We start from the raw sequence: 72,089 nt of genomic DNA on the forward strand, positions 1-72,089 counted from the left end.
AAATTGAGCGGAGATATTTCAATGGAAGAAGTCCTTTACATTGTAGCCGTTAAAATTAGTTGATAACAAAATCTGTATCTGGTTTCCGGTTGCTCTTCCCCTTCTAAGATTCTGCAAATTATGAGCAGCATCTGTCTCTTTCACCACAATCATCTTCTTATTCGCTCACGAAATTTTCAACATGATAATCGCTGTTTCAGAGTTCAATCATTCACACAAATCTCTGATTCTTCAATTCGATTTCGAAACCTACCCAAATCATCATCTAGGCAAAACCCTAGCACTTCATCCCCAGAACGCCCCGTAGAAAAACCCGGATTTAAATCCCAAATTGATTCAAATGATGACGACGAGAACTTGGATGAAGTCGCACCTTCTTCACCTTCCGGTTCGACTTCATCCAACCCATTCGCATCGTTGATTCAAAGTTTTAGGTAATATCTCTTCACATTTGTCTAACTTGCACCATCGATTTTAAATATCCGAGAATTCTAGTTGCAGTTTTAAACGAGTTGATTTGGGGAGTATGAATGTATAAAGGAGAGACACGATTGATTTTTTCTTATCGAAGTGTGTGATTTAGTTGTTTTGATTTGTTTTGGAGTTCAGAGATAAGCTTACGTTAGATGAACTCGGAATGGAGATCATGTCGATTGCATTGCCAGCTGCATTAGCTCTTGCTGCTGATCCAATTACTTCACTCGTTGATACTGCATTTGTTGGTCATTTAGGTAAAAACTAAAAACTCATTCTCATTACAATGCATCTTATTAAGTTTCTTCAATTTCCAATGTTTTCTCCAAAACAATCATACAATTCTCATAGAAGCATCTGATGCATCTACTCACTCCTTCTTTTAGGCTCTGCTGAATTGGCTGCTGTTGGTGTTTCCATATCAATATTTAACCTGGTAGCAAAATTGTTTAATATTCCCCTACTCAATATCACAACCTCATTTGTTGCTGAAGAACAAGCAGTTTTAGTCAATGGTGATGATGATGATGATGATGATTCCACTTCTGTCAGCCATGGTGGAAGTAAGAAGAAGTTTCTTCCATCTGTTTCAACTTCTTTAGCCTTAGCTGCTGCTTTTGGGATTGGGGAAACCATAGCACTTTTCTTTGGGTCTGGATCACTATTGAACACCATGGGTATACCTGTTGTACGTCTTTTACATCTATTCATACACTTATTCATCATATTGTTTAAATCTTTTCATTGTAACTGATAAAGGGTATATCTGGTAATCTTTTATTTCAGGATTCACCAATGAGAATACCAGCACAACAGTTTACTTCCATAAGGGCATTTGGAGCTCCAGCAATTGTATTAGCCTTAGCTGCTCAAGGAACTTTTCGTGGCTTTAAAGATACTAAAACTCCTCTATATGCTATTGGCAAGTATTACATCTTTCCAAAATTACATTTTCATTTACATATTAACATTCTTTAAATTATTACAGCTGCTGGAAATTTGGTAAATGCCATATTAGATCCAATTTTCATTTTCTTTTCTGGACTTGGAATTAGTGGAGCTGCATTCGCAACGGTAATTTCTGAGTATGTATCCTTTTTTTACACTTTTTTTTTTAAACTTTTATTATATAAAAATAAAATTCCCATTGTTGAATCTTGAACAGATATCTGATTGCTTTCATCCTTCTTTGGAAACTAAATCAAGAAGTACAACTTGTTACTCCAAATGTAGATGGAGATAAAGTTGCTCGATATTTAAAATCTGGTATTAAGTCAACAACAAAAAAAATAAAAACTTTTCCATTTTCCATTATTCCATTTTCCATATATATATAAAGAGCTTAATGGATTAAGTGATATGTGTTAGGGGGGCTTTTAATGTGGAGGAGTTTTGCTGTTCTTGTGACTATGACTTTATCTACATCAATAGCTGCAAGAGAAGGTTCTATTCCCATGGCTGCTTATCAGATCTGTTTAGAAGTTTGGTTGGCTCTTTCTTTGCTTACTGATGCTTTAGCACTTGCAGGACAGGTAACCTTAAAAATTAACCTAGTACAATGTTGTTGTTGTTCTGTTTTGTCCTGTAGTTGTCTGATTATGTTGTTTTGTAGGCAATTCTTGCAAGTAGTTATTCACAAAAGAACTATCATGAATCACGCAGAGTAATAGAAAGAGTTCTTAAGGTTAAGAATATATTATTATTATTCGGTTTTTTGGTTTTTAATTTAAGTTACAAAAATTATATTGCTAATAAAATAATCCAAATTTTTGTTTTTTGATTAGATTGGATTAATATCTGGAGGTAGCTTGGGTTTTTTTTTGTTCTTAGGGTTTGGACAATTGTCTTCCTTATTTACCACAGACTCACAAGTTCTAAATATTGCAAGATCTGGTACCTTGGTAAGAATTAAGAAACATTTGTTTTCATATTCAAGGACATTTTAGTAATTTTGCTTTCTTTAAAAAAAATTATAATGTAGTTTGTAGCTGCATCTCAACCGATGAATGCTATAGCATTTGTTCTTGATGGGCTATACTATGGAGTTTTGGATTTTGGATATGCTTCATATTCCATGGTGTGTTTTCTATTGTTATACAATTATTTAAAACCTCTTTTTTTTGTGTTAAAAAAAAAGGATTTTTATTTGGGTGTTTGATGTGTAATTTGAAGGTGGTGATTGGATTAGGAACTTGTTTGTTCTTTCTTCTTGTTGTTCCTCAATTTGGTCTTCATGGAGTTTGGACAGGATTGTTTTTATTTATGACATTGCGTGTAGTGGCTGGAATATTGAGGTAATAATAGTTTTGACATTTTATTAATCATTAAAAAATAAAAATATTCAATTATTTTTAGTTGATACGTGCTACTTGTTAGGTTAGGAACAAAGAAAGGACCATGGAAACTTGTTTACTCTCAAACCAATCAAGATCAAGATCATGATAACCGATGATGATGATGAGTTATGTTGCCATAAATGGTTTTTTGCAACAATCATATGATTATGAAGGAAATAATTGGGGTTTTCAGATACAAAAAAAAAGTATTTGAAGCGACCTTTCAAGAACACAAGTTGAGAACACGAAGGGGGACCTTTAAAGAACACGAAATATAAAGGATATATGCCCGATTGGATCGATAAACGAAAGTATACATCTAAAAACGATTTTTAGGTAACAATGGATAACAAGAGGGAAGAAAGTATTGTTAACTCAAAATGAAACTCCTTTTTTACATGTATATATATATATATATATATATATATATATATATATATATATATATATATATATATATATATATATATTGTAGAGTTTTCGTATGTAATAAATGTTGATTATCGTATTTGTTACATAATTTATTCCAAAAGCATCGTTATATCTAGTTTGATTATTTGCATCATATTCTCTAGATTCACTTTTTTCAATTGTGATATTTTTTCAATAACTAAATCATTGGCTCTAACACAACCAGGTGCTTAAGGTTGCATTTGTTACCTTTGTTGACCTTAGGGAAATGTAATTTTTGTCTTATTGATATCAGTTTAAATCAAATACATTTTAAACCTGATCTGTCATGTTCTGTATAACAAATATGATTCATCAAGTAACCTGTTGGTTCTAACACAAACCATGGTCCTTGACACAATGGGACTAGTCAAGTGTTCTAGAGCCATTTTAACAACTAGAAAGAGAAAGGTGTTCCTATCTTTTGCACAAAGGAGAAATTGAATGCAAATTTCTATCCCACCTTGTTGCGTCTTTTAAGGTGATAGGAATATTGTGATTTTGGTCTTAGGTTAATATCACAAAAGGATAACAAATTATCTAAAGGCAAGTTCAGATTGAAATGTTAACATCATAGATACCAGACATACTATTCAAATTGTTCAAAAAAGACACTAGAGCACTTCAAAAACCATTCATTACCACCGCCACATCACCAATCTCTTGGATGCAAGAAACAAATAATTTAACTATGGTGTTAATTATATACAAACATATGGGGTCACATAAAGATTAATAATACATCAAATAAATAATACTTATATGTGATCAATATTAGGGTAAATATCACAAAAGACACTAAGTTTACACCAAAATTCTAATTTGAATCTGTGTTTTTTTTTTGTCTCAAATTTGACATTGTGTTTTTTTTTGTCTCAAATTTGACACTGTGTTTTCCAATTTTTTACGATTCTGACCACTTGACTGGTTAACCCGGTTACCTGCTAACGTGACATGATGACGTGACAGTTTTGATGAAGTGGCATGCTAACGTGTCAAAATTGAAAATTTTTTCCACGAAAAACACTAAATTTCTACTTTTTTTCGATTTTGCCACTAAATTTAATTTTTTCTTTCAATTTTGACACTTTGTTTTTTGTTTCAAATCGAACATTATTTTTCCAATTTTGTTCAATTTTGATCATTTTCCATTTGAAACCATATAAATATATTTTTTTATTACATTTTAAACCGTATAAATACATTTTATTTCATTTAAAAACCACATTTTTATTTAAATACAAGGTAGTTTTTTTTCATAATGTATAAATATGCATTAGTTATATTATGAGAACCAAACTAACCATAAGTTTCAAATAAGATGTAAAATTTTTACCGGTTACAAGCTTGACATCTAGGTCTTGATCGACTACACGCCTCCAAACATTTAAACTGGTTTTACAGTTGCGTATTTAATATAAAATACGGTTTTATAAATAACTAATACATATTTATGCATAAAAATATGGTTTGAATGTAAAAAAAAAATGTATTTATACGAAAATATGGTTTTTAAATGAAAAAAATGTATTTATACGGTTAAAAATGTATTAAAAAAAATATTTATATGGTTTCAAATGGAAAATTGTCAACATTGAACAAAATTGGAAAAATGATGTTCGATTTGGAACAAAAAACAAAGTGTTAAAATTGAAAGAAGAAATTAAACTTAATGTCCAAATCGAAAAAAAAAAAAGTAAAAACTTAGTGTCTTTTGTGAAAAAAAAAAAAAAATTCAATTTTGACACGTCATCAGGTAATCAGATTGACCGGTCAAATGGTCAGAATTATAAAAAATTAGAAAACACAGTTGAGACAAAAAAAACACACTATCAAATTAGAATTTTTGTGTAAACTTAGTGTCTTTTGTACTATTTACCCTCAATATTATTATTAATTAATCAATATTAATAAATAAAGAAAATGTGTATTTATTATATTATCTAATCAATAATAAATAAATAAAATTATTATTGTTTATAGAAATTTAAATAATAATATTTGACTAATCAATTAATTCTAGTTATTAATTATGAGCTTGGGTTATTGACCAAGTTAAACTAGTATATAAGGAAATTCCATGAGAGTTGTTCAACGTTTTTTAACAAAGTCTATACATCAAAATCATCAAGAAATCGACTAGAATGTATTTTCTTGAAACCCCATATGATTGATTGTTGGTTAGTTTATTAGATTCAATTGGATCTATCTTTTGGGAATTCAACTTCAAAAAACTAATTATTATTTCCGTTTTGTATTTTGATTGCATGATGTATGTGGTAACGGATTTTGTTTATCAACAATGTTTTTTGAACAATTTAAGTAGTTTCTTACTCTTTTATAACTTCAACCTTTCAATTTAAGAAAGCCAAAACATGCTTAAAAAGTTGCAATTTGAAACCAAACCAACAAGAAGAAACAATTTCCTTCCAAAAATACAAAAATAACATCCGATCTCTGACTCTTTTGAGACATTGAATGGATTCAAATTCAATTCAAATCACAAAGAAAACTTGTTTAATGGTTTATAAATAAATACAATCCATAATTAACTTATACACATCATGAATCCCAAGTTTTTCTTTTTTCCCCAAAGCAACCAAATCCACAGCTTAAAATTTTACAAAACCAGCTTCTGGTTTCAACTTCACTTCCCATAACCCTAAACAAAAAAAAATAATTAAAAACATTAACAAATAAATGAAACTATGTTGATATTTCTTACATTTATCCTTAAAAAAATATTTTAAAAAGTACAATGAGAGAAACTTCAACTATAACAAAAGAAAGATTATGTAAACATCAATGATTAAAAGCAAATTTGAATCAACAAAGAATTTAGAAACAAAAAACGATAAAGCAATTTTACTACAAAGATTTCAATTTTTCCCCAATTTATGCAACAATGTTTGGTTTATGCAATCACGTTTCAACCAATTAAACAGATAAGTGATAATATTGCATCTTTTGGGCATAAATTGAAACATCTTAACCTATTTTGTATAAAAAAAAAAGTTTATTGCATCAATTGGGAAAAAAAAGTGAAATGTTATTTGCATCTAATCAGAAATAGATTCCATTTCCAAATGAATAAAGGATTTGTAATTGAAAGTTTTACCTCAACACATAATGATCTTCAAACATCATTCAAATCCTGCAACTTTATATCTCAACTTCATATTATGATTTTCCTGTAAACATTTCAACAAAAGTCATTAATAAAGCATAAAAATTGTTAATTTGAAATGCTTATAGGTTATAATAACAATTGGAGACATAAACTAACCTGTTCAAGAACCCTAGCAGACGATTGTTCGACAAGCTTAGCTAATCCATTCAACTTCTTAAGCATTGAATTATACAGCTCCTCCAATTCGGCAGTATAATTAGATGCCTGTGAACCCATTAGATTTTTCAATCTTTCGATTTTCAATCCCTGGTCACATAATTTTTCAAACTTTTCATTCTCCTTTTTACCCAAATCTTCAACCATAGACTCGCAATTTAATCCCTTCACCTCAAATGGCAGATCGGGAAATGGGGATTTGGGTGTGAAATCACTGTAATGACCCCGGAAAGCTGGACCCAAATTCACCACGTCTAGGGTTTTGGGGTCGAAGGAATCGGTTGATGATTGGAACTGGAAGGCTTTGTATTCGTGAGTGTGGATTAATTGGCCCTGGAACGGCGTCGTTAGGAGGAAGAAGATGCAAGGGGGAAAAGCATGAGATTTGGGGGAGTTTTGGACTTGGGAAGACAACTGGGTATTGGATGCAAGCGCAGAGGTGACGGAGCTTTCTCTCATGGATGGCCGGAGGTGGGTTTTACGGCGGCCAGAAAACCATCCGATGAGGCGATCATCGGAGGATGAGGAAGTGGAGAGAAGGTTGTTGAGCGTTGGTGTGTCGAGGTGGCCGGATGGGGAGTAGAATGTGGATGTAGAGGTGAAGGAGTAGAATGAGGTGACGGTGGCGATGAGAGTTGATTGATCGGAGGTGGTGGCAGTGGCGGAAGCGGAAGAATCGTCGGAGAGAGTTAAAGGGGTTATGTGAGTTACACGGCCAAAGAGTAGACCATCGACATCGCCGACGGAGGAGGAAACACGCTGGATCAAGGAAGCAAGGGTTGTGCCGGAGATTTGAATCTTCTGTACGGAGATGTCGTCCATGGCGGAAGGTTTTGACTATGTGGGTGTCTGCGAAAGGGAGGTAGACATGGAATATCAAGGTTAGTTTTTCCAAGATTGACATGTTTTACCCATAAGGTATCGAATTTATGCAAGTATAATCCTCTCGTTTTTTAAATATATACTTTCAGTCCTCATTTAATTTCTTGTTCGTAATTCATTAATATGGCTATTTATCGGTTGGTTTTATACAGAAAAAATTTATTATTTTGAGAATTTTTTTGTAAAGTCAAAAAAACTTTGAATAGACTAGTCTTATTTATTTAATTTACACCATAATTTATCATTTCTTGTTAAAATAAAAATAAAGACTTTTTCATTAATTTGACAAAATATTAAATAATTGAAACTTTTCTGTTAAATTCTTTTTTTCAAAATAATGAAACTTTTCTACATATAATCTATTTATCCAATCTAACAAGCTTGGCCATTGTAAAAAAAACAAAAACAAAAACATAAAGACCACTCTTGGCTTTTTTGTGTTAAAGACATTTGTTTAAAGTTGACTTTGTAAAAAAAATATTATTAATACAGACTATTGATCTAGTCTGATAATATTTTAACTTACTTTTTATCTGATTTAGTCATTTTGAATCTTCGGTGTGGTCAAACCAATGTGACTGTCGACCTGTAGCTATAAATGATATTTCTTATCAATATTTTGGTTTATAAAGGAATTATACACTTTATTGGTTGGATTATAAAATTCTCGAATGGAATAGAAATATTAAAGGAGATCAATTAAAACATGATTGAATAGAATGACATATTTTCAAATCATATGTTTGTTTTTGGAAATAGAACTTCCTTAATGATGGTTATGAGTCAGTTTTCACATACTGGCCCCCACTACAAACAAAAGGTTATGTATCATATCCTTGAGTCACTGCAGACGAACTTTCATGGCCATATAGGTTGAGTAGTATCAGGATTTGAACATGAATCAATATGGTTATCCATCATATCTTCTGTAACACCCTATTTTGAATCGTTTCATAATTCGGGGTCGTGACCCGAAGATCAAGTATCATAAGGCTTTGGGCTTTATGAAAGAGAGGTTTAGACCCATTCGGACGTGGGTAATGTAGATTATGTGATCCAAGAGTTCGGTTTGTGCTTTGGAGCCCAATGATATAATTGTAAAGTGATAGTTCGGGCATTTTATAAATTTTGGATTTCAATTCGGAAATTTCTAAGGGTAATGAGTGATGATAGGATTGTAGAGCTTCTCATTACATTTTCGTGGATATAAGAATCGTCGAAATCGGGCTTAGAGCGAAGAAGTTACGACCTTCAGAAGTTTGGTGGTTTTAGGGCTAAGCCTAGTACGTTGGGCGTACAGGGAGTACGTCAGGCGTATTAGGATGGTTGATAGCGGGGGGACCTTGGAGTATGTTGGGTGTACTCCAGTCAGGTGCAAACCCTAATTTAGGGTCTTGGACCTTATTTAAAGGCCTTAACTTGTGTCCAAACCCTATTATCTTCAGCCTCCATCAACCTTAACCCTAAAATTGAAATCCTAACCTTCATTTGAACATTCTTGGGGCTTTTGAGTGATTTGGAGTGTTTTTAGTATACATTGAAGAGAAATGAGCTCATTGGAGAAATGTTGGTTACCTTGGAACTTGTGGATCCAGAAATTGTGCATCTTGATCTATCTTCAGGAGGTATAAAGTCTTAACCTTGATGACTTCTCTTGTAGATCTAGTTTGGGTGGTATTGTTATGTTTTGGTTCCAAGATTGTGGTTCTTGTGAGTAGAAATTGTTCCAAAACCTTTGAGCCTTATATTTAATCCTTGTTAAGGTCATTAAGTGTAACATCCCAAATTTTCAACAAATTTAAACCTTTCAAAAGCGACCCATTTATTAATATGTTTACAAACTATTATTTCCAAAACATTATTTAAAATCAGAGTCTCCCAAGATCGAGACAGTTGTAAAACCAAGGATGTATACGGTTACGTCTTCGCCTTGCCACGGTCCACTAAAGTACCTAAAACCATAAACCAAACTGTAAGCACAAAGCTTAGTGAGTTCCCCTAAATACCAACGCACACATAAATCACATATATATCAGTAACAACATATATTGGATCCATAGCTAAAGGACTGGATTACACATGGATTCCATAGCTAAAGGACTGGATTATACATGGGTACACAATATGAATTTGACTTGCCTATCAGTCCCACAAACTCATATTTAGCTTGCCCTTGACCCCACAACATAAGTTTGGCTTACCCTCGGGCCACAACTTATGTTTGGCTTGCTCCCTAACCCAATTAGTCACCAGACTGGAATACCAATGTTCAGCCCTCAGTATGAGTATGGCATACCAACCGGTCCTCAGCTCGTATCTAGAATGCTATTGGGCCCTCAGTATGAGTCTGGAATGCCCTACCCGACCCTCAGTATGAGTCTGGAATTCCCTACCCGGCCCTCAGCTCATATTTGGAATGCTACGGAGCCCTCAATATGAGTTTGGCTTGCCCTACCCGACCCTCGGCTCATATCTGGAATGCTCTAGGGTTTGTTGGCTACAGCACGAAGCAGTAAAACCTCAACCCAACACAATATCTAAACATAAATAGATAATCATACAGAAAAATCAACATTAGTCTTATAGATCTACTAGATTAGCATAATCATGCATATCTATTCCCTACTCGGCATATCAGTGAATAACATGATATCAAACCGATGGGTCAGCCTTGGTGCCTTCGACCCGCAAGTATAGTGAGTAAAACTCACATCTCGATCTGATCAATAGTTGATGAGGTCCCGAATCTGAATCTCAGCTCTCAAACCAACACCTTTTTAAGGTTGCAAACAAGCTAGAAATCCTAGATCTACACTGCACTCCACTCCAAGGTCTTCACACCAACTTCTTATTTCTTCAAAATCACACTAAACTCTCTTAAGGCTCACAAATTGGCTTCCTTTTGCTCTACGGTTGCTTGAGGGTCAAAATCTCTGAAAGAGGCTAGATAAGAATAGGGTTTATGTCCATAAAGATGCTTAAATATGAGTCAAGACCCAACAATTAGGGTTTGCATGCCACCCTTGTACGCCCAGCGTACTAAGGCGCGTCTTAGTACGCTTAGCATACACACACATACGCATGGCATACTCATCCGACCCGATTTCCACCAAAAGCCTCTATGGGCCTATTTTCTCCACTTCTCAACTTAAGGACCAAAATGCAACAAATCTCAAAATAAGGGTCAACAATGGAAGTGCTTCAAAACCAGATGTTACAATTCTCCCCCACTTGAATAAGACTTCGTCCTCGAAGCCTGTTGCAGTAACTATCCCAGGGTAGTGTTTCCACAACTCCACATCGGGCCACTCAGATGGTCCTTCCCTTGGACCCGATCCAAACTAAAAGTCGGCTCATTCAGGTGGTTGCCTACCCATACCATCCTTGACTTGCTAACTTTCATTATTGGAGAAACCATCACCACCTTCTCACAATTCAGACATCCACTACCTTAACTGATTCTTAAGCAAGCACAACCATCTCGGAACGCAAATGATACGATATCCCTCACAATCTGAACCATACGGAACCCTTCTGACCCTAACTTACCTTGCTGAATCCACTGGGGATTCAAGACTCTTGACCATTCTCTTCTGTTTAACCCTTCATCGGAAAACAAGGCGGCTCCAAACACGAGCACCAACTGGATAACCACTGCAGAGAGGCACAAACAATGCTAACATATTCCACAACCTCCTGGATAAGATTGAATGTATAAAGAGAGATCCACAAAATTCGGGTACTCTTAAGGCTACAACACCGAATCAACTCTATCAATATGCTTCCTGAAACCAGAAACTCATAATCCACGACTGACAATTATCCATTCATTGAATCCGTCCCTTGCCTGAGAGTAAGATCACTACTAACCACATGGGAAAAGAACCTAAACACATCAATCGTGAATTTTCCACTAATCCCCAAATCCATAAGATACACCAAAAGCCTTTAATTAACCTGTGACGACTCCTTGAAACACCATTCCAACCACTGCTCTTACGAGCAAGGATGGGAATTCCAAGAACTCCGCATTTACCTCCAATCCTTAACAACTCAGGTGTACCCCCATCTGGAAAAACACCCAAGACATCAATGAAGAACTTTTGATTTGAGACTTCATACCCGGTTCCCAACCTTGATAATTAATGCTCTAAAAATAGCTTGCGAGCAAACGAGGTTATAATGCAAACATTCCGTAGAGACTTTCTGATATACGACTCATACTCACAACAACCTTAACTGTTCCCTTTATCCAAACCAGTTCATTTGTGTGCCTCCCAACTTCCATTAGTACACTAATACCCAAAGTACCATAATCAGAAGAAATCAACAATCATGGTCTCTGGGCCCACAACCTATGTTTGGAATACCTTTACAAGGTCCTCAACATAAGTCTTGTCACCGAGCCCACAGCATGAGTCTGGAACGCTCCCGCTATTACGCCGATCTTGTTGACATTACATCTTTCGCATGGAAACTCGTGACCCACACCACGGGCCTAAAGATTCTTAACCTCATTCCATCGTCTTGCAGGGACCTAAACAACGTCCCTCTCAATGCTAACCACACAACAATGCCATAACTATACCACACCATATTCCTTTCACTGAACTAGCTGCTACCAATGTAGAGCCCGACGAAATCATGGTCACACATGACCCGAGAATAGGATAAGGGTTACACCTTTGATCCAATTCAAAGGCTATCACCCCAAAAAAAACATGCTTATAATTCGAACCAAGCCCTAATGCTATCTTGTACAGCCCACACTGTGACATCCCCATTTTCATGGCCATAAAAGACCGATTTTGTTTATGCTTTATAAAAATCAGAGTACTTCTTTTCATAAAAATGTTGCGGAATTTGTTCCCAGAAAAATACGATAAATACGTTATCAAAACATTTTTGAAGAAACGTATTTTATTCATTTTAAAACGTTTGGGATGTCATTGTCAATACAGGAACATAAGCATAAACGGAACTTACATTTATTTACACTAGTGATCTACATTTCTTTAATCTCTCAGTGTAATATCACTTCATATCGACACCTGTGATATAAATAAACTGAGTGAGTCAGGTTGGGAAACCTGGTGAGTACATAGGGTTTTCAACCCACAATAATATAATTATTATGTTCAATCATCAAACAATTAACCCAATTACCCATCCCCATTATCTTCTTTATTCCTAAGTACCCTCCCTAAGGATTTATCCTAAGGGTCGTCTCCTACATCATATTTTATCTCTCATCTTCTTACATCGTATCTCCTTATATGTTTGTTCCTAAGGACTTTCCCTAAGGATCATCGCCTACATCGCCTAGACAATATTGATTCAGGGATTACTCCCTCAATACGTGCCCACCAAGGGTTAGGGTATCATCGCATGAATACGTAGTTACAATATCGCCTGAACTCGTAATTCATAGTAAGGGGGTTAGAGTATCATCGCCTGAACTCGTAATTCATCACCTACAGGTTATGAGCCTGCTGGTGTTTCCACGGGGTTGTCTATAATAGTCCGTGGTGGCCATCTATACTCTGGTAGATGACTACATCTACAAATTATCGGACAAGGTTGTAGTATCCTACATCACCGATTCATCATCACATATCTATCCTCACCTAATTATCATCACCTTCCTATCATCACCTATCTCTCATTATTTTATTTCATCACACACCAACTATTTCATCTACCAATGTTTTATCCCAACATATTAGTAGATATAAATATATAGTTTAAATCATTTAAAACATGTATAAAATCATTCATCCAACATAGACAACAAGTATTCAGATAATATGCACAGATACCACGTAATTTATGTAAAATACTTCATATCTATGTGTAAGATGAAAGGGACCATGCACTCACTTGAAAGGTGGTGAGTCGGCACTTGGACAACACTCCGTTACTCTTAAAACAATTATCCCTTGACGAAACCTAGTATCATTACCACTAGAGTTTAGTCTAACGCTTGACGAGACTAATTTAATAGTCTAGCTATTATTACTATTATATAAGCGTTAAACAATACTTATATAACCCATAATAATAGCTCAAATACTCCTTATAAGGTCCTAATAACAATACTATATTGAAACATAAGCTATACTAAAGATAGGATAGGTACAGCTCACTTACAACGAGTTTTTCTCGAAAACCGGGCTTCGCTGGAGCAACGTTCCCTAGCCGAAAGACTCTTTTCTCAGGAATCCGGGAGCCTCGGGGATTTCTTCGGGTGCTAGGGGGTTTACCTAGACTTTAGGGGGCTTAAGGGGAGCTAGAGAGAGTTTAGAGAGAGAAAGTGGAAGAGGAAAGGAGTGAGAATGAATGGAACCCGACACATCTATTTATAGTGTGAAATCCTGATGGACTCGCCGAGTAGGAGGACCTACTCGCCGAGTTAGGGCATCTGGCAGCCTTCTGGTGCTGCCACGTATCCAATTCTGGTGGTGCCACTTCACCCCTTATCGCGTATCAACCTTCAAACTTATAAAAATCATAACTCTCACATACGAGCTCCGTTTTCAATGTTCTTTTTTTCCACGCGTAGGTAAAATCAAGATCTAAAACTTTCATTTAGACTCCGTCGGCTAATTCTCGACCAATCTTAAATTTAACAGTAGGAGGCATTTAGACTGTTAAATGACCGCGAAGAATTCGTAACTCCTTCATACGGACTCCGTTTTCGTCTATCTTTTTACTGTTGAGTTCCTATTAATGACATCTTCAACTCTCATTTAGGTCGTGTAAGCCAAAAACCGCTCGAACTAAAATTCGAGTTTCGGGCCGTGCACTGCTAAGCCGAATCTTAGAAAAATCATAACTTCCTCATACGAAGTCAGATTTGGGCGTTCTTTTTTTTTTTTTTTGTATGTTCTCGGTTTAACATATACTACAACTTTCGTTTAGATTTCTAAGGCTAAAAGTGGCTCCATCGTAAATTTACTATTTACGCTTCCCGGTGTCGTGCCGATTTTGCCGTAAAACTTCGACGGGCCATAACGTCTTCGTTATAACTCGGATTTCGGCGTTCTTTATATGTACGGAAACCTTGTGACATATTCTACAACTTGGTTAAGATTATTTATTCTAAATAATCTTTTGTCGAAAAGTCGTTTTCGACCCCTATTGCCTCTAAATTGACTAGCCCGGATCTACGGGCGTTACACACACACACCCCTCTCGGCAATACACACAATCAATTACCACAATGCACATCCTTAGGGGACACATAACCTCATCCAAAAAGAGTATAATTACCAAAGTTCTATCACACGACGAGCCTCAATCATTAACAGAAGACATCCTCTTGATCGATCGAAACAAGATCTCATTCTTGATTGAGACTGAATAGATTCCGCTAATACGCAACCAACTCGAGAGGATTACTAAGGTGATCTTGAATGCTACCCAAACCCAAGCCTGCTATAAACCCAAATTCCACACCACCATTCAGGGTAAACATACCCAGAGACCAAAGGGACGTAAAACATATTAAACTTGATGATAGGTTGACACCTCCATACTAAAGGAAATCCATTGGGTTGAATGGTCAAAAGTCATTGTGCCAAAATCAGAAGGGGGTTTAGGTGTTGGTTCTCTACTCACTCAAAACACTACTTTGCTAATCAAATGGTGATAGAGGCTCATGAATGGAAAATAAAGTTTATGGAAATATGTCATTGTGAGCATTTATAACTTACACAACAAATCGACACATACATTGCGAAGAAAACATCAAATGGAGTATGGTGCAATATTTCTAAGGTAGTCAGGCCCATCAAAAAGCTTTAGATTAACTGTAGGGACATTTTTGCCCTTACCCCTGGATCGAATGTCAATATTCTATTTTTGAAAGATTCTTGGTGCAGTAATACTCCTTTCTATCTCAAATTTCCCCACTTGTACTTGCTAGAAACAGTTAAATGTTGTCTACTGGGTGATAGACTTTCTAGTAATGGGGTTTCATGGATGTGGAGATTAAACAGGCCCTAAAGAATTAAATGAGTTATTGCATCTATACAGGGATATTGGTAATTTGAAATATCGAGCAAAACTCCAAATTCAGATTAAGATTCACTCTCAATTCCAATGGTGAATATATTGTGAATATTATGAGGAAGCTATTGGAATCTAAACTGATTCCATACAAAGGGACGTCAATCTGGTGGTCAAAAGATCATCCCTTTGAAAGTGCGTAGTTTCACATGGAGGGATGTGTTCGGTAGAATTTCGATGGCAAAAACCTTGGCAATTTGGGGAATTAATACCCCCAACTCTATGTGTCCTATATGTAATAACGAGACCAAAACGGTTAACCATCTTCTCATTACATGTGAATATTCTAGATTAGTGCAACATTAAATGGTGTGATATTGAAGACAGATCGTTCTGCAATATTAGAGAATTCATAGATTTCACGGCTGCTTGGGGAAACTGCGTAGGAAGAAATCGATTTTAATCATGGTGTTTTACAGCCTTATTTGGAACGTTTGGCTATCGAGGAATGATAAGATCTTCAAACGAATTGGTATGAATCCTACAAAATTGTCGACAATATAATCTCGCTCTCATACGTATGGCGCAAGCATAAAGATGGCTCAACTTTGGAAACCGGGTTGAGTGGAATGTGCCACATTTCACTCATCTTTTATCTTAATTTTTGTTTTCTTCATGTATTTGGTTTTTTTCTCCATATTTTTCTCCTTTGCTGTACTTTGGTCTTATTGTGGCTTCTTGCTGTGAGAGTGTCCCTCTCTTTTTCAATGATATTTGTTGATTCTAAAAATATATTATCAATTAAAAAGTATTTTTGAGTGTTTATTAATAAACATATTAATTTATTAATTTACAAGCGTACATAACAAATTGAAATTTAAGTTGAGTATTATTGTCATATACAAAATACTTCTATTTTTCGCAGTTATGTATACCTCAAATATGAAACTGTATGAGAAATGCATAAAATTTAAAGCCATCATGTTTGTGACAATTACAGCATTACGCATAAAATTAGGAATAATGCGAGTAAACAGTATCTAATAGTATAACTAATTTTTAATTACAATTTGCTATGCATATATTCAAAAGTCATAAAAACCAAGTACGTCTCATGTTATGAATTTTTTGACACGTGAATAAAAAGTGCTAATCATTTAGATATTGTTCATAACAAATTGAAAATTAAAGTTAGTATTTAACATAAATTCATGATTATATAAGGTAGTTTATATACAAATCGGTTTCGGCGGATTACCCAACGGATAACAGTTCCGAAAAATGATAACCGAAACAAGAACTGCTTAGGTGGTTCCAAAATGTTAGAAACCGGAATTGGTGGTTTGGAGACGGTTTTGGTTTTAAAAGCAGATATCCTGATATGATGCTTACCCTAATAACCGGTTGGATTGTTTAAGATGTCTCCTTATTGATTTTGTTTGTAACATGTTGTTTGTTGTATGTATAAATGAGACATGTGGTCCATCACCTGTAAATATAATTGTTGGAATTGTAATGGTAATGTGTTCATGATATAATTTGATTAGTGAGGTACACAATCATGCTGACGGGTGGAAGTTTAAGGGACGGGTTATTCGTTTATGGAAGATATATGTTTATTTGAAGTTGTCTGAATTGAACAACATTGATATGGTTATAATGGATGAGAATGTATCAATTCGTCATAGCTAAGTTTTCTCGCTTTTGTTTGTATTAGTATAGGTTTTTGTAATTTGTTTGTTTGTATGATAATTTTAGGAAAAACATATACTTAAAAAAAGTACAATTATGAAGTTTGATGGATTGTTGAAGGAGGGTAATGTGTATGCTCTTTTTTTGAAATTTTGATGACAGCTTCACCCCTTTGAAAATGGCAAGCCACATATGAAGGCTATGGCAGTTGGCTTTCCGCATGCTTTGACTTTGTTTGGTTTTACAAAGTTGGAAGTCATCATTTCTGACGATGTTAGGAGGAGTGTGCAATTGTTAAGTTGTTATTGCTACCAAGGACACACTTCCTTTTATCGTTTTGTTGTACAGTATATCCTAAGATTTCTGATATAAGTTGTGTATCATTTTATAGATGTGATTGGTGATGTGACATGGTATACCGCTTTGATGCTAACTGAGAAGGATGGTCGGCCTCTTTGAATTGCACGATATGGGGTAAGACACAATTAGTTAAACTATTCCATGTACTTTGGTTGGGATAAATCATAAGACACATACTCATATTTGATGGTTGTTTGTTATCTAGTCTTAGATTAGTAACTTTATTGTTAGTGAATATGAATATTCGGCTTGGTAAAGTTCATCAATGTCAAGGTAAGTCATATATATGTAAGATTCAATAGTTTGATTGAAATAATTAAGCTTGAACTTCGAACATTGCTTCTTAGGAAGAGAGTGATTATCAACTCAATGGCCGGAGAGATAGTGAACTTCAAAAAACGGTATAAACATGTTAAAATATATGAAAATTTATACATTATAGGAGGCTACTTCATTATTTTTCGCAATGGCTTGGGAAAAGGTAATATATATATATATATATATATATATATATATATATATATATATATATATATATATATATTTGTTTGTTCTTAGGAAACAAAGTTATTGGGAAGGAGCAACATTGTAACTATGTTGCATGTGGAAAAATGTCATCCTAGCGTAGAATATGATGTCATGGATAGTTTAGCATTAAGTAAAACAAGTATTAAGAGTGTCTAAAGTGCAACATGTATGAGTTTAGTTATGAATACATGTTACCTTCTCTTCTAATCACTTTTTGTTTATGTTCTTTTGTTTAAACCTTTATGGCAATTCAAGTTTAATCCAAGAATACAATTGTGTTTTAAGAGAATTCGATATGTGTGATTAGGAGTACTAATGAGCTAACTTCAATCCAACACAAAGGAGTTATCAACATGGGATGAGGAAGTGGCGTATGAAAGAAGGAAGCAAGTTTAAATGTTTAATGGATGATATAGTTTTACAAACTCAATGAACCTTGTGTATAAAATATAAACTAATTCAAATATTTTTAAAAATTTTATTTTGCTATCGGATAAACTAACAAATATCTAATTTATTTTTCTGTTTTTTAAGCTTTCATTACATAGAAAATCAAAATCTGTGGAAATATACAATGAAACATAACATGAAATATTTTATTACTAATGGGATAAAAGTTAAAAAGAATTAAACTCATGAAAATAATTATTTTTTGGAATTTTTTCACCACAAAAATGAGCATCTATTTCTCTCCTCACACGTTGGTAACAAACGTACAACATATAAAGCACTAAGTACAACTTATAATAAACGTCCCCAACTGTCATAATCAAATAACCAAATTCCAATCTCATTTTCTTCCGATTTTGCAACCAACTCTAACTGACCATTTTATCAAACGCCATAATGGCCGCCGTCCCTCCACCGCCGGCGATCCTCCCCGTCTCAAACCAAAAAACAGCTCCCGCCGCCGAAGAATCCCAGCCTCCCGTCGCCACCCCTGCTGTTCGAGCACTCATCAATCACATCACCGCAACCGTTCGCTCTGGTCTCTCCGATCGCCGTCCATGGCCCGAACTCGTCGACCGATCTGCCTTCTCCAAACCTGAATCCATTACCGATGCTACAACAAGGATCCGAAAGAACTACGCGTATTTTCGCATCAATTACTTCACCGTTGTCGCCGCCGTAATCGGCGTCTCTCTCCTTACAAACCCTTTCTCTCTTATTACTCTCCTTGGGCTCCTGGCCGCCTGGATCTTCCTCTACCTCTTCCGCCCGACCGAACCGCCGTTGGTGGTGCTCGGACGTACGTTTTCGGAGCGTGAAACCCTAGGCCTGTTGATCGTTTTGAGCATCATTTTGGTGTTTTTAACGAGCGTTGGATCTATTCTCATATCGGCTGTGCTTGTCGGATCTGGAATCGTATGTGCTCATGGTGCATTCAGGGTTCCGGAGGATCTGTTTCTCGACGAACAAGAGCCTGGTGGTCCTACCGGATTTTTATCGATACTCGGCGGCGCGGCTTCAAATGCTGCTGCCTCCGCCGCTCCGATCATCAATCCAGTTCGTGCTTGATTTCGGATGTAGAAAATCTAATAAAAGGTATGAAAATTATACTATCGTTTTGTTTCTGAATTCTTTTGAATATATGTGAGAATCCATATTATTTTTAAGGATTTTTGTCCATATTTTTTATGAGGATTATTGAAGCTTGATTGTTGCTTCATTAGATAAAACTGATATTCTTGTAATCTTTGATTCATGATAGATTCAAATACAATGTAAACCTTCATATTTCTTCTATTAACGTTAAATGCCAACATTTTTCAGAAACCAAATTTATTTATTTATTATACAATTACTTGTATTAGAAGATTAATTAGCGAGGTTTAATTGTTAGCTGCAATATTTTCCTCTTGAATATTTTCAATTATGGAGGTTTTATCATCAACAACATTTTTCAAAATTTGTGAATTTATAAGCTCAAGGCAAAAAAAATTCCAATCATACGTATATTTTTATTTATGTATTTTGATTTGTTAGGTACTAGTATAAATTTTAACAGTTAACAGAAAAAACAAAATAAAATATCTAAAATCATAAACATTAAAAATTAGGAAGTTATTTGTACACAATATTTTTTCTCTGTATATTATACAACTATATAAAACATAAAATGTTGTATTGTACAATTATGTAAATCCGCATCAAATTGATCAAACAATTTTAGAGAATTTTAACAAGAATTATATTTGCCTTGGTATCGTCAAAATAATATTTATTATAAATTTAAAATAATATTTATTTCTAAATTACTCAAGTAGAACAAAAATACAACTAAAATAGTCAAATGTTTTGAAAAAGACTTGAGATATCTAAACAAAACAAATATTTGTTTCTGTTTAATGAAATTAACACTTTTGAGGTTAAATGTACCTTTTTAGGGGTATTCGTGTATAAAGATTATTCGTATGTTATGTGCCTATTTAGAGTATCAGGTATGGGGCTGTTATTGTCCGTTATTGTCGACGTGGATATCACATAATGTCGTGGTAACGGCTGGAACACCGTCACAGCCTCGCATAATGGGATGAGGCGTTATTGTCGCAACGGGTTGAAACGTGAGCATTTTCCATTTGATCGGTCAATTGATTGTTGACAAACGGTTTAATTAAAAAAAATTACTTAATAAATTTACCTATAAATACATATTTTACAAAGCATTTTACCTACACGATTCTTTTCTCTCTCTCAATATTTACAAAAATCAATTCCATTTTCAACCAAATTATGGAGCAAAACACAAACACCCATCCACTAAACACAAACCCATAAACAAACACAATTGCTTCGGTCGGATTCGTGCAATATGAAAACTACATCAACCTATTCAACTCTCAAACCTCACCCTATATACCATTTCAATGAAGCTTTTTAATCCCACCACACCCCAGTGAAATTTCCTACATCACCATACATTCAACAAAACCTTGTTGGCCATAACCCAAATCTACAACAAACATTTACAATATTTTTTCTTCCATGCCACAAACAACCACCAACCACCACCCACGCAGCCATTGGAAGATAGCGTTCCAGGAACGCAACCGGGAGGTATTAGGAGAGGGAAAGGGAAATGCAAAGGGAAAGAGAAAGTGGTTGCAGAAAGCGAAGAACCTCCATTATGGTGGACACTGTATGAGGAGTACGTTTTGGCAGCCACGTGGTGTGGGACGTCAAAAAATGAGCGCCAAAGAAATGATATAAAGAAAGTTGCTTTTTAGGAAGTCGTGCAAGCAAGATTTCACACTCTTATGAAGAAAATTTTATATTGCAATATCGATATGCTTAGTAGGAAGTGGACTCCAATGAATCATAGGTGCACCAAACTCAATGAGATCTACAACAAACTTGTTTCGGATAAGCAAAGTGGTGCCAACGATTTTGATTTGTTCACAGCCACAAAAGAACAATACGCGTCGAAATGGGTCATGTTTTTTAGTATGAAAAAGCATGGGAGATGTTGTGATCCGATCTAAAATGGCTTAAAACTCCAACATCGACGAAGTTACAATCGAAGACGTCATGAAATTCGAGTTCGTTCGACGTTTCCGATGCACTGACTAACATCGACCTCAATGCTGACACTGATGGATCCCAGACAACATCGAAGAGATCTCCCTGCTACGAAGACCGGTGGGACGCGACAAAGCGAAGCGCTCAAGGACATGCGAATGAAGTTGGAAAAAGGGCACAAGAATTGACGGAATTGAATTTAATAGCAAAAGAACGAGTTGAAGTGCAACGCGAGCACTTGGATTTATTTCGTAGGCAAGCACGGGAAGAGAGGGACCATTGTGAGCAAGCACAAATGAGGAACCAATTGGCAATTCTTTGCTCTAGTGAAGAAGGTTCGTCACCCCAAGATTTTGAAGTGCTTCCAGCGATAAAGGAAAATATTGGGAAGACTTATTTGAGACTATCATATTTTTTGTCGCCCCAAGAATTAGGACTACCATATTTTTTGTTGTAATATTTTTTTATTTTTTAAATGTTATCTTTAATTTAAAAAAATAGGTTTTATTTAAATAACATGTTTTATTAAATCGAAAAAATAACAATAAATCGAAAAAAATTAATGACATGAAAATTAATGAGTATTATAACATGTTGATCATTTCCTTAACTGATGTTATAACACCAATGGTGAGGTGGCACCAAAATGTAGTTATTACATGTCTTAACATGTTGCCCATACCTAGTAGTCTGAGGGATAAACATTTGGATTCGATCAGTCAGATTGGAATTAGAAGAGTTCCAAAGTCGGACCAGTTTAAGAGGATTATGGGAACCACGGACCGTACCTATTGAGACATACTAGTTTAGTTACTTATTTAACGGTTCTTGGATCTGTCAGACCGGTACAACATTCGATACGTATGTTACAAATCGGTGAAAAAGTGGCAAAATTTTGTTTTTTATGCTAAACTTAATTTTTTTGGGAAAGAAAAGTATTACAAGGCTTAAAACAAATACGTAAGGTTTTGATGTAGCATAAACAATGAATTAGGAATTTAGGATTAATTATAATGTAGAAAAGAAGAAAACATAGAAGCCGAAAAACTTGTAGCTTTGATATCCCGAATGAATGTAACTCAATGAAATATGAAACCAAAATTGATGAAATTATAACCTAAATTGAAATGCAAACTACAAATACATGACTGAAAAGATCTGATATCAATACGACTTCAAACGAATGCGTTATGCAATTTTTAATAGTTTCATAGATTACACATACAAACTAAAAAAGTTGAATAACTTTTAGCTTTGATATACAGATTGCGGGGACTATAATTCATCGAATATGAAAACAAAATTGATGAAATTATAACCTAAATTGAAGTATAAACTCTAAACTATATACTAAAAAGATTAAATGTCAATGTCAATATGATTTCAAAAAACGAATTATGCAAATTTTAAAATCATTACAAAATACACATAAAAGCTAAAAGCAATAAATGGCAAGAACCATACCAAAATCGGGAACCGATATATCGAACCGGTAAAGCATTGGTATTAGTTGAGTGTAATTTCATGTACAGAGAACAAAGAACCATCCCGATAGTATAAAACCGGTCCAAGTACGGGTCATGGTCCGGATGCTCACCCTTATGTCATTTGATGCTACTTTCATGTTTATTTTGTGTACTATTAGGGTGGACGGAGTTAGCTTCGGGCTCCTGATTTTTGGATGGAGGTACCGTCAGTACCGCCAGCCAGCCAGAGGAACACCTCCACCTTGTGATTGGTACCACATTTAGGCACTTTGATAGGATGAGGAACCCGATTTCATCTCTCTCTCTCTCTCTCTCTCTCTCTCTCTCTCTCTCTCTCCAATGACCTAAAGACTTGTACCAATGTTGTTTTGTATATTTTTGATTTAGTGGATTGAATGGGTTGGGAAAAATATTGTTTCCATGCGTTGTAAGTTATGAAAGATGGAAGAGTAATAGAAAAAAAAAAGTCAATGTGGAAGTAATGTGCGTGTAGGTTGAATGGATTCTACTTCTACCACCCTTACATCCCACCTTGTATAAGCTTCGTTGTTGGTTAATTAGAAATTATCTTCTTTATGTTGATAATTTATTTAAGGCACTTTCTAAGTTAAAATTTCCAAATTGGATCAAAACTTGTAGATTGGACCAAAGCATTGGGACAAATATGTAGGCTACAAGGAGCTAGCTAACAAGAGTAATAAAAAAGCCAAATTAAATTATTGTGATTATAGAGATTTTTTTATTAATACTCCAAAATAACATCGAATTTCAACATGAGAAGGCAATTTGGCATCTGAAAATTCAGTCACAAGTCACATATAAACTTCCTAATAAGCTTAGAAGGTAGACCCATTCCATCCAAAGAAAGAACCCTGCAAAATAGTAAAAAAAAAATAATAAAAAATAATTGTATTAGTTTAGCAATCTACATTTATTTATTTGTTTATATGTTATCTTACTTTCATTTGTTCCTATTACAAATTACAATATTTATATTGAAAGCAAATAAATGAAAAATGTTATAATAAACAAAAAAAAATGTAAGTACGTTATTATTTCTTGCATTTAGGCTTTAGCTCTTGTTTTCTGCTATTTTCTAAAATATATTTTCCAGAAACATTGGGTGTATAAAATATAAATAATAATAAAATTGTAAATGATTTTATTGTATTGATTCTAAAAATAGTGAAGGGTGATTTACATGATCTAGAACTGGTGTAAAGCATGCAAACACTGTGCATTTTCTTGACTTTGATGACCCTAAATACACACACCAAAATTTAAATAAGAATACAAAATGACACACATTTTGAAAAGGACTAAATGCAAGTAAAAGCAATGTATTTTCATATACTTGTGTATTATATTATTATTATTTTTATTATTTTTATTATAATATCCTATAACATGTAAAACAGTTAACATTTAAATTACTAAACTTGTCTAAAAATCTTAACTACACTTTGAAAATATTTCTATTAAGTTCAAAAGGAAAATATAACTTTTTGACTATTTGACCGATTTGGACTGAATTTGACCGATTTTCACAATGACACTGATATAATTGGTAGAATTTTCAAAGGATAATGGTGTGATAGAATAGAAAAACGAAAGCAAATGAATGAAGGTACATTGGTATTTTTTGCATTTAGCCCTTTTGAGAATAGTGAGAAGATGAGAATAAATATCTTGCCTTTGAATCGTAGAATTTGAGGAAGAATCTTGACTTGGGAATAGACAATTTTGACTCGAGAATTTCTGCAACTGCAGCACTCAGCTTTTTGTTAACATCAGCATTAAGTCCTCCAATTGACACCAATTCACCATAGGCTGCTGGTTGCTCATTGCCTCCAAAAGCTATGGGTATAGAACCCTTCAACACAATCATCACATACTGTGGAATACAACATCAAATTGTCATACAGTTTTCTTCAAATTAAAGAATAGATGCATAAGTATTATCGATAAGAAGTTTCTGTTTGAGAAAAAGTCTTTCGAACACCATCAAAATTAACGAATCACAGACTATATAGTTCAATTTACTCAAGCGAGTCGCCATAAATCTCCAATTTATGTTCTTTGACTAATCAATTTACTCAATTGCGTAAAGATAAGTTTTATAGCGATATGTCTCCGATCGAGAATACTGAAGTTTTACTCAAACCGACTTTGGAATTTGAATCTGCAAAACACATGCTCTGGTAAACCCTAGAATTCGAATTTTACAGCGAATGGAGTTTAGAGTGAATTTACAGTAAATTAAGTTGAGGATGAATCTAACATGAAGATGCTATATGACTTTAATAGAAATTTAGCACACGGATATAGAGAGAAAGAGAGAATTATACAGCTTCTGGTTTTCCGATGAGCTTGGCGACGGCGGAGGTTGCTTCGGAGAGGATGGAGGACGTGTCAATGGCGTCCAAGTTGACGTTGGTTGACAGATTTAGGCACGGCATCTTCTTCTTCTACACGCACACTCTTTGTCTTGACTCTCTTCACACCTTCAAAAATCAAAACCCTTGAAACACGCACTAACGAGAACTAGAAGCTTCGCCTGTAGTTTGTCTTTTTAAGCTTCAACAATCTCCAATTGGTATTTCCAACCCAAATGCAACATTTTGGCCTAAAAAAAATGGAGAATAGCAATCTTTTTAAAAACGTATTTTTTAGTTTATCTGTCTTTATAGTTTTTAGTTCAACCAGTTTCATCAATTTCAGTGAAAAAATTAAAATGATCTGGAAGTCAAAAAACTATGTGTTTTTTTTATATGTTTGAAAAGCTTTACATGTGTTTTTTCCTATTAAAACAAGCATGCGTTTTTCAGAGTTATGAAGTTTTTGTCACTGGATGTCCAATATACAAAAATATATCTGATGATTTGAGAAAATACATCTTCGACCAACTTTAACGAAAAGTCTGGAACGACCTAGAAGTAAAAAAAAAACGGCGTATCTTATATGTTTAGAAAGCTCAGGATATGTAGAAAGCTCAGGAGCATGTACTTGTGTTTTACGGTTTGAAAATGTCATTTACCCATTTTAGCAGGTATTCCTACCTAGTCACCTACTAAGTAAGCAGGTTAGTGAATACATATAACCCCGCGAGTTAGCGCAGACTCACTAATAAGTCAACTCGATGACACACTTGCAGGAATAGGGTCAACCATCCAAATCTCTTTCACCCTTTCTTCTTAACCTATATATACACACTTTTTGTTTTGATGACCTTTTTTCTTCTTTGTGCGAATATGCACATGGATTGTTTGAATCATGGCTTCATCCATGTTGAGAAAATTCATAGGTACAAAGACCGTCAAGTGCAACACATGATAAGGGTTTCAATGTTGCTCACACGGTGGAGGTGGAGGAGCTCTGGTCAATGTGCGCTTCTACCAGATCAACTATTCCTTCTACGATAATTTAATGGAAATGGGTTCAATGAGCCCATTGGCGCTCGGTTCAACTCTACTTATGTCCCTTCCAACATCTATGATGTGATAGAACGAGGTGAATCATGTGACACCATCGGCGTTGCAACTTTCGGGGAGTAGGTTGAAGACGGCTCCAGTTATGGGTTTGATTCGTCGGCGGTAGTTGCTCAGGCAGTCATTGACACCGGTCAATCCCCCAACAAACCTCCACCGGTCAATCCGATCTTGAACCTTCTGAAATCTCTATAACTTCTCCATGATTTCTCTTTTCGATTCCAAAATCTGACATCACATTCGTTTGGATTTGAGGTGTTGAATGGTGTTTGATAGTCGAGAAACACTATTGATTTGAAGTGTTTTAGGTTGAATTTCTTGATAGCCATCAAAACTTCCCTATCAGAACAGTTTACTAACCTCGTATCATCGCAAGCACCATAGCTCAAGCTCAGATTCATATCATCGCAAGCACCAACGAAAAAAGCGAACCCCAACAGGGCATTTCCTATTCTTCTTATAGCCGATACCCCTTGACTTGGCCTGAAATTTATGAACCTCCACTGAAAACCGCCACACTTCCGTTACCGCTATTGGGTCCGGTTCTTTCCAGGGGCCAGTAACTTCGACGATTAACCCAGTCGCAGTCACCACAGTCGCAAATTGGGTGGAATGAGATAGTGAAATCTAGAGCGCGAGATGTCGAGAAGGGAACGAGAGTACCAATTTGATCCAAGGGTAGGATGGCCCAAATGAAAAGCTAGGGTAAACATTATCACACCCACGTGGAAATAACCTGGACTTCTTTAATCTAGATGGCAATGACATGGGATTGGCAAAGTGCAAGGAGGATTAACTATAAACCAAACCCTTTGAGTGTTAGTCTGAAACACCGTAAAATTTAAAACAATTTTCCACATTTGAAAAACACATTTTTAACAAAACCATTCATTCATAAATATCATAACATCATGTTTTTGTTTCACAAAATGTCTCCCAAGATCAAAATACATCTAATCCCATGTGTGTGTGTACGAATCAAGCCGGCGCCTTCCCGCGTTTATCACTGGTACCTGAAACACATAACACTGAACACTGTAAGCATAAGCTTAGTGAGTTCCCCAAAAATACCACACTAACACATAATAGCCACTCGAGGCTGTAACTCTGTTGACCCTCTGGTCAATGTGTCTCAGTGGGGCCCTCCAGCCCCAACTCTCTGTGGGCCCTCTGGCCCTAACTTTAGGGACCCGAAAGTCCCAACGCTGTAACTCTAAATCATGCATATCACATATCACCATAAATCACAACACATAAATAACATGCAATCACACTGGCATATAGCTCTATAGTACTCTGTCACATAACTCTATTACCACACTAGGTAAAGTATAGTGAGAAGACTCACCTCGGGTATCTCGGTAAATCTCTGACTCGGTAAACGCTGGCCTAGCCTCCGCCTAATCATATGAAATAAACACTCTATTTAATATAACTCTCAAAGGCTAGACTATGCTCTCTTATGACACTCTCAGAAGGGTAAAAGACCATTTTACCCCTCTCATAACTCAAAGGCCCCACAATAGACCATACCCTAAAAGTCAACCAAAAGTCAACTCTCCGGGTTACGCTGCATGTACCAGATGTGTACGCTGAGCGTACCCGGCTGCACCTCAGAATCGGGGAGCGCCACCCAGTACGCGGCGCATACTAGGGATTATGCCCGGCGTACTCCCCTGCTTCAGCCCTTTAGCTCTTGAGGTCTTAAACAGTTAAGACCTACGTCCATATTTTAGATCTGACCCCTTCTAAGCCCCTTAATCCATAAAGTTGATGACTTTAAGCCTTTGCATGGTTGAACAAGTCACCAACTCTCACAATGATCTAACCTTCAACTCTAGAAGGCTAACTACACATGCATGACTTCAAACTAACATCCAAGATGGAAACTTTATGGCTCTAAATCACCAATAACACTGAAAGGGGACAGATCTCGGACCATGGAGTACTTTACACTCATAAAGTCTCCACCTCTGGGGGTTTTTAGCCCTAAAAAGGGCACATACAACAACAACCAAAATAAGAGGAAAGTTTTAAACTTTATACCTCCAAGTGTAGCCCTTTTCTCTGTAGATCTCAGATCCAAAATGGCACCTCAAGCTTTAGCTTCCAAGAACTCCCTTCCTTCTTCTTCACCAAGTCACTAAAGCACCAAGAAGCTCAAATCAACACTCTCATACACTAAGGACGATGGGGCTCTCTTTTAGGGTTTCACTCACTGATATGGAGGCCAAGGAATGAGCCATAACACCCTTTAAATAGTGCACAAGGCGGATTAGGGCTTTTGCACCTGGGTCGGGTACGCCCGGCATAACTCTAGGTACGCCCAGCGTACCTTGGCGACTCCGCGTCCAAATTAAGCGCATGAGTACGCGCAGCGTACCCCTATGGTACGCCCAGCGTACTCACTTGCTTCAATCCCACCACTCAAGGACTAAACATGTCCAATCAATAAATAACAAGGACGAAAGAAATATACCTGAATCTCGGGGTGTTACAATTCTCCCCCACTAGAACCAGACTTGGCCCCCGAAGTCTCATTCCTCGAACAACTCTGGATGCTGCCCTCGCATCTCCGACTCTGACTCCCAAGTCATCTCGGACCCCTTCCGATGTTGCCACTGAACCAAAACCAAAGGTACTTCCTTGTTCATCAAAACCTTGATTTTCCGATCCCTAATTGCCACCGGTCTCTCAGCATAATTCAGGCTCGCATCCACCTGAATATCCTCCAATGGTACCATTGTCGACTCATCGGCTATACACTTCCGCAACTGCGACACGTGGAAAGTGTCGTGGATCTGACCTAACTCTGCAGGTAGCTCCAACCGGTAGGCTACCCTGCCTAGCCTTGCAATCACCCGAAAAGGACCGATATAACGGGGCCCCAACTTGCCCCTCTTCCTGAATCGGATCACTCCTTTCCAAGGAGAGGCCTTCAGGAGTACAAAGTCGCCGACCTGGAACTCGAGCTCGGACCGACGCTTGTCCGCATAACTCTTCTGACGACTCTGAGCAGTCAATAACCTCTGCCTGACCTGCTGTATCTGCTCATTCGTCTGCAGCACAATCTCTGTACTACCCATAACACGCTGCCGGACCTCTCCCCAGCAAATGGGGGTCCGACACCTCCTCCCATACAACATCTCAAAGGGTGGCATACCAATGATCGAATGATGGATGTTGTTGTAAGAAAACTCTGCCAAGGGCAAATACGTGTCCCAACTCCCCCTAAAATCCAACACACATGCCCGGAGCATATCCTCGAGCGTCTGAATCGTCCGCTCACTCTGTCTGTCAGTCTGGGGGTGATATGCGGTACTAAAATGCAGCCTAGTACCCAACTCCTCGTGAAATTTCTTCCAGAATCTGGAAGTGAAACGCACATCTCGGTCTGAGACAATCGAGATCGGCACTCCATGCCGCGATACCACTTCTCCCACGCATATCTCTGCCAACTTCTCTGCGGAAGAGCTCTCACTGATAGCAAGGAAGTGGGCGCTCTTTGTCAACCTGTCCACAATCACCCAAATTGCATCGACTCCCCTAGCAGTCCTTGGCAATTTGGTGATAAAATCCATGGTAATATGTTCCCACTTCCATTCGGGAACCTCTAAAGGCTGCAACTTACCATGCGGTCTCTGGTGCTCGGCCTTAACCCTACGACAGGTTAAACACCTCTCAACAAACCACGCATCATCCCTCTTCATACAGGGCCACCAATACTCCTTCTTCAGGTCTAAATACATCTTAGTGGCCCCAGGATGGATTGAGAACTTCGAACGGTGAGCCTCTTCCATCAAAATGGTACGCGCTCCTCCCACAAACGGTACCCAGATATGCCCCTGAAATGTCATAAGCCCCCGGCTATCGGTAACGAACTCTGATACCAACCTAACAACTCGCTCTCTCTTCTGCCTCTCAGGCTGCACAGCCTCAGCCTGTGCCCCACGAATGGTGTCCAACACCGGAGCTATCACGGTCAATCTCAAACATACATCTCGCAATAGGGTGCTCTCCGCCTTGCGGCTCAGTGCATCGACTACAACATTAGCCTTGCCCGGGTGGTACAGGATCTCATAATCATAATCCTTGACCACGTCCAGCCACCTCCTCTATCGCATCTTTAGGTTAGGCTGATCCATCAAATACTTCAGGCTCTTATGGTCCGTGTATATCGTACATCGAACCCCATACAGATAGTGACGCCAAATCTTGAGGGCGAACACCACTGCCCCCAACTCTATATCGTGGGTGGGATACCTCGACTCATGAGGCTTCAGCTGCCTCGATGCGTATGCTATCACATGCCCTCTCTGCATCAGCACCGCTCCCAACCCCAAGATCGACGCATCACAATACACCACAAAGTCCTCCATTCCCTCAGGGAGGGATAACACTGGGGCTTCACATAGTCTCTGGCGAAGCGTCTCAAAGGATGTCTCCTGCTTTGGGCCCCATGAAAAAGCGACACCCTTCCGGGTTAACCTGGTGTCACACCCCCAAACCAAGGATGGCGGAAACGTCCGGGGGTGGAGGACTTCATGTAGAGTATCACAACAACGAGTATAATAGTGCTCAAAGTAAATACAACCATCATAAATATAATTGAAAAAGTTACACCAAAGTATATGTTTACATGATTCAAATCAATTACATTATGATACAAAATGAACTGTTCGACGATTTATCGTCCCATCCTCAAAACGTGGTTGATTTCCTGTTTCACTGAATTCCTGAGAATACAAGTAGTTTTGAAAAGTGTCAACACAAAGGTTGGTGAGTTCATAAGCTTTTGACAGTAAGAGTTTGAAAATCGATATTTGTAAAGAGATGTATGATACCAAAAAAAATCCAATATTTTCCTTACAAAAGTTATGTAGTCCTAAATACCAGGACCGAAAATGAACAACTATTTGTCATACTTAAAGATATAAAAGTGATTTTAAATCGGCATAAAACCCTTTCTGATGTGAGAAAAATCCCGTAATGAATGATGTGTAGTCTTAAATACCAAGACCGAAAGTATACAATAAAGTATGTAATTGTTGATGTAAAAAGTGATTTTAAATCGACATAAAACCCTTTTTGATATGAAGGCGTATAAGTATTTTTCTATACTTAAAGTAATTTCAGTGAGCTAAATAGACATAACTCGCTAATTTAAAGTTAGAACCCGTAAATCTTATGATTGTTAATACCACATGTGAGCTATCATAACCATACTTGACATAGACGGCCTCGTAATACGACGTTCTTCAGGCATCGCTGTTAAATGACACTTGTCACCACAGACCTGCCGGTCTAGCTGTTGCAAGCAGCTCTGGTGTGGGTTTGTCAAACCCAATATAGATCTATACACAACTATCACGTTCTCCCTACAAGAGACTCTGGTTACAATTTACAGGACTTTTTGACTTTGTTACTTTGGAAGTAACCCGAAGGGAATGACTCACAAATTTATTCATTAACAGATTTACGTGAACTAAACTGAAAACCTTTGGTAAATAAGTTTGAGAAGTAAATGATATATAAACTATACCTATTATAGTTTATCCAAAACGTTTGTAATGTATAAGAATTCTTTTATGAAAATGCCTTAATGCTATGAATCCATAAACTATGCTCATTATAGCTTAATATACGTGTTCTAAATGAATGAATAAAATTATCATGAATGACTATGTTTCAGTTTATGATGATAAACTAACAAGGAAAACACATTCAATATTTAGAACTTATCGTTATACACTTTGCTCAACATAATACAAAGTGTTATGAAAGTTATAAGCTGTTAACTAATTTTCAACCTTTCTACATTGTTTTTGAAAAGTCATAGAAAAATCATACGAAGTTGAAAACTAAATCCGTAAATTCAGAGAGTTCCCAAAATGTGTCTAGTTTACTCATAATTTTTATCATGATTTTTAATGATCCCTAACTTGGGTGAAAAGGTCCATAATCACAGACTGGTCCGGATTGGTGTTTGAAATGATAGGCAGTTTTGTAAAATTCACCATAAATTGTAGAAAAATCGTATGGAGATGTGCAAGTAGTCATTTTAAAGCTAAGAACTTGAACTACTTACACCTAAAACAGTTTTGAAAACAAAAATGTTTAAGTCGTCCAAAACAATCCGTGAATGGAGTTGAACGTTTCTGATGAAGGCTGTTAGAAAAGTTTAGTTATGTTCTTGGTGTTTTAACTTGTATTCCCCCCCTAAAAACTTGAGAAAACATGAAAATGTAGGGGTATGAACTCACCTTGAGTGATTTCAGTAGGTAAGTGTTCAACCCAAGAACACTTGAAGAATCACTTGAAGATTCGAAGATCTAACAAGAATGTGATGATGTTTGTGTAAGCAATCTATGATTTTGAGTAGGAGGATGTGTAATAATCATAAGAAAGATGATGATACTTACTAATTGTAGGAGAAAAGTCTTGGAGTATGCCTTGAAATTATCGAATTAGAGAGAAAAAGATGAGAGAGTTTGGAGTGTGGTTCTTGGTAAAAAAAAATGAGAGAATGATTAAAGTGTGAGGAGAGAGGATATATGTTCCAGCCCTAAGAACGTGGGAATAGTTGAAAATAATGAGAAAGGACCTATGAAGTGACTAGGGATGGGCTGGTGATGAATAGTGACATGGAGTGGGTATGGGAGTGGTTGCTTGTGTCATAGAAATAAGTAAAGTCAACACTCTACCTTTGTACTTCACCCACTCTCTTTTGGATAAGGTTTTATCCTTAAAAACGTGATTAATTAATATTTTAGGGGCCTTATATGTTAAAATAAAGTTTTGGGTGAAAATCCCGTGTTAAAACAATTAAAAACGGGCCTAAAACGCGAATTTAGTCGAAAACCGGGAGAAAAAGCATTCCCAGCGAGACCTCTCGGTCCTAGGCCGAGGTTCGGTCAGGCTGGTGCCGAGCCGGAAGCGAATGCGAGCCAGAAGAAGAAGGCGAAGGCGAGGCTTAGTCCGAGGGCTCGGTCCGAAGGTCAGAAGCGAGGGTTCGACAGGCCATCAGAAGAGAAGGTTCGGTAGCCATTAGAAGAGAAGAGGTCAATCCGAAAGGTGCCGAACGTTCGGGTTCGGTTGAGGCATGCGAGGTTCGGGCCCGAGAGGACCTTTCGGGTTCGGTTCAGCAGCCTTCGGCTCAGAGGGGTTTCGGTTCCTAAGAGGGGTTTCGGCTCCTTAAGTCCGTTTTTCGCGTAGACTTCCGTTTTTGGGCTGTTTTCGCCAAATTCAAGGGTCGGAATGCCCCGAGTGATTATAGAAAGTTGGGGGAGATTTCGAGAGAGATTTGAGAGAGATTCCACATACTCAGAGAGATTTGGGAGAGATTTGACATTCTTGGAGAGGTTTCTCATACAAAGAGAGATTTGGGAGAGATTTCACATACTTAGAGAGATTTGGGAGAGATTTGACATTCTTGGAGAGGTTTCTCATACAGAGAGATATTTGGGAGAGATTTGACATTCTTGGAGAGATTTCTCATACAAAGAGAGATTTGGGAGAGATTTCACATACTTAGAGAGATTTGGGAGAGATTTGACATTCTTGGAGAGGTTTCTCATACAAAGAGAGTTTGGGAGAGATTTCACATACTTAGAGAGATTTGGGAGAGATTTCTGATAAGAAGAGATGGAGTGAAAACGATTGAGAGAGGTTTCATTGGTGACCTTTTTGAGTGTCCGGCTTCGCAATGCAAGGTCCGTAAACCCCGTTAAGCCTTGTTTAAGGATCTTGCATACTCCCGATGAGTATGTAACATTGTTTTATCGGTTTGGCTCTCCACGTACCACCGTTTTAGGTTAAGGAGATCTAGATGTACGCACTTTTCGATTTATGATCTCTCATTAGAATATAGAGTTGTTTAGAAATTACATAACGTAAACTCTAGTACCTGCGGGCAAATTGAGTTGACCGGTTTGACTTGTTGACTTTAGTTGACTTTGACTTGACCGAAAATTGACGGTTGTCACACCTGGTGAGTGGCACGACAATCTTGGAGAAATCCCTGATAAATCTCCGATAATAACCTGCCAACCCTAAGAAACTCCTGATCTCGTAGGGTGACCTCGACACCTCCCATCTCATCACTGCCTCCATTTTGGCCGGGTCGACCAATATCCCTCCTGGTTAACGAGGTGCCCTAGGAACTGGACCTCTCGCAACCAGAAATCACACTTGGAGAATTTGGCGTAAAGCCTCTCCGATATCAGTACTCCGAGGATCTCCCTCAAATGCTCCTCATGCTGCTCCCTGGATCTCGAATACACCAAAATGTCGTCGATGAACACGATCACCGACCGATCCAACATTGGCCTGCACACTCGGTTCATGAGATCCATGAACACTGTCGGGGCATTGGTGAGTCCGAAAGGCATCACCACAAACTCGTAATGTCCATAACGAGTCCTGAACGCTGTCTTCTGGACGTCCTCATCTCGCACCCTCACCTGATGATACCCAAACCTCAAATCGATCTTGGAGAACCAAGATGCTCCCTGCAACTGATCGAACAAATCATCGATCCTCGGCAACGGGTAATGGTTCTTGACCGTCAGCTTGTTCAACTCCCGGTAATCAATGCACATCCGGTGTGAACCATCCTTCTTCTTGACAAAAAGGATAGGCGCTCCCCACGGCGAGCTGCTCAGCCGAATAAACCCCTTTCCCAGCAGCTCCTGAAGCTGCGAGGATAACTCTTGCTTTTCTGGAGGTGCAAGGCGATAGGGCACCTTGGCGATAGGCGCGGCCCCCAGAACCAAATCGATACTGAACTCCACTTGCCTCACGGGAGGCACACCCGGCAACTCCTCTGGAAATACATCCGGGAACTCACGCATTATCGGGACCTCCTCAACTGACCTCGGTCTCTCTGAATCAACCCGCATATCCATCACATACGCCACAAAGCCCTTACAGCCCTGCTGTAAACACTGCCTCACTCTAGCGGCCGAACAAAATGCTGACCCAGAATGTGTACCCTCGTCGTACACCGTAAGAACTCCCCCACTAGGGTCTCGTATAGTTACCAGTTGTCGCTCGCAGTCGATAACCGCTCTGAATCTGCTCAACCAGTCCATGCCCACAATGACACAGACATCCCCCATCGTAATAGAAACCAAATCAATCGGAAAATCAACACCGAAAATCTCGAATACGCACCCTCGGATCACCTCTGTGACATATATCACCCTCTCGTCAGCTATGGAAACTCTCAGAGGTCGAATCAGCGCCTCACGACTAACACTGATATGCTGACTAAAAGCCAAAGATACAAAAGACCGACTCGCACCCGAGTCAAATAACACTAAGGCAAGTACAAAATTCACAAGAAAAGTACCTACGCATAACATAATATAAGCTCAATATCTCAACATCAAAATAAATACACGAAATAATACATACCAGCCACGACATCGGGCGCTGCGCGGACCTCCCCCGCGGTCAACTGAAAGGCTCTCCCTCGTACCTTCGGTGCCTCGGCCTTCACTAGCCGACTCTCGGTAGCTCTGATGGCAGCAGGGGCAGATCCCTAAGATGCTCCCTGTGCTGATCCCCGCAACTGCGGACACTCTGCCTTCCAGTGTCCGGTCTGGTTGCAGTGAAAACATACTGCAAACCCTTTGGGGCAGTCCTTGGCCATATGCCCTTCCTTGCCACATTTGTAGCAAGACCCTGCTCTTCACACCACGTCATGGCTCTTGCCGCACTTGCCACAAGTGCGGCCCCTCTGGCTCCCTGATCTCGAATCGGCGGGCTTGGCCTGCTTGGCTACCGGCTGAGACTGCACCGGTCGCCGGTCCCTCCCCTGAGACTCAGCCTCCTCCCTAGCCTGAGTCTCCAGCTCTATCTCCCTCTTCCGGGCATTTGCCTAAAGCCCGGAAAATGTCTGGTACGTCGAGTTCACCACGAACTCATGTATATCCCTCCTCAGAATGCTCAAGTACCGACTCATACGTGCCTGCTCGGAGGACACGTGCTCTGGGCAGAACACGCCCGCTCATGAAACATCCTCGTAATCACCGTAACAGACTCAGTACCCTGCTCTGGGCAGAACACGCCACCTCCTCCTGGATGATCCTGCGGATCTCCTCATCCCTCGTATCGCTGGTCCCTGGTGTGTGGCGAGTACCAACCATGATCTCTCTCTCTCTGAAATACAACATAAGGATAATATCAGGGACTCGCTCGAGTATACTCACACTCGAATACTCCATCTTACTTGTCCCTTGGTACTCCAAAGATTCTTACTCGGACTGTGCACTGACCCGGTGTCTTCAGTAGTACGGGCCCAATACTACCGTCCACACCGCATCAACATCCACCCCGAGTCCTCCTCCCAGAGTCCCAAGTCCCAAGCACTCTACTTTATATAATCATATAATACTTGCAAGTCGATCTCTCGCAGTCTCCTTGCTGCTACCTAAACACTCTAAAATATTCATAGCAGCAAGACTCCTAGACTCAGGCATCACATATCAGGCCACTCTAGTCCTAATAAGAATACCTAGTCTACTCTAGCATGCATATCATAGCTCATCATATAACATATCACATCATAACTCATAACACTTATAATAATGGTATTTTGGGAAACCACCGTTCGGGCGCTGGCTGTTCGTACACACGACTCTGCTCTGTTTGTCTCACAAGTTCTTCTTTTGAAAACTTGTTTTATTATCAAAATATTTCTCAAATCCTCGGTTTGAGTTCAGATACGCCCGAAGGTGCACCCGAATCCCTCAAACCTAGGCTCTGATACCAACTTGAAACACCGTAAAATTTAAAACAATTTTCCACATTTGAAAAACACATTTTTAACAAAACCATTCATTCATAAATATCATAACATCATGTTTTTGTTTCACAAAATGTCTCCCAAGATCAAAATACATCTAATCCCATGTGTGTGTGTACGAATCAAGCCGGCGCCTTCCCGCGTTTATCACTGGTACCTGAAACACATAACACTGAACACTGTAAGCATAAGCTTAGTGAGTTCCCCAAAAATACCACACTAACACATAATAGCCACTCGAGGCTGTAACTCTGTTGACCCTCTGGTCAATGTGTCTCAGTGGGGCCCTCCAGCCCCAACTCTCTGTGGGCCCTCTGGCCCTAACTTTAGGGACCCGAAAGTCCCAACTCTGTAACTCTGAATCATGCATATCACATATCACCATAAATCACAACACATAAATAACATGCAATCACACTGGCATATAGCTCTATAGTACTCTGTCACATAACTCTATTACCACACTAGGTAAAGTATAGTGAGAAGACTCACCTCGGGTATCTCGGTAAATCTCTGACTCGGTAAACGCTGGCCTAGCCTCCGCCTAATCATATGAAATAAACACTCTATTTAATATAACTCTCAAAGGCTAGACTATGCTCTCTTATGACACTCTCAGAAGGGTAAAAGACCATTTTACCCCTCTCATAACTCAAAGGCCCCACAATAGACCATACCCTAAAAGTCAACCAAAAGTCAACTCTCCGGGTTACGCTGCATGTACCAGATGTGTACGCTGAGCGTACCCGGCTGCACCTCAGAATCGGGGAGCGCCACCCAGTACGCGGCGCATACTAGGGATTATGCCCGGCGTACTCCCCTGCTTCAGCCCTTTAGCTCTTGAGGTCTTAAACAGTTAAGACCTACGTCCATATTTTAGATCTGACCCCTTCTAAGCCCCTTAATCCATAAAGTTGATGACTTTAAGCCTTTGCATGGTTGAACAAGTCACCAACTCTCACAATGATCTAACCTTCAACTCTAGAAGGCTAACTACACATGCATGACTTCAAACTAACATCCAAGATGGAAACTTTATGGCTCTAAATCACCAATAACACTGAAAGGGGACAGATCTCGGACCATGGAGTACTTTACACTCATAAAGTCTCCACCTATGGGGGTTTTTAGCCCTAAAAAGGGCACATACAACAACAACCAAAATAAGAGGAAAGTTTTAAACTTTATACCTCCAAGTGTAGCCCTTTTCTCTGTAGATCTCAGATCCAAAATGGCACCTCAAGCTTTAGCTTCCAAGAACTCCCTTCCTTCTTCTTCACCAAGTCACTAAAGCACCAAGAAGCTCAAATCAACACTCTCATACACTAAGGACGATGGGGCTCTCTTTTAGGGTTTCACTCACTGATATGGAGGCCAAGGAATGAGCCATAACACCCTTTAAATAGTGCACAAGGCGGATTAGGGCTTTTGCACCTGGGCCGGGTACGCCCGACATAACTCTAGGTACGCCCAGCGTACCTTGGCGACTCCGCGTCCAAATTAAGCGCATGAGTACGCGCAGCGTACCCCTATGGTACGCCCAGCGTACTCACTTGCTTCAATCCCACCACTCAAGGACTAAACATGTCCAATCAATAAAGAACAAGGACGAAAGAAATATACATGAATCTCGGGGTGTTACATAGTTGCTACCTTAATTGTTGATTATGGTTTTATTGTGTATATATTTAGTGTGAGGGGTTTCGGTATCATCGGCTTGGGTGTATGATTGTCTTGTTTGTTGATTGAGGTGAGTCTTCTCACTATACTATGTAAGATACTAATTGTCTTTGTGAATCTTGCATTGTATGCTGGGCGGGGCCCATTTGTATGGTGGGTGGGGCTCGTTATGATGGGCGGGGCTCGATATGATAGGTGAAACCCAATGTTATGTATTGTATGTGGTATTTTGTGGAACTCACTAAACTTTGTGCTTACGGTTTTATGGTTAAAACATTTCATGTACTTTTGGTTCCAAAGGGAAGGGTTCGACGTGATCGCACGATATCCCATTGATTTTTATTTCGCACTGTTATTTGGATTTACTCTAATGTTGAGAATATTTATAATGTGGTTGTTTTTGGAATAATTGGTTGTATCTTTTGGGTGTTTGAAAAATGAAATTCTTATTAGTATTTTTGAGACGTTATAAATATAATATATTTCCACATGGTTTAGCAATTTCGAAGTAAATTTGCTTTTGTTATTACGTAAATTTGTTTTTTTTTTCTTTTGTCTGGGTCTTTTAACTGAAAAAGATGATTGTCGGAAAAAAAATATTATGGTAGTCATCTTCCATGGTGAAGGTGGTGAAGTTAAAAACGATTAAATTTTTTTGAAAGGAAATAATATAACTCAACAAAATTAATTTACTATGTTTTGGTAGTTATCTTTAAAACTATTAGGATTTGGTATATATTTTTGTAAAGTATTGTGTCTTGAAATAAAACTCCAAGAAGATTGGTGATAAAAGAAAAGTAAATTAAGTAATTTAACCATAATTTCATGTTTATTTGAAAAAATAAACCAAAAAAATTGTTTTTAGTAAAAATATTCACTTGGTCTAAAATGAACATTTGAAAAAATAAAAAATTTTTCTGACAAAAAGGTATATTTTATTCCGGATCCCAGATTGAAATTTCGGTTTTCAAAAAGAAAATAAATACTGAATTTCAAGTACAAGTCTAAAATCCGATGAATAATTCCGGAATTTCGAAAAAAAAATCATGTTTTACTTAAATCTAACAAGTGAACATAGATCCTATTCGTGTATAAAAAACAGACGTTTTCTTTAAAATATGTGATATTAAACATTTCGAAATGTAATTTTGTACTGTAGACTCCAGATTAAAATTTGGAAAAAAAAAATAAGTGATGTCATGGTGCAAGAAGACATAAAGCTAATGCCATATAGCGTGGTGCCAAAAATTGTGGTTACCCACAAGAGTAACGAGTGACAATTTTGACAATTTTCTATTGAGGAAACTTCATCAATGGTCCTGACCACGAAGAAAGAGACTGCAGAGACATAGATGATAATGATATCCTTACAGTTACATATAAGGTAGTAACCAGTGGTAGGACCGGAAAAGTTACTGTTACCAATCTTAGTGAAAGATTTGTCAAAGCAAGAGCTTGAGAAAATGGTGATTGGTGAAAATTGCTGAGAAGATGAAGCTTGAGGACCAAGAGCATACGAGGAAAGCAAAGCATGCAATGACTTGAAGAACATGCAAGTATGCAATTGTATACATCATACTCTCCTAGCTTATTTGATTAAGAGTATAGTTTTAAAAATAAAACAATAATGCTACTCCTACCCCACAATAAGGTCAACCCTCAGCCATAACTTGGACCCTTCAATCAAATTTTCTTTACTAATTAGTATGTTATTCCATTATAAGGATCATCATGTCACTTTGACAACTTTTCATCAAATAGTAATCACCAAACTTCAATTCATTATCTTTTGCCCCTTAAAACTATTGCATGTCACCTCATAATCCAACAAACAAGGAAATATAAAATATACTCTTAAAATTTCATAGAAATGAGGGAAATATAAATTGCAAAAACTTAAAACCCCATTTCCTCTACAGTTTTCATGTTTAAATCTAACATAATATGTATTAACATTCTATAAATCATGCAATATATGTTATACATAACATGTACCCATAATTGTATTCTCATTATCATTATTCAAACTCACATTGTATTTCTAAAACTTGTTAAATACATATATATATATATATATATTTTTTATAACCAATTATCAAAACGAAAAAGCTTTTTTTTTTTCTTAACATTTCCATGGTCAAATCGAACATAATTTATATTATAGTTTTATAACTTATACAATAAAAATCATAAATTACACCAAATTTGATCATTTCACATACAAATAACAACTAGAGTCTGGCATATTTAGTAGCCATTGTAGTATCAAAAACCTTCACAAATAATCTTGTTCTTGGAATTGCCAATTTTTCTAGTAAAATTGTTCCTAATTGAAATATTAATTTCTTTTTTACTTCAGAAGTAATTCCTCCCATTGCTGTTATTTCCGCAAATGCCGCTGGCTCTTTGTTCCTTTCAAAAGATATGTCCACTGACCCTTTTAATATCACCATCACAAACTACAACAAATAATTTAAAAAATAAAATCCAAATTTAATAATCCAAAATGAAGTCCACAAAATACAATATTTAAATGAGATATTAATTAATCAATTTTAAATCAAGATTATGTTACACCCACAAGTTGACCTTTTCATCTTGTTCAAATTCGTCAAAAGAATATTATCTAAGCATTTATCAATAACGTATTCCACATGTTACATGATTTTATAGGTTATGATTATATGTGCGTTATTTTACTTTATATCGGGTACTAAGAATATTATGAGATCAGTGTAACTTTATTTTAAAAGTTTAATTAAATTACAAATAATTAAATAATTTTGTTACCTAAAACGTAATTACATAATTTTTTTTTTACGTAAAATCAAGTGACAAATTAAAAAATAAAATAATGTCCACTTGATTTAACCAATAATGCCATACCAACTTAGAGGAGACATTACCTCTTTTAAAACATGCATCTCATCATTGTTGGATAATTATAGAATATTCAAATTTAATCATTTTTTTTACAACTTTAATCTTTTTAAAAATTTAATATTAACTATCTGTTTCAAATAAATTAGTATTTATTTATCATAGAAAGTAGTTTGGGATAAGTTTAGAATATTCAACTTTAATCTTTTCAAAAAGTTAATCTTAACTATCTGTTTCATATAAAGTAGTATTTTTTTTATCATAAAAAGTAGTTGTTACATATTATTTACATAGTATATTTTTTTATTTAAAGTATTTTAGATTATTAAACAAGTAGCTATAAAACAAATTTTTTGTTAGATTAGATTAAATATTTTGTTAAAAAACTTCATATTTTTACAAATTTATATAGTAGTATTTTATTATTTTATAAATGAACGGCTTTTTTTTGGGTCTATAAAGTTTAAACCCGATCCAAAGTTTCAAACATATACTAAAATTGGGGTTCATCCACTGTCCCACAAATTATAGATTAAAAAAAATCATATATAAATATAAATATTTTTTATGAAGATAATATTTTTTCGTTACGTCTCTTGTTTTTTAGTATAATTTTAATATTTTTGTGTCTTGATTGTATTAATTGATTTTGATCGTTTAATAGAACGAGATATTAATTTTAATAAAATGAATTATTAAAAAGATGACGTTAAATATTTAAAATCATAACAATATGGGATATAAATGATATTATGTTATTTTCAATTTTATCAAACAAATTGTTTCTTTGATTTAATATAATTTTTTCAATGTTATGTGATATTTATTTAATATGTTTTAATTTTTTTTTCCAAAAATATATAAATGTTTTCATTTGACATAATATATTCTGTTTGTTTTTTTACAAATGGTCCTATCATCCCGTAAGTTATGTGGGAACACAAATAAAATGTTTAATTTTGTACTATATATATATATATATATATATATATATATATATATATATATATATATATATATATATATATATATATATATATATACTTTATTTGTGTTTTATGTTTATGACACAGAAAATATCATTTATAAAAAAAAAGCATTGTTTTATTGTTTTTGGATCCTGAAATATGGTGGTTGCATAAAAGTAAATTAATTTTTTATTCATATATCTTCTACTAAAATATTAACGTGTAATTAATATTCTAGTTTTCTTTATTAATTTTTTATGATTTATGATTATGATATTAGTCACTGAAAAAACTAAATTGATTTATTAAAACTATATAACAAAAAAATATGTATTATATTTCACAAAATATAATGATCAATATATATATTAGAAATACATCAATATCAAATATTATTGATTTCTTTGGACCATTTCTCTGCATTGTTCCCAGAAGGGGAAAATATTATTGACTTTTACTTTTCATAAAAAAAAAATACACATATTTGATTGTATTTTATGATTCAATAGAAAAAAACAAGTGAATTAAATTTCAAATATAAATCAAATAGAAGATATGATAAATTCAATAGTTTCATAAACCTTAAAAATGCCTTTATGAATGATGACAATTCCTATTTTATAATAAAAACAAAATACAACAATTTTATAAAATTAAAATCAATATCAACAACAGTCATACGGAGAAAAATATGATAGTTATCTTCAAAGATTGACGCAATTGCACCCAAAAAAAAAATCAGTTTGAAGCCCTATCGATATCAACCTAAAATTCAAAACATCTCCCACAAAAATTCATTTCTCAGAAGCTTTGCATGTTTGATCATCAACCAATAGTTGAAAATAATTGATAAATAACTTCATTAATTACGTATTAATTTTCCTCATAATCATAAGTATATCTTGATTTGATACTAAAACGAAACAATGATTTTCATCGGTTTCCAGATGATATATTTACGAGATTGAACTTAAAAAAAAAAAAAAAAAAAAAACAAAATTTCAATCTCATGTTCAAATGATCAAATCAAGCAAGCTCCGATAAGAATCGCATCTCCGAGTTTCAGTAAATTGAAGAAATGAAAGTTAAATAAATCCTTATAATCGAAGTAAATCATATAAAAATTTCCCAAATATGTTGGAGAAGAACATTTCTCCCACACTGTGTCAGTAGAGAGAGAGAGAGAGAGAGAGTTACTTTCTCAGGGCGGCCGATGATTTCAGCGACGGCTTTGGTGGCTTCGGAGAAGATCGGATCGGTGTCAACGCCGTCGAGGCAAACGTTGGTGGAGATCTGGACGCAAGGCATCTTGGCAGAGTGTATGACTGTATGAGGTTCTTCTCTCTTTCTCTGGTTTGTGATATTTCTAGATTTCAGCCATGGAAGTGGGGAGGTTTGTCGTTCTATTTATAGATGGAGGGATTGAAGAAATGAAGACTGATGAGTGATGATGAAATTTGAAGTGGGGAGGGTTGGCAAGGCACCTAAGCACGACCAGCAATTTTGTTTTCCCATTCTAGATTTAAATGGACGACTTAACAAGTGGAAATTAAAATTTCATATCATTACACTATGCACTAATAATTTTAGTTTTTCAAATAAAACGTATATTTTAATTATATATTATTTAATAAACCAACTGACTATTGAATGGATATAAATATTCTTTTGATCTTTTCTAATTAAATATTATTTAATGAAATAACTAACAGGTCGTTAGGCAAAATAGCTGATAGTTGAAAGCTGATACCATGTAGTTGGTAGCTAGTAATGTTTTGTTAAATGCTATGTGAGATAACTTTTATGAAAGCTGATACCATGTAGTTGGTAGCTAGTAATGTTTTGTTAAATGCTATGTGAGATAACTTTTATATTTGAAGCGATTTGTTTAAACAAAGTTTTTTATTCAAAACGTAACATTTTGTCAAACGCTAGAAACTAAAAACTCTAAAACACTTGCGTTAAGAGGGTGATTTTTGAATACAACCATTCACATGTCATTTTTAACCGGAATCAAAAGTCTTTGAAATTGTTTCAAGCATTATTTTGTTATTATAATTAAAAAATTAGAACCTTTCTGTTTAATTTTCAACACAATTTACCAAGCAAACCTTTTAAAGGAAACTTATGTATATAATTCAAGTTTTTAATTTTATACAATTAATTTATTATAGAATTTAAATTTATTTAAAGGAAAACTCTATAAATTTTTTTTATGTTTTGGCCTTATAATAAATTTAGTATTTATATGTTTTTGACAAAATTACATAAATGGTCCTCATGGTTGGCAACAGTGGCGGAAATATAATTTGTATAAAAATTGGTGAACAAGGAGGCATAGTCAAAATTTTATATTTTTGGGCATAATATATATAAATCTTAAAGTATAAGGACTATTTCCACCAAAAAAAATCAGGGGGGGGGGGGGGGGCACAGCCCCCCTAGCCTTATATAAGATTCACCATTGGTTGACAAAATTGACCAATTAGAATCTTTATGACGAATTTTTTACACAAATAGTCTCTATGGTCTCTAAATTTTGCAGAGATTGTCCTTTGTCCTTCTATCATATGGACCATTTATTTAATTTGTTTCTGCCATAGGGACCATTTATGTAATTTTCTATATTATTTATTATTGTTTTTACTTAATTTATTTATATATTTCAGGATTTAGATATTTTTAAGGTTTTGTTTGAATATATTGTTTAAGTTTTTTCTTTTATATTTTTTCACTAATATTTTTTAACGTTTTGTTTAGATATTCTTTTTTCTTAATTTCTTTTACGTTTTTTCAAATATATTTATTGATGTTTTATGATGTTCTATTGGAATATATATGTGACAACCCAAAACTTTCCATTCTGTTCAACCATTCACTTCAATATGAATTAAAACTATTTCTGCTAAGTTTCAAACATTTTGGAATAAGTTTGAGTGGTTTAAAGTTAGTGCTTCAAGAGATATCAGGAGAGTGGATACCCTAGGGTGTACTAAGTAGAAAAACATGCCCAAAACTTCAAGAGTTTTAAGTTTACGGTCCAGAACGGTATTGGGACCGTAAACCCAAAAGGCTATATAAGTGTGACTTAGTTATTTTAATCACTTTTTCACATTTCCAAAGACTAGAGCCATTTCTCTCTCAAGTAGCATCCCGTTTTTCTTCAAGATCTTCAACTAGTAAGTGTTTCTAGCCCTATTATCATTAGATCAAGTGTTAAACATCAAGAAATCATCAAGTTTCCCCAAGAACAAGGTGTTCACGGCCCAAGATCTTCTTGGACCGTGAACACTAAAAGTAAGGCTTAAACGTGCCTTTTGTCCTTTTAGACCTTGGGAACAAGTATAGCAACAACCCCTAACATGTTTAAACCATAAAAGCCTCAAGAAAACACCCAAATATCACAAGGATGAGGTGTTTACGGTCCAAGAATCTCCTTGGACCGTAAACCCAAAAAAGAGTGCTTTAAGTGTGCCAAAGTGCCCCTAAACTCTAGCCAAACCTTAGAAGCAAACATGGAACCTTCCTTGGATGTTTTTAGCACATGAAGACCACAAAAATGTCCCATATATATGAGTTTATGGTTTAGGGATCTCCCAAAACCGTAAACCCCTCTTAGACATGTTTTGATGCCCCAAACTCATTCCTTAAGCTTTGAAACTAGCCTAGATCTTTACCTAGAAGTGTTTAGGACTTGAAAACTTCATTTGACCATAAACCATTTGAGTTTCCTACTGTAAACTCAAATTCATATGGTCCAAAACCGTAAACCCTATAAAGGGGTGATATGTTGCCCTAATCACTTCCTAAGGCTAAAACTTGAAGTTAGGATGCTTCAAAAGGACTTCTAGAACTTCAAACCACCACATGGTCAAGGTACCATGAGTTTACGACCGTAAACTCATGGGTTTACCACCGTAAACTCAAGTGGAGTTGTTTCCAAAACCGTAAACACCATTTAGTGCCACTTCACTTCCCTTTGTTGAATCACATGTGATTCCAACACCTAGCCAAGGTGTTTCCTAGTCCCGGAAGGTGTTATCTTTCATATAGTTGTGTATAAACACTATATTCATGTCAATATGTGTCCTTATATCTCATTTAGGACTTACTGTGTCTCGGGACTTCATTCGTGGAACTTCTCATCCGTACGCGCATACCCCGTTTGAATCACCCACATCAGGTGAGTTCATACCCCGTAATGAATCTTTTAACTATTTTAATTGTTTAAGTGGGGGAATACAAGTTGAACACAATGATAATTGTGTAAATGTTTGTTATAAACATCTTTCAAAATGTTACTTATGTTATTTATAAGTTGTTAAAACATTTCAAAACTCTTCTAAAGGTTATGTTACTTTATAGTTATACAAAACTCCATTTTAATGTATAAGCATAACTTTGTAGATAAATGAGTCTTTTCAGTGACAGTCCAGTTAGAGCATTAGTAAAATATTATAGGTATAGTTTAGGAGAATGCTATTCATTACTTCTAGTACAATGAAGCACACAAAGAGTCAATATTAGAACAGAACAGAACAGAACAGAACATAACTAACAAATTAATTTGCTATAGCATGACAACACGCAGACATGATCTAACTTTAATGTGAATTACACGGCTTGCATGGATTTGCTCGGGTCGCGTTTGGTTCCCTCAATCTCCATACATGAGAGCGGTTAGTAAGGGTTCCAGCATTCACATTATGAGCGTAATAAAAGCAAATATGTTTTTAGGTTGATAGTACCTCCGTATGTCCTTATAAACGACATCAGGGTACTCATTTCTCCCATTACTTTCATAAAGTGTCAGTAACACTTGAAGGTTAATCTATTCTCTATTCGAGATAGGTTATAAACTAGGGAGAACGTACTTTTCAGTTGACAAAGGAACAGTAGAGTCTTGGTAGAAGACTGCTTTCATAACAGTAGAGTCTTGGTAGAAGACTGCTAGAGTCTTGATAGAAGACTGCTTTCATAACAGTAGAGTCTTGGTAGAAGACTGCTTTCATAACAGTCGAGTCTTGGTAGAAGGCTACTTTTAAGTTAGGACCTCGATGCTAACTTTATGATTCTTTAATATATACACTATAGGATACATATATGCTAAGTAGATTCCGACAGCTAATAGGATGTGTGCTCTTCGTTGTACGTCCTGTTCCCGTTGGATGTGGGTTTACACCGAGGTCACCCAATCTATTATCTACCCGAATCTATATATATTTATGCTTAGTATACATTAAGTCATCATAAGGGTAGCAAGTATGGATCAGGTTATAAGACACAAGGTCAATGCACAGTTTTTCTAGTACAAAACCTTCGTTTCAAAGTCAGTACTTTTGGTATACAAAACTAGCGATTTCCCAGTTAAGGGCTTAATCCATTTTATTAAGCCAGTACAGTTTTAAAGACTTTAAATGAGTTAACTCTATAATACCTTAGTTTATACACCGTGTTTATATATAAAACTAGTATCCGACAGCTAGTAGGATGTGTGCTCTTCGCTGTACGTCGTGTTCCCGTTGGATGTGGGTTTACACCGAGGTCACCCAATCTACTATCTACTCGATATCAAATTATATATAGCAGTATAAACAAAGCTATTATAAAAGTAATCACCATAGTCAATATTTTACTATAAGAAATATAGGTTTTCTTAAAAGGAACTCTCTATTAGATATCAAGGAACCAGTACAAATAACTCTATGAGTTAGAAGTGATTACACCGAGGTTATATATGACAACGATCTAACAACCAATGGAATGTGTGCTATCCGCCTTACTTACTGTACCCCGTCGGGTTGTGGGCTGAGGGCAGATGCGCACAATCGATTGTTTGTTTACTCCAAGTATATATAACTTCTACCCACTTATTATGCATAGAAAGGCTTGTAGTGTCATTTTACTCAACTCCCATTTTAAGTAGGAAATATATGATTTTCTAGAGGAACAAGCAAACTTTACAAAACAACACCTTACAACTTACAACACTTTACATATACATTTTCAATCACATTTTTTACAGCTTACTTACATCACTAAAATCTTATAAACTCACCAGCTTAATTGCTGATCTACTCTTTCAAATAACTTGTATTCTCAGGTGACTATTATACAGGTGCTCGTGCTGGGACTTTAGAAGATGGAGCATTATAGCTTCAAGTCTTGTTTTGTTATTTGTTTATGACTTCTATGTTTTGTGAACACATACATTGTAAACACTTTCTTTCTAAATGAAATGGTTGTTCATTACTTGCTTACCATATACATATCTTAAGATACTTGACATGACGTCCTCCACCCCCGAACGTTTCCGCCGTTCCGGTTTTGGGGTGTGACAGATTGGTATCAGAGCATTGTTTATAGTGAACTAAGTATATCAACTGATAAAAGATATACGTCTATAAATACAATGGGGCTTAAGTGCTCTGGATAATGATATATTTTAGAGTATAACTTCAAGTTATAAAAATATACCTACTTGCTCATACATGTACATAATAGAACTAGGATCACGAGGAGAACAAAACTAAAAGTATTTAAAGGTTGGGCACTGTCGTCAACCCGAACAGTCATGTAATCATAACTAGGATCAATATAGCCTGATCAACTATATTCATTCGAGATGTGACCAACATGTGTTTGAGAATGATGTGGTGTTGCAACAAGGTAAAAACTTACCAAAACACCAGCCAAGAGAACGCTAGAACAAGTACAGTTAGAGTTAGAGTACTATGGGAGTATTCTATGATACGATAACGCGATAACAAGTTTAGAACATAATAGGTACATTAAGTTAGGATACTATAGGAGTATTTTAGTCCAGATACATTACTTATGTGATAACTTAAAAGACCCTTGCGGATAGGTCTATAATCTTACAGGGTATATTCATAAAGTTTTATATATAATCAAGATCTTATAGACATAGAATCTGTGACCGACGCTTCGCTATCCATTCCTTTTAAGGAAGTAGTGTTGAGGTGGGATCAATTGTTCGAAGGTCTATTTGATCTTCAATTATATACAATACCAACTGGTATACCTAGTACAATTATAGGAAGATTCCATAAGGATCACCCCATAAAGTTACCTTAAAGTTCATAGATTCTTTAGTCACTTTCATTCTCGCACGACAAGCCCTGGTAAACGTAACCACTCCCTCATAGTAGACAACATAAGAGTTTAGGAGGAACAAGGACAAACCAATGAGAAGGTTTCAAGGAAAGATCAGCCGAAGTAACCAAAAACATCTTACGCGTCACACTAATAAATATTAACTAGGTTAATTTAGCGAGCGAGTGGAAACACTGCTCACATTACATGTGTTAGAATTATTTTCATACATGCAGATGGTAACAGTTATTCAGGAAACAGATATTCATTCGAGGATAGTTATTTGAAATTCATAGAGTTTATTAGGTATAGACTCATTTATGAATTGTTTCTAGAACCCTGTGGAAGTCAGGACCCGATGCATCCAGAACTAGGATAACCTTGTCTTTTCAGCTTTCGGCTTGTGTCCGTTGCTATAGACTTATTCCGTCTCATCTTTGTTTTCTTATTATCAAGGATGCCTCCTCGCAGATCACCCAGACACGCTACTCCGATAACTCCCATACCTTCTCCACAAATCGATGCAGCAACTCTGAACGCTGCAGTGGCCGCGGCTATGGCAACAGCCATGGCACAATATCACCCCATCAGTACAGGTGGAGGCGAAGCGCCTACCGATTCTACTTAAGGTGAGGTCCCTGTGCGTCAAGGAGAGTTCTCTTACAAGGACTTCACCAGATGCCAACCACTTTCCTTTATAGGGACTGAAGGAGTCATTGCCCTCTTGCAATGGTTCGAGAAAACAGAGTCGATCTTCGAAATCTGTTTATGCCCCGAAGGAAGCAAAGTGAAGTTTGCTGCCTGCACCTTCGATGGCAAGGCCCTAACATGGTGGAACAGCCATGTTAAGTCGCTGACCCTACCAGTGGCAAACTCAATAGGTTGGGAAAACCTAAAAGAGTTAATGCGGGAAGAATATTGCCCTTTAGGCGAGATTCAAAAGCTAGAACAAGAACTGTGGGATCTCACTATGGTCAGCTCAGACATAGTGACCTACACGGACCGGTTCAGCGAACTAGCAGCTCTGTGCCCCGGGATGATTACCTCGGAAAAGAAGAAGATAGAGAGATACATTTGGGGTCTGACTGCTCCGACCCAAGGAAATGTATTATCTTCTAACCCAGCCACGTTCGATAGTGCTAAACGCTTGGCTCAACGACTCATCGATCATGGAGTCCGCCACAGCGTAAAAGTCCTTGTTCCCGAGTCGTCTAGAGAAGAGTACTATAATCAGGAGCCAGAGAAAAAGAGAAAGAAGAAGCGGACAACACAAGACACCCCCCAAGAGCAACAAGCGAGTACTATGTACGCCGCAACAACGCCTACTACTTCAGCATCTGCCAGTCGTTATGCTGGAAACCTTCCAAAGTGTGGAAAGTGCAACTTTCACCACACTGGAGTGTGCCGAGAGATGCAGTGTCTGAACTGCCATAGAAAAGGACACACAGTCTGTTACTGCAGGGCACTGGCTCAACCGATCTCCCAAGTCCTCGGAGCTGAAGAAAACCGAGCCTGTTATGGATGTGGTGAGAATGGACACATTAAGAGGGACCCCAATAACCAAGAACTCAGGCGCAGATGGACGTATTCTGATGATCACCGCAGGAGAATCTACCCCGGAGTCGTCGTCGAGTAGTGGTATGTTTTCAAAATAGTATTTACTTTTAAAAAGTAATTTATATTCATATAAGATTATAATTTGGGGCTGACAATTTAAAAGTAACTATAACAACTCACATGTAGAAATAGGTCGTAATATTCAAGAGAATTAAAAGATCCCTTAAAGAAGCTATTATGACTCACCATATACATCAGGGTTGTGCACAACTGAGATGTTGCAGACTTAGAGTAAGTGACTCCGCTTAGGTCCCCTTTCCTTAATTGGTTGAGGATTTGAGGCAGAGATGCTCAGTCGACTGTCTGACTCATCTTAAGTATTCATAACTTGTATATGATGGGTGATGGTAGTGGTACCAAGGGGGATCATAGTATAAAAGTATCCTTTCAGTAAGTAAAGCACTATTATTTGTATGTATGCGCACATAGCGGTACGATACATAGGAGTGTTAATTTCAAAATAGAAAACAGGAAACTCGAGATCAGTTACAAGGAGTACATTGTTGATCATACTAAGAGTACGGTACCAATCATACCAGGGATACATCGTCGTTTGTCAGATGTTTCTTTCATTCGACCAAAACTTTGTTCAGTATAGAGTCCGTTGTTTTCTTTCGTCATGAGTTGGCGTGGTCCTCACCATACTGAGTTCATATGTTCCTATCGCCTCGATCAGCAAGTTCTCGAAACTTTCTTCATTCGTATCGAAGGTCCGACCTAAACCTAATCTATATCTTTCGCATTCTAAATCCCCGAGGTACTCGTGCGAAGAGTACTATGTCATCCGAAGACTTATCGTCAGATGTCCGCAAATCGTCACGAAATACCTCTCGTCCAGCAGACCAAGTTCGAGCATAGAGGCTACGGACGAATACAACCCGCCTATTGTTTTGAATGTATACGCAATGGTGGTATATGAGAGTGATTACGCAGATCTAGTATGTGTGTTTCCGCCCTATCTCCTGTTTTCCCCGTGGGTTGTGGACCTGGGGGCAAAGTTGCACATCCGACAGTCCTACTAATCTTAATCATATATGGCTTGTATACATGAGGTAATGATAGATGGACCAAGTATGAATCCTATCAAGAACACCAGGGCAACTGGTCAGGTCTACGAGTGAGTGTTCTACAAAGCGGAAGAGCTCAACCCCGGTAGTAACGTTAAGAGAGCTAATTTCGGGACGAAATTCATTCTAACCGGGGGATGATGTGACAACCCAAAACTTTCCATTCTGTTCAACCATTCACTTCAATATGAATTAAAACTATTTCTGCTAAGTTTCAAACATTTTGGAATAAGTTTGAGTGGTTTAAAGTTAGTACTTCAAGAGATATCAGGAGAGTGGATACCCTAGGGTGTACTAAGTAGAAAAACATGCCCAAAACTTCAAGAGTTTTGAGTTTACGGTCCAGAACGGTATTGGGACCGTAAACCCAAAAGGCTATATAAGTGTGACTTAGTTATTTTAATCACCTTTTCACATTTCCAAAGACTAGAGCCATTTCTCTCTCAAGTAGCATCCCGTTTTTCTTCAAGATCTTCAACTAGTAAGTGTTTCTAGCCCTATTATCATTAGATCAAGTGTTAAACATCAAGAAATCATCAAGTTTCCCCAAGAACAAGGTGTTCACGGCCCAAGATCTTCTTGGACCGTGAACACTAAAAGTAAGGCTTAAACGTGCCTTTTGTCCTTTTAGACCTTGGGAACAAGTATAGCAACAACCCCTAACATGTTTAAACCATAAGAGCCTCAAGAAAACACCCAAATATCACAAGGATGAGGTGTTTACAGTCCAAGAATCTCCTTGGACCATAAACCCAAAAACGAGTGCTTTAAGTGTGCCAAAGTGCCCCTAAACTCTAGCCAAACCTTAAAAGCAAACATGGAACCTTCCTTGGATGTTTTTAGCACATGAAGACCACAAAAATGTCCCATATATATGAGTTTATGGTTTAGGGATCTCCCAAAACCGTAAACCCCTCTTAGACATGTTTTGATGCCCCAAACTCATTCCTTAAGCTTTGAAACTAGCCTAGATCTTTACCTAGAAGTGTTTAGGACTTGAAAACTTCATTTGACCATAAACCATTTGAGTTTCCTACTGTAAACTCAAATTCATATGGTCCAAAACCGTAAACCCTATAAAGGGGTGATATGTTGCCCTAATCACTTCCTAAGGCTAAAACTTGAAGTTAGGATGCTTCAAAAGGACTTCTAGAACTTCAAACCACCACATGGTCAAGGTACCATGAGTTTACGATCGTAAACTCATGGGTTTACCACCGTAAACTCAAGTGGAGTTGTTTCCAAAACCGTAAACACCATTTAGTGCCACTTCACTTCCCTTTGTTGAATCACATGTGATTCCAACACCTAGCCAAGGTGTTTCCTAGTCCCAGAAGGTGTTATCTTTCATATAGTTGTGTATAAACACTATATTCATGTCAATATGTGTCCTTATATCTCATTTAGGACTTACTGTGTCTCGGGACTTCATTCGTGGAACTTCTCATCCGTACGCGCATACCCCGTTTGAATCACCCACATCAGGTGAGTTCATACCCCGTAATGAATCTTTTAACTATTTTAATTGTTTAAGTGGGGGAATACAAGTTGAACACAATGATAATTGTGTAAATGTTTGTTATAAACATCTTTCAAAATGTTACTTATGTTATTTATAAGTTGTTAAAACATTTCAAAACTCTTCTAAAGGTTATGTTACTTTATAGTTATACAAAACTCCATTTTAATGTATAAGCATAACTTTGTAGATAAATGAGTCTTTTCAGTGACAGTCCAGTTAGAGCATTAGTAAAATATTATAGGTATAGTTTAGGAGAATGCTATTCATTACTTCTAGTACAATGAAGCACACAAAGAGTCAATATTAGAACAGAACAGAACAGAACAGAACATAACAGAACAGAACATAACTAACAAATTAATTTTCTATAGCATGACAACACGCAGACAGGATCTAACTTTAATGTGAATTACACGGCTTGCATGGATTTGCTCGGGTCGTGTTTGGTTCCCTCAATCTCCATACATGAGAGCGGTTAGTAAGGGTTCCAGCCTTCACATTATGACCGTAATAAAACAAATATGTTTTTAGGTTGATAGTACCTCCGTATGTCCTTATAAACGACATCAGGGTACTCATTTCTCCCATTACTTTCATAAAGTGTCGGTAACACTTGAAGGTTAATCTATTCTATATTCGAGATAGGTTATAAACTAGGGAGAACGTACTTTTCAGTTGACAAAGGAACAATAGAGTCTTGGTAGAAGACTGCTTTCATAACAGTAGAGTCTTGGTAGAAGACTGCTTTCATAACAGTAGAGTCTTGGTAGAACACTGCTTTCAAAACAGTCAAGTCTTGGTAGAAGGCTACTTTTAAGTTAGGACCATGATGCTAACTTTATGATTCTTTAATATATACACTATAGGATACATATATGTTAAGTAGATTCCGACAGCTAATAAGATGTGTGCTCTTCGCTGTACGTCCTGTTCCCGTTGGATGTGGGTTTACACCGAGATCACCCAATCTATTATCTACTCGAATCTATATATATTTATGTTTAGTATACATTAAGTCATCATAAGGGTAGCAGGTATGGATCAGGTTATAAGACACAAGGTCAATGCACAGTTTTTCTAGTACAAAACCTTCGTTTCAAAGTCAGTACTTGTGGTATACAAAACTAGCGATTTTCCAGTTAAGGGCTTAATCCATTTTATTAAGCCAGTACAGTTTTAAAGACTTTAAGTGAGTTAACTCTATAATACCTTAGTTTATACACCATGTTTATATATAAAACTAGTATCCGACAGCTAGTAGGATGTGTGCTCTTCACTGTACGTCCTGTTCCCATTGGATGTGGGTTTACACCGAGGTCACCCAATCTACTATCTACCCGATATCAAATTATATATAGTAGTATAAACAAAGCTATTATAAAAGTAATCACCATAGTCAATATTTTACTATAAGAAATATAGGTTTTCTTAAAAGGAACTCTCTATTAGATATAAAGGAACCATTACAAATAACTCCATGAGTAACAAGTGATTACACCGAGGTTATATATGACAACGATCTAACAACCAATGGAATGTGTGCTATCCACCTTACTTACTGTACCCCGTCGGGTTGTGGGCTGAGGGCAGATGCGCACAATCGATTGTTTGTTTACTCCAAGTATATATAACTTCTACCCACTTATTATGCATAGAAAGGCTTGTAGTGTCATTTTACTCAACTCCCATTTTAAGTAGGAAATATATGATTTTCTAGAGGAACAGGCAAACTTTACAAAACAACACATTACAGCTTACAACACTTTACATATACATTTTCAATCACATTTTTTACAGCTTACTCACATCACTAAAATCTTATGAACTCACTAGCTTAATTGCTGATCAACTCTTTCAAATAACTTGTATTCTCAGGAGACTATTAGACAGGTGCTCGTGCTGGGACTTAAGAAGATGGAGCATTATAGCTTCAAGTCTTGTTTTGTTATTTGTTTATGAGTTCTATGTTTTGTGAACACATATATTGTAACCACTTTCTTTCTAAATGAAATGGTTGTTCATTAGTTGCTTACCATATACATATCTCGTGGTACTTGACATGACGTCCTCCACCCCCGAACGTTTCCGCCGTTCCGGTTTTGGGGTGTGACAATATATATATTTTTTAAATTCTTTTACGTTTTGTTCTAATATATTTTTAATGTTTTTTATTAGTTTTTTTTAAATATTTTTTGAATAATTTATAGTCACCGTAATTATAATTCGTAACTTACTTCACTTACAATCATGTTTTTTTCTTTTTATTTTAATATAGATAAGGTTATATACTTATTATTTTTAATTCATATTTTTAACTAGATAAAACATATAATGTTGTGTGAGTATTATTTTTGTAAAGTTTTTTATAAACATTTTTTGTAAAAAAAAGTGTAAAAAAGTTTGTTAAACTTAAATAGGATTAATATAGATAGGCTAATTGAAATACATATGATCATCGAAATTCGAAACGAATGTCAGGTTATACATAAGCCAATCGAAATTTGTATAACTTAAAAATGCACAAAATGTCTAAAAACAAAAAAAATGTCTCGAATACTTTACATTTAAATCCAATGTGAAATGACATGGTTGTTCTCGACAAGGTTGCGAGGCGGTCTCAACTTGGACTTTGTCTATCTAATCTATATTAATCATATTCACGTTTAACAAACATTTTACATTTTTTTAATAAAAATATTTATAAAAAAGTTTACAAAAATAATAATTATACAACCTGATATAGTTAAATATTTGAATTAAAAAATAATAATTATATAACCTGATAAAAGAAAAAAAGAAAAATGAAAACATGATTGAAAGTGAATTAAGTTATGATTTATAATTTGAATAGTCATGCAATCATTTAACAAATATAAACATACAAAATGTTGAAAAATGTATTAGAACATAACGTCAATATATATATATATATATATATATATATATATATATATATATATATATATATATATATTCCAATAAAACGTCAAAATAAAAAACATTAATAAATATACTTGAAGAAAGCATCAAAAAGATTAGAAAGAAAAACGTTAAAAAATGTTAGCAAATAAATATATTGTTTACTGTTATATATATATATATATATATATATATATATATATATATATATATATATATATATATATATATATATATATATATATATAGACAAAGTTGCAAAAATGGTCCCTATGGTATACATTTTTTTAGGGTTTTAGTCCAAACGACGAGTTTTTTGGATTGGTGGTTCTTTTGAGCTAGTTTTTTTTTTTTTTTTTTTTTTTTTTTTTTTTTTTGTGTGTGTGTTTTTGGTCCCTTCGTAAACTGAAAATATTATTATGCCCTTCTCATATATTTTTAATGTCTTTTCTATTTAATTTAAATGAAAAATAAGATAATTAACTAATTTGGGGCCCACATCTCTCTCTCTCTCTCTCTCACTCTCTCTCTCCACCCCGCTTCTTCTTCCCCAACAAATAAACACACATAAAAATTAAAAACACAAAACACACTCTGGTAGCTGAAAAGTAGAATCCCCACATATATAATCGCGATTTAAAGAAGAACGAAGGACAGAGGCAGTGGATTTGAAGTGAGAGAAAAAAGATTTGGCTTCCTATCGACAAATTTATTGGTTGTGATTAGGGCTCCATTGAAGCTCTGTATTTCATCTGTTTTGGTCATCTGTTCATTCAACAGCTTCTCACCATAGGTTTCTCTTTTCTCTTTTTAATGTTTTGATGCCTTTAAGCTTTCTGTAGGTGTTAAGTTGTAAAAGTCGAATAGTGTCTTGTAATGATTCGCATTTTGTATGTATTTTACTAAGTCAATTTTAAATGCGAAGTGTAGCATGCGAAGTTTCAGTGTATTAGACTTAGTATACTTTTTGTAAGTTCCCTATAAATAGGGACTTAGGCTTGAAGTAGAGGCACAGAGATTGAAACACAAAAACTCTCTTCAGCTTGTTCTGTAATCAGTCTTAATAAAACGAGATCTGATTAATATTTACTCCGTGTGTTCTTTATCATTCATCATTCAAATCTATTGTTTCACATCTTAATTCTCGATAACATTTCACAACAATTGGTATCAGAGCAAGATTCAAACTGCTTAGATCTGATTTTCGTATAAGAATCAATTGCTTTTTGAGTTACAAATTTTACTCAAAATTTTCCGCGCAATTTTGGTTTTGAAAATCACTTTTGATCTTCATATTTGAATTGATTCTGCATTTGAATTGTTAAGTCGAGTATTCGATTAGCGATTTTTGATCAATTCACTTGATCGATTTCTGAAATTCATCAAATTCTCAAGTTTTCTGAAATTTTTGTTTGTTCATCAATGGCGAACTTCAACATGAACACGATGACTTCTTTCTCTTATTTGCTTGGTTCTTCAACCAAAATTCCGATGTTGATTCCAGAATACTATGATCAGTGGGCTGATAGAATGGAAGATTACTTAAATGGAATTGATGAAGAACTTTGGAATTGTATCGATGGAACGGTTCAAGCTCCTGCAAATGTTCAACAAATTGGTTCATCCACTGGATCTCCTGATGTTGAAGATCAACGAAAACGTCTGAAGGATAACGAAAAGAGATGCATGAGGGAACTAAGAGGTGCTCTTCCTCCTGTGGTTTACAATTACATTCATAGTTGTAAAACAGCAAAAGACATCTGGAATACTCTAAAAGAGAAGTATCAAGGTAGCGAAAAGACGAAGATCAATTCTGTGAAGCAATGTCTGATTGAACTGAAGGAATTCAGACAGAAGGATGCAGAAACTCTCGAAAGTTACTATGATCGTCTGAATGAGCTTGTGTTTCGCTGCAACAGGTACGGTATCACTAGATCTATCATGGAATTCAATTTAACTTTCATAATGGGATTTCGCAAGGAGTGGCGAAGTGTGAGCATGATGATTAAGAATCAACAAAGTTTTGATTCAACCAAATTGAATGATCTATACAATCAGCTGAAAACACATGAATCTGAGGTCTCAGAAATGTATGAAGAATCAAAACTCGTTATTGGTGGTCCTTTGGCTCTAGTTTCAAAGGTATCTGAAAATGATGAAAAAGATGGATCAGATGATGAAGGATTTTTGATGAATTCCGATGATGAAGCTGTGGCATTCTATTCAAACAACAGAGTTAAAAAGTTTTTCAAAAAGCCTTTTAATCCAAAAGGGAAGATGAATGATGCGAAGAATGTTACCACAAGGACTGGAGGGGATGAGAGGAAGAAGATGGAGAAAATTGAGGAAAAACCAAAAAATGCGAATGAAGAGAAAAAGTTGAAAGGTGATTCAGGAATCTATTGTCATTATTGCAATGGTGCGAACCACTTCGCAGCTGACTGCATGTTGCGAAAGAGAGAAGAGAAGAAAGAAAAAGTCAAAGATGAGGCATACTATTCTGAGAAGATTGAAGAGTTACGTGCAAAGACCAAAGGAGTGTCATTGGTTGCGAAAGGAGAAACTAATGAAGAAGAGAGTGGAACTTATCAGATCTGGTCTTCAGGATCTGATGATGAAGAAATGAGGCATCCCACACATGGAGCAATGTTCGCAAGCTTTAAGGAATGCGAAGGGAACATTTCAGGGAAATGCTTTGTGTCAAAATCCACTGACAAATCACCCATGACAACCAAGGTACGTACAATTCTTGAATCTTTTAATATTCCTTTATCTGCTTATGATGCTGAAATTGTTTCATTTGATGATACTGTGGCTTATTTTGATTCTGTTATTGTGTCTGCTAGTAATGAAGCTAAGAAATTAAATGTGCAACTTAGTGAGACACGAAGAGAGTTAGAAATAAAGAAGAGCAGAGTTGAAAAATTAGAATTGCAAGTCAAAAATATAGACTGTGATAGGAATAATCTTGCTAATGATGTTAGGTTATTACTAGCACAGAGAAACATCTATTGTAATTCTGCAAAACGCTTATATGCAAAATTAACAGCTTTACATCACTCTTCTGATATTAGCAAAGAACAACATAGAAAACTTTTACCTTTTCTTGAGTATGAACGTGAAAAAGTTGATGTTGTTTCTTATGATTGCGAAAGCACAATTGCTCAATTTGACAAAATACCTGATGATAGACATGCATATGGTATTGTCAAAATTGATGAATTTCTGAATGCTGATGAATTGGTTAACATTGTCAATGAAAGTTTGACAAAGAGTGAACAAGTGAAAATCATAAAGAAAACTGAAAATTCAAAACTTGTCTCACAATTGAATTATGCTGATATTGATGAAAATTTTGATAATGTGAGTGAAATCAGTGAGATAGAAGAGGAAGAAGAAATTGATTGTTCTCAATTGTCAATCATTAATATCACATCTAAGATCAAAGGTAAAGAAATAGTAGTTGATTCAATAGTAGAGGATGAAATTGATAAACCTTCAACTTCGCAACATTGTATGTTTGATAATGTGGAAGTTGAAAGCTGGAAATCTGATGACACAGATGTAAATAAAGAAGAGATGAAAGTTTCAACTGAAACACCTCAAAGGATTGTTGTTGATCAAGTGTTTGAAGATACAAAAGAATTTGATAAAATTTTGAATGATAAAGGCGCACATTATTTGGAAACCAACACTGTGGTATGTCCAAATTTTGTATGTACTGATAACAAAATTTTCCCAAATCAAATTTTTGTCACTACTGGAAATGCTGAGAAAGTTCATCCTGATTTTAATAAAATGATTGAAAAAGATAATCAAAAGTCCACAACTGAAGGTTTTTTCGCAAATCAAAGCACAGAAGAAAACAATTTAACCAAAAATCCTTATGTGTTTCAAAAACAAAAATCAACACAAAAATGGGTGGTTAAAGGTGAAAACTCAAACAAAGTTTTTGAAAAAGATGAAAAATCAAAGGTTGAAGTGAAATTAAATTCTCATGAATTCAAATTGATGGTTGGAAATTTTTCAACAGAAAATAATGTTTCAAAAAGAAAAGCAAGAAAAGCAATATTCTGGCAAGTTGTGTCTAATGAAAAAGGAAAAGATGAAAAAGAGCAACTTTCAAAAACATCATCAAGTTTTCATAAACAAATCAACTCTGTTAACAAGGTTCCATATGTTCGCAAATATGACAACAAACGAAAATTTGAGAATTCGCAGAAATTTGCAAATAATCAAAAGTTTCACAATTTTGGCAAATTCACGAATACTTTATCAAGTTTGAAGAACTCAACTCAAAGCAAAAGGAAATTTTCACCAGAACAACCAAATTTTCCAAATCCTTCAATATCAAAACCAAACAAAGTTTCATATACAAAAGGAAAATCTGATGTTAGAATGTTCAATCATTGGTTTGAAGGAAAAGGACAGAGATATCAAAATGGAAAATTTTCAGAAGAACAAATCAAAAGTGCATTTGAGAAGTATACAAATAATTCTTCAACTGAGAGTACATCATCTAATAATTCGCAAATTCCAGTTCAAAAATGGAAACCAGTTATCAAAAATGCGAATGTTGTGAAGGATAAGATTACAATTAATGGAAATCCAAAGTTATTGAATGATTTTATTTCAAAATCTAGAACTGATGATGTTGATATTATTGATTCAGTTACCAAAAAAGTGAAAACATGGTTCTTAAATTCCAAAAATTTGTTTCATTCTACTAATGATGGACCCAAAAAGTCTTGGGTTCCTAAATTTTTTCAATAAATGCAGGTGATATGTGACGAGCAATATGACATGAAATGGTACATTGATAGTGGTTGCTCTCGTCACATGATTGAAAGGAAAGAAAATTTACGAGATTACAGAAGCTTGGAAAATGCTGGAGTTGTCAAATTTGGAAATAATCACAAGTGTCAAGTGAAAGGATATGGGAAAGTCACAAATGGAAACTTCACAGTCAACAGAGTGGCATATGTTGAAGGACTTCAACATAATTTGATAAGTGTATCACAACTTGTTGTGGGTACTGGAAATCAAGTTGTATTCAATGAAGAAGGTAGTATCATTTCAAATGTCAAGACGAATGAAATACTCCTCAAATCCAAAAGATATGGTGATATGTTTACACTAGACATCAAACCGATTGTGGGAAAACCAGCTGTGTGTTTACTATCAAAAGCATCAAACGATCTTAGTTGGCTTTGGCATAGAAGATTGTCACACTTGAACTTTCGAAATATAAATAAACTAGTAACTGAAGATTTAGTTCGAGGATTGCCAATACTGAAATTTGATAATGATACTTTGTGTGCAGCTTGCGAACAAGGAAAACAACATCGAAAGGGTCATCAGATTGTGATAGATTCAAAAATAGTAGAGTCATTAGAACTTCTTCACATTGATCTATGTGGACCATCAACTGTTGCAACAATAAACAAAAAGCGGTATATTTTAGTTGTTGTAGATGATTTCTCTAGATTCACGTGGGTATTTTTTCTCAGGTTAAAATCTGAAGTTGCTCAGACGATGATTGATTTTATCAAAAAGATTGAAGTTAGTCTGAAAAAAAATGTGCGAAAAATCAAAAGTGATAATGGTTCTGAGTTTAAAAATCAAACTCTTGACAGTTTTCTCACAAGCAAAGGCATTTCGCATAATTTCTCATCACCATATACACCACAACAAAATGGTGTAGTTGAAAGAAGAAATCGATCTCTATGCGAAGCTGCCAGAACAATGTTGACATATGCGAATCTACCTCAATATCTTTGGGCAGAAGCTGTGTCCACAGCATGTTTTACTCAAAATCGATCATTCATTCATCGAAGATTTAATGTTACTCCATATGAAATAATCAATAATCGGAAACCTAATGTAAATTTTTTTCATGTTTTTGGTTGCAGGTGCTTTATCATGAATCTAAAAGATAATTTGTCCAAGTTTCAAGCTAAAGCTGATGAAGGCATCTTTTTAGGATATTCACAAAATTCAGTTGCATACAGAGTGCTAAACAAACGAACAAGAAAAATTGAAGAAACGTTCAATTTAACATTTGATGATTACTATCTTCAACAGATTGATAGTAAATTTGAGAATAAATCAATACTTGTAGATTCACATAATCCAATTGATAATTCTGAAATCAATGATTTTGATTATGACTTGATTTTTGGGATTCCTGACAGGGCCATTGATGCAGAAAGTAATGCTCCTGATAATCAAACATCAGAATCTTCAAAACATACTGATGACTCAACGATAACTTGTGAAAGCACATCAGATATTCACAAGGAACAAGAACATCCAGTTGAGGGGGAGCCTTTGCAAAATCAACTAGAACATGAAGTTGAGAGGGAGCCTTCGCAAAATCCACAAGAACATCAAGTTGAGGGGGAGCATTTACAAAATCGACAAGAATATCAAGATATAGATCATGTTGAGGGGGAGCATGATGAAACAGAGACAATTAATCTTGATAATAATGACGAATTTCATGAAGTTAATGATAATTTTTCTGTTGCAGGATCTGAAAATGAAGATATGTTTGAAGATGCATCATTAGAATTTGATCCAAATTTTCCACCACTCGAGAAATGGACAAGAAATCATCCAAAAGAACAGGTAATTGGAAATCTACAAGAAGGTGTGTTGACTAGAGCTCAACTTCGTGCGAAAAATGAGGTACTAAATGCGAACCAAGAACTTTGTATGTTTAATGTTTTTATTTCGAAAATAGAACCAAAAACTGTCAAGAATGCTATGGAACACTCAGATTGGGTTGTTACTATGCAATCTGAATTGGCAGAATTTGAACGAAACAAGGTTTGGAGATTAGTTTCTAAACCCTCTGATGTTTCAATTGTTGGTTTAAAATGGATTTTTAAAAACAAAACCGACAAAGATGGCAATATTATTCGAAATAAAGCAAGATTAGTGGTAAAAGGTTATTCGCAACAAGAAGGTATTGACTATGAAGAAACATTTGCACCTGTTGCAAGACTTGAAGCAGTTCGCATATTTTTAGCCTATGCAGCTCACAAAGATTTTGATGTTTATCAAATGGATGTTAAATGTGCATTCTTAAATGGAAAACTCGAAGAAACAGTGTATGTTGAACAACCACCAGGGTTTATAAACAGTGAGTTTCCTGATCATGTATATGTCCTTGACAAAGCTGTACATGGGTTAAAACAAGCACCAAGGGCCTGGTACGCAACACTTACAAATTTCTTGAAACAATCTAAATTTAAACAAGGATCAGTTGACCCCACATTATTTCGCAAGAAAGTTGGGTGTCATCTAATGCTTGTTCAAATTTATGTTGATGATATTATCTTTGGTTCAACTGATCCAGCATTGTCAATTGAATTTGAAAATTTAATGAAAAGTCAGTTTGAAATGAGCATGATGGGAAAAATTAATAATTTTCTTGGTTTAAATATAAGGCAGAACAGAGAAGGAATCTTAATCAATCAAGAAAAATATACGAAGAACTTGCTTGAAAAGTTTGGAATGCTCAATAGCACAAAGCTCAGAGTACCTATGGCAGTAGGAACAAGACTAACTCCTTCGTTAGATGCTCCTGCTGTTGATCTAACACTGTATCGTAGCATGATAGGGTCTTTATTGTACTTAACTGCAAGTAGACCTGATATTATGTTTTCGGTTTGTTGTTGTGCTAGATTTCAAGCTAATCCAAGAGAGCCTCATTTGACTGCAGTGAAAAATATTTTTCGATATCTCAAGGGAACTGTTTCGTTAGGAATATGGTATCCTGCGAAAACAGGATTCTTCATTCAAGCTTTTTCAGACTCAGATCTAGGAGGATGTACTTTGGACAGAAAAAGTACAACTGGTGGATGTCAACTTTTGGATGGAAAATTAGTGAGTTGGCAATCAAAGAAACAAACTTGTGTGGCTATATCAACCGCTGAGGCAGAATACATATCTGCAGCTGCTTGTACTTCGCAAATTATCTGGATTCAGAGTCAACTTCGTGATTATGCAGTAAACATGAAAAGATTCCTTTGTATTGTGATTCACAAAGTGCAATTCGCATTTGTCACAATCCAGTACAACATTCAAAGACAAAACACATTGCTCTTCGATATCATTTTATAAAAGATCATGTGGAAGATGGGAATATTGAAATTCATTTTGTCAAAACAACTGAACAACTTGCTGATATTTTTACAAAACCTCTTGATGAAAAATCCTTTGTTCGAATTTTAGCAGGTTTGGGGATGATTAATGCGAATTCAATTTTGTCAACACAAGAGTAAAAGCTTTGTTTAGCAGCTCAGAGTCGAAATCATTCAGAGGTTACTGTTCATTCAGAACGCTTCGCATGACTTCGCAACCACAGTTTTTCGCATCTGGTTCCAAAATACTATGGTAAGGTTTACGCTTAATGTTTTAGTTATGAAAAATCGAAAATCCAAAAAGATTTTATCTTTTAAAAATTTAAAAATCCAAAAAGTTTTTTTTGTTCTTTAAATTTGAAAAATAAAAAAAAAAAATACAAAAAGAGTCAATTTGGAGTGAGACTAGAGAGAGAAACTTGTGTTCTTGAATTTATTTGTTTTGTTCTTACGTTTCTTGAAAAATTTCAAAATCACAAAAATATTTTTTTGTTCTTTAAACTGTGTGTTGAGATTTTGATACTGGGATACAATGCGAAGAGGTCATACATTTATGTTTCTATGGGAAGGTATTAATTTTTTTTTAAACTAGTTAGGATGTCCCTAGAAGCATGCTGCTGTATGTAGACCTCAAGCGTCGAATGATTATATGTGTGAAAAATGAAAGCCTTGATGAAATTTTCTTATGAACATTTCTACCCAGCAAGGCTTGTATTCGCATAAATCAACAAGAGCTACCTTACTCTTCTCATATGAGTTAAGAGTTTTCTGTTTTGTCCATATCATAACAGCGGTACAATTTGATTCTTAACCAATCTTTTTAAACCAAAATGTTCTTCAAATCCAAAAATTTTTTTGAAAAAGATTTGTCCTTGAGGTCTTTGATAAAACCCATCAAAACCTAGACAAATCAAAACTCTGTGTTTAAGATCTAACATCATGAGACCGTGATGGAAGTGAAACCCAAAAATCATACACCTTTAAGGAATTGACGGGGAACTTTGTTCCAGATTTTTACGAAACCTTTGTTTCATTATCCAAAATTTTGAAACTTCAAATCATATTCAATTCGCATGCATGATCTTGATCAAATATTTACAACCAAGAATATTTGTTACCGCAACAAGATCCAAACCAAATTTTTTCTTGAATATGATTTCAGTGTAAGTTTCATTTGCAAATTCTTGTCATGATAAATATTTTCACAAGCCAACTTGTCACTGATTACACTGGTCAAACAAGTAATTTCATTTACAGTTTCTCACCTTATGTTAAGGCTGATATGTAATGAAATTTCAAACCAACCCAAAATGACCTTTAAAAGAAGCCCTTCGAAACTTCTTTACAAGTATTCGATTGTAATTCACGGGAAAATACACAAGCTGTTGATTATTTCTCTTGATAATTAACGAAGCAACCTTTGCCTGGGGTTTTACTGCATTCATGTCAAATTAAATTTTTGACATCACTACATTCCAAAAATTTCTTGTTTCTTATCTTATTTCATTGGCACAATGCACACACGAAATCCTTGAGGTTCTGAGTAAAACCAACTCAGACTGATGATTTCGCAAGACTGGCATATGACTTCGCTTTAAATCCCAAAAGTGAAAGAGCCTTGCTTCCATGCGAAGGGTTTTATCGGTTCGTATTCTATAACGGTTACTTGACAGGCTGTCTACTAAAAATGGTTGGTATTCTATCCGGTTTTTGAGGAGATGTGACAGTTACTTTTTACTGCATAGTGATCTTTTACAGCGATGATCCGAGATTCAAGGTGCCACATCGGATTACATTAAATGCATCCCGCTTTAATTTCAAATCAAAGTTTGAGTAACCTATAAAAGGGGCATGAAGAACACTGTGTACGGTTACGCAAAAAAGAATTCTCACAAACCTTCAAAGCTTTCATCTTGATCCTATACTTCAAATCTCTTTCAAACCCTACAATGGCAGTCACAAACTCAAACACTAATGAGGTTCTTTCTCAATCCCTCATGAAGATTCAGAGCACAAACTATCAGGTTGATCCCAATGTATCCGCTTACCCAGAAGAATTGAAGATGCTCATTGTGGCTTTGAAACGTTCACCATTGTCAACTGCCATGTTCCGATCCTTCCCAGTTCCGATGATCTGGTTATCCCGTGCTGCATCTACGACTTCCTACAATCACACGGCGGATGTGATTACCTTCAACCTTGTCAATAACAAGAGGGTGAAACTGTCCAAGAACTTGTTCGTGGAGTTCTTGGAGATTCCCAACAACCCACCTTTTGTGAAAGCGGTCAACTCCCAGATTATCCACATGTTTAACGAGATGGGCCATCAACCGGAGTTGGAGAAGATCAGTGATTTCCGGAAGTCGGGATTGCCCTGTATTTGGAATTTTCTATTTGGAATTTTCCTCAGGTGTCTTACAGGAAGATCTGTTGGTCTAGACAGAGGAAGAGTCGAAGTGTATGCCATGGTAATGGGTATATACTATGACATCAATGTTGACTACGCGACTCAACTGTGGAAGGAATTCGTAAAAAGTCTTGAAAACACGAATTCGGAGAAGGGGATATCCTGTGCTAGGTACTGGAGTCTGATCTTGGAGAAAGTCTACAAAAAAGAAGCAATTCCAGTTGAAGCAGATGTCGAAGTGGCTGAGTTTTCACTTTACCAATTTCCAAAAGTGGTAGAAGATGATGAGGCCATATTCACCAGGGTAGCTCGCATTCCGGATGCGATGCTTCGCAAAGTGTCTGCCACTCACAAAGTGTTGGTGAGGTATTTGCGAAACATAGACACAGCTGATCAGACGGGTGTCTTACCTGATGTTGCTTCTCCATCAAAGAAGAAGAAGGGGAGCAAGAAACCTGCGAAGGGTTCACCTTCACCAACTGTTCAAAACGAAGAGGTGAAGAAAGATGTTTTACCCTCCAAATCTGGAGTGTTAAAACAAATTCGCAAGGCGGAGGTGAGTAGTAAGGGAGTTACTATTCGCAGCATTCCTGCACCCGTTTCTCCTGGGAAGAAAAGACAAAGGGCGGAAGATGTTGCGAAGAATATGCAACGAACACTGGGAAAGAAGAGGAAGCTGGTGATTCGCAATGAATCATCAGACGACGAAGTTGTCCCTGAAACTCCACCTATTTCTCTACCTATCACAACCATGGTAACCGTTTCTCTACCTATTTCTCAACCTTCGCAAAGTTCACCAATTATTTCTCAAACCCTACTACTCGAAATAGATCTTACCAAATCAATTACTGAGGAGGTACCTATTTCGGATACGGTTGTCAACGTATCTGATACGGGGGCACCTATCCCGAGTGTTGCATCCACACTACCCATCACCACCACTTCATCCATATTTGTGTTGGATTAATGTCTAAGTCCATAACTATAATTGGTAAGACTTGACCCGACCCGACATGGTCCATTTGGGTTGCATACCATCATGCACTTGGATAGACTATAATGAGAGAAATAAGACACTTATGGTTATTAATATATTATAAGTTCTAGTATATTAATAATAAGAATAATAAGATTATTTAATTAGTATTGATCAAGAATTAATCTAGGATTAATTAAGTGATCAAAAGAAGACTAATTAAATATATGGGTTGATTGTGTACATCATCCATACTTGTATAGTGGGCTAATGCTCCATGGATAATCAAGTTGGGCTAAAACCCATAGGATGGTCCATGGATGCTCCATGGTGTATTTGTACCCATGGATCATGGAAATGAAAGGCCATGTCAATTAGGGTTTACATGGTGTAACCCTAACTATATAAGCATCTTATTCTTGACCAAATCGGCCACTAGAGTGTGAAGTGAAAGGGCTAGCCGATTTCATGAGTTGTAGAATTCTCTCAAGCTATTCTAAGTGTTTTGGTGATTGTGATTCCACTTGAGGCTTCCACACTATTGGGGCTAAGCTCTTAAAGCTTGAAGACATCAAGCTACATCAAAAGGTATGTATTCTATCTTGTTACATTCATTGATTTGTATGCTAGATTAGGATAATACCTTGGAAGTTCTTATTTGCATGTATAATAGAGAAAACATAGATCCAAGGTATTTAGGGTTGCATGTACACTTAGGAGTGTTAGAATGCTCAAAACCCAACAATTTGACCATGCCCTTCAGAACCCGTTCACCACCCTTTTTCCATCCCAATCACCTGAAACTCCTATACCTTCGCAACAAATGTCAGATCCAGAAGTCGAAGGAGGTGCTTTTGGTGGTGTCCTTGATGACATTTCTTTTGATTCTGATGAAGAAGAAATTCCTGATCATATGCTGATGACAGGAAAACAGTTCAAAATCCTTAATCAAAAATTGAAGACAATTATTCAATCACAAGCCGATTCAGGGAGAATGTCTTCGATTTCAGCAATGGAGGTGGATATAATGATTAATGGGGCTGAGAAATGCATTTTGGAGAAAGTTGATTAGTCTGACAAAAATAACGAATTCCAAGTGCAAGCTCAAGGGAATAATTTCACGACTATCCTTAAAGATCTTAAAGCTGCAAACAAAGAAAGACATCTTCTCTTTATTCAAGATGTAAAGAAAGTTCGTGAAGACGTCAACTTCAAAATTCAAGAGTTGAAGTCTGACATTGAGAAGGATCTGCAAGCAGTAAACACACGACAGGAAGATCTTCACAAACAGGTTGTGGAAATTTTGTCTCAACTCCACAAACTCAACAACATTCCTATTGCTGCTGATCAAAACGCTGCTACCATGGAGAAGTTTGATATTCTGATCAAATTGTTCACGGAGCTCAAATCCGCAGTTTCACAGTCTTCTGCTTCGCAAATCATTACTCCAAAATTCTTGTCTCTAAAAATTAACACTTTAGAACAAGCCATTCAGAAGGCTCTTGCTCCGATATCGAACTTTAGTTCTTTACTTCCGAAGGGTGCTCCACCTGTTTTCACAGGGGTGCAAGGGGGAAAGAAGAGTCGAAGTAAAGAAGTTGATGCGAAAACAGTGGGGAAGGTCATTTCGACTCAACTGGTTGCAACTCTTCCAATCCCTACCAAACCGATTTCTTCAACAACAATAAATACAAAAACAATTTCTAAGGGAATTGTTATTGGAGGAAACGAAGGAGGTTCGAATTCTCAACCTCAGAAGGATGTATCAGGGAAGGGAAAGGGCATCCTTTATGAAAAATCGAAAGAGGAGATAAAAGCTGATGCTGAAGCTGAACTAGAAAGGATGAGACAGGCCCAAAGCATAATGCGACAACGTGCAAGTGATCCTCCCTCAATGAACAAAGGCGATCCTGCGAAGCTTTACTCTTACGAAACAATAGAGTCTAAAGTAGTAGGAAGGGAGATGTACGAGTTCGAGAAGAAGCCGAAACGAAGTTACCACATTGCGAACTCAGATCACTGTCAGCTGGACTTCCCTATCAATGAAATGATGTTCATCACAACACAGTACAAGATCAGTGAGAAATTTGATAATCCGGATGACTACACTCACATGAAAATCAGATTTCATGCTGTTCTTGCGAAGAATCCTGACGAAGTCTGGTCCCTGATGAAGATCAAGAAGGTGCTCACGATAAAGAAAGATGTTCTGTTCGAAGACATGCTTCAAAACTTTCGATATTTTGTCATCAGGGCAGACAACAAACAATATGACTTAACTATTGCTGACTTCCCACTAATGAACTGCAATGATCTTGTTCAAGTAGCTTTGATTCTGAAGCACATGGAAGAGAACAAACTTAAAGGCTCAGAGACTGATGTTTTCAAAGTCGGGTTCGCACATGTGAAGACTTTCATCGACAACTACTTTGATTGTCTTGCACTGACTGATGAGGAATTGGCGAATGTGCTTGGAAGAGAAGTGAAGGTTCCATGGGAAGATACTTTGACACAATCAGCATTGTCGAAGTATGTAGTGGGTGAGATTTGCCTTAAACCATTTGGCATGGTGTTTTCTGGAAGAGACACTAAGGGCAAACCAAAGAAGTTCTTGTTCAAAGTTTTAGAGATCGAAAGATACAATTCTTCGCAATATACGCACTTCATTGTACGTATGAATAATTGCAAGAAAAACAACGAAGGTGACAAGAAGGACTTGAAGAAGGTGATCTCCTGGTATGGAGAAGTGCGAAGAACAATTCACTCTGCAATTCAAATGCTTTTAAGTTGAATCGTATCGATTGTTTACAAAGGGGGAGAATGTAGGTGTTAAGTTGTAAAAGTCGAATAGTGTCTTGTAATGATTCGCATTTTGTATGTATTTTACTAAGTCAATTTTAAATACGAAGTGTAGCATGCGAAGTTTCAGTGTATTAGACTTAGTATACTTTTTGTAAGTTCCCTATAAATAGGGACTTAGGCTTGAAGTAGAGGCACAGAGATCAAAACACAAAAACTCTCTTCAGCTTGTTCTGTAATCAGTCTTAATAAAACGAGATCTGATTAATATTTACTCCGTGTGTTCTTTATCATTCATCATTCAAATCTATTGTTTCACATCTTAATTCTCGATAACATTTCACAACACTTTCTTTCACCATAGATGCATGGCTATTTTGGAGTAGGAATAATTAACAGCAGCATAACCGAAGTGAGTAGCAATAGATAATGGTTGTAGTATAGCTCTTTTATAAACATTCTTGAAGAGTGAAAGGGCACAAATTATTCATCCATAGGATTTACGTTCGATAAGATTTCCTCCAAATCTCTCATATCTTTCTTAAAACCCTCTTCGTGGCTATGGCGATCAGCCCCATTCTCCAGCCTAAGATTGTTATCATTTGA

At 36.2% G+C, this 72,089-nt stretch overlaps 4 protein-coding genes and 1 pseudogene across 6 annotated transcripts in view; 2 read left to right on the plus strand and 3 right to left on the minus strand.

Moving 5' to 3' along the window:
• The window catches only part of LOC145069768 (protein DETOXIFICATION 44, chloroplastic-like), a 3,227-nt gene extending 9 nt beyond the window's left edge, over positions 1-3,218 (plus strand). The window contains exons 1-12 of one of the 2 annotated variants that reach the window (XM_079016714.1): positions 1-434; positions 610-731; positions 861-1,162; positions 1,261-1,396; positions 1,463-1,559; positions 1,640-1,740; positions 1,843-2,006; positions 2,087-2,158; positions 2,259-2,375; positions 2,456-2,551; positions 2,647-2,768; positions 2,856-3,218. The exon at positions 1-434 is cut by the window's left edge and continues 9 nt beyond it. In XM_079016714.1, the coding sequence (XP_078872840.1) occupies positions 121-434; positions 610-731; positions 861-1,162; positions 1,261-1,396; positions 1,463-1,559; positions 1,640-1,740; positions 1,843-2,006; positions 2,087-2,158; positions 2,259-2,375; positions 2,456-2,551; positions 2,647-2,768; positions 2,856-2,916 (1,704 nt within the window). In that variant the 5' untranslated portion in view covers positions 1-120 and the 3' untranslated portion in view covers positions 2,917-3,218. Of the gene's footprint in view, positions 435-609; positions 732-860; positions 1,163-1,260; positions 1,397-1,462; positions 1,560-1,639; positions 1,741-1,842; positions 2,007-2,086; positions 2,159-2,258; positions 2,376-2,455; positions 2,552-2,646; positions 2,769-2,850 lie in introns of both variants that reach the window. The other variant, XM_079016713.1, reaches the window with a different exon arrangement.
• A 2,478-nt stretch (positions 3,219-5,696) lies between these two features.
• Positions 5,697-7,466, minus strand: LOC145070271 (BRISC complex subunit Abro1-like protein). Its single transcript, XM_079017205.1, has 3 exons — positions 6,547-7,466; positions 6,379-6,451; positions 5,697-5,922 (listed from the first exon to the last, which is right to left on the minus strand). The coding sequence occupies exons 1-2, from the start codon at positions 7,426-7,428 to the stop codon at positions 6,404-6,406; spliced, it is 930 nt and encodes a 309-aa protein (XP_078873331.1). The 5' UTR covers positions 7,429-7,466; the 3' UTR covers positions 5,697-5,922; positions 6,379-6,403.
• An 11,368-nt stretch (positions 7,467-18,834) lies between these two features.
• On the plus strand, positions 18,835-19,835 carry LOC145068674 (PRA1 family protein B4 pseudogene; annotated as a pseudogene).
• Positions 19,836-23,800: 3,965 nt separating this feature from the next.
• Positions 23,801-25,690, minus strand: LOC145070380 (uncharacterized). 2 transcript variants are annotated; one of them, XM_079017311.1, is made up of 4 exons: positions 25,433-25,690; positions 24,778-24,978; positions 24,286-24,344; positions 23,801-23,956 (listed from the first exon to the last, which is right to left on the minus strand). In XM_079017311.1, exons 1-3 carry the CDS (start codon positions 25,541-25,543, stop codon positions 24,291-24,293), a joined length of 366 nt encoding a protein of 121 aa, XP_078873437.1. In that variant the 5' UTR covers positions 25,544-25,690; the 3' UTR covers positions 23,801-23,956; positions 24,286-24,290. The 2 variants fall into 2 exon arrangements, with proteins under 2 accessions (XP_078873437.1, XP_078873438.1); XM_079017312.1 differs by lacking the exon at positions 24,286-24,344 and having other exon boundaries at positions 25,433-25,683.
• Positions 25,691-41,196: 15,506 nt separating this feature from the next.
• Positions 41,197-44,357, minus strand: LOC145070120 (uncharacterized). Its single transcript, XM_079017067.1, has 2 exons — positions 44,108-44,357; positions 41,197-41,521 (listed from the first exon to the last, which is right to left on the minus strand). Exons 1-2 carry the CDS (start codon positions 44,216-44,218, stop codon positions 41,294-41,296), a joined length of 339 nt encoding a protein of 112 aa, XP_078873193.1. The 5' UTR covers positions 44,219-44,357; the 3' UTR covers positions 41,197-41,293.
• Between the last annotated feature and the right edge of the window lie 27,732 nt (positions 44,358-72,089).

The sequence above is a fragment of the Lactuca serriola genome, chromosome 8 (assembly GCF_051521515.1).
Source record: "Lactuca serriola cultivar US96UC23 chromosome 8, Lser_US96UC23_V15, whole genome shotgun sequence".
In the NCBI taxonomy this organism is placed as follows: domain Eukaryota; kingdom Viridiplantae; phylum Streptophyta; class Magnoliopsida; order Asterales; family Asteraceae; genus Lactuca; species Lactuca serriola.

What these genes read in the sequence shown, in the direction of transcription:
- LOC145070271 (XM_079017205.1), bottom strand. Translation starts at nt 7,428, where the DNA reads ATGGACGACATCTCCGTACAGAAGATTCAAATCTCCGGCACAACCCTT. An exon ending in CTGCTAGGGTTCTTGAACAG is followed by an intron (nt 6,452 to 6,546) that starts GTTAGTTTATGT and finishes AAATGTTTACAG; the next exon opens with GAAAATCATAATATGAAGTT.
- LOC145070380 (XM_079017311.1), bottom strand. Translation starts at nt 25,543, where the DNA reads ATGCCGTGCCTAAATCTGTCAACCAACGTCAACTTGGACGCCATTGAC. An exon ending in TCATCGGAAAACCAGAAGCT is followed by an intron (nt 24,979 to 25,432) that starts GTATAATTCTCT and finishes TGTATTCCACAG; the next exon opens with TATGTGATGATTGTGTTGAA. An exon ending in TCAAATTCTACGATTCAAAG is followed by an intron (nt 24,345 to 24,777) that starts GCAAGATATTTA and finishes GTGTGTATTTAG; the next exon opens with GGTCATCAAAGTCAAGAAAA.
- LOC145070120 (XM_079017067.1), bottom strand. Translation starts at nt 44,218, where the DNA reads ATGCCTTGCGTCCAGATCTCCACCAACGTTTGCCTCGACGGCGTTGAC. An exon ending in TCATCGGCCGCCCTGAGAAA is followed by an intron (nt 41,522 to 44,107) that starts GTAACTCTCTCT and finishes TATTTGTTGTAG; the next exon opens with TTTGTGATGGTGATATTAAA.